Raw genomic sequence first — 72,089 nt, forward strand, 5'->3', positions numbered from 1 at the left:
GCCAAACAGACACAAATGTGTTACTGCTAATGAGAAATATATGAGACTGAATTTTGACTGAATTTTACAAGTGTAAGAACTATGAATTTGAATGTCAGCACCTTTCCCTCATGGGAAGCTTTCTCCATGGAAGCCGGGTGCGCTGTTATCACAAAAGAAAGATGCCATGCTTCAATCTGACAGAAATGAAATTGGCAGCTAATTTTTGCAATTTTTTATAAATTCTATTTAGCTTTTTTAATTGTATCTGCAATCAAACTTGTTTTAAATTGCCCGATCCTGGAAATACTTAATATCAAACTCACTGCTGAGTACAGCGAGTAGTCTCATTGAAATCAATTCCAATAGAAAACAAATGGAGTGAAGAAGACATCAGATAGAAGTGATGGAGGTCTGAAATTACTGGGGCTACTCAGAGTAAATGACTTGTTTTATTCTGCTCTATATGCTGTTATACAGTATCACATTGAAATGTAAGTATAATATTTATATTCTAATAAATTTCTTTTATATTATATGGTAAAAAGAGAAAGTAAGTAATTTTTCAGTAACAGTGTGCTGTGACACTTTTGTATTTTTAGGTCTGATTTTGTAAGCAAGTCGTTGTTAAGGGAGGTGAAACTTGGGGTACATAAGACAAATCAGACTCCTGAAAGGGGTACAATAGTCTGGAAAGGTTGACAACCACTGGTCTAGGGGGCATGGCAGAGGTGGACTGGGGGTGAGGTAAGAACAGGGACTCTGGATCAGCAGTTTCACAGATCCACTGGCTAAACTTGCAACTGGGGAAGCTAACAAATTCCTTGGACAGTGCAGTGCAGATTATGATGGAAGCAGGGAAAGAACCCTATTTGTGTGTAAAGTTAAACCCATGTGTAAGTCTTTTTAGGATCATATAGTCTAGATTAACAAGGGGTAGGAGGAGAAATAGGTGAGATGACTTACCTGTGATCACACAGCAGGTCAGCAGCGGAGACAGGAATAAAGCCAAGGTCTTCTGATTCCTGGTTCAGTGCTCTACACACTGAACTTACATTTGTAAGATTCATTTTTATTGATTTTTGTCAACTTCATTATTTCTTTTAATGACAGTGCCTGGAATCTTTAAAACTAGCAAGAGTAGGTATTTTATGCATGTATACTTGCCAAAGCACTTCTTGAAAGGATAGTGGTATATTACAGGTGTAATATCATCACAGGACTCAGAACAGACAAGGACAGCAAGTGGGCATTACAAAGCATATTGCAGTACATTGAGCAAACACACACATACAGGAAAAGATAATCTATGGAAATGCAGTTGGAACAGGAAAGAGAACAAGGAAACAAGGATTAGATGGGGAATTACATCAGTAAGACCCTGCAGTAGCTAATTGAGAAGACACGTGAATAATAACTGAGGAGATGCCAAGACAGAAGTGCCACAATGCCATAGTAATTTATTAACATATGAGAGAAAATTTGTCTGAGCTATTAAGTTTCAGTAGTAGTAAATTCCAAGGGCAGTGAATCCTCGATTAATTTTCCCATAAACCCTTAGAGGGGCTTCAGGGCTTGTCAAGATCATTTGGATTGCTTTACAGGTCCAGAACAAAGAGATTATGAAGAAGACAATTTTCTAGGTAATCCAAGACAAATTCAGTGCCATGTCAAGCAAGAGTTGACCATTACTGGCTCATAGATGGCTCCCCCTCCCCTCCTTCAGCTTGGTAAAGGCTTTGAAATGGCAAATGTTTAATTTTTTAAAATTCTAATTATGAAGAGCAACATGGTCAAGTATGAGTGCTTAAACTGGATCTACAATTAATGTATGTGCAAATGATTACATTCACTGCATCACCTTCCATGTGCAAATGAGTTTTTGCACATACTAATTGATGGGTCATTGAATATATAAGTATCTATGCATGTAATTACCCATGTGTAAGTGTTTACTATTAACTATTCCTTGGTTATGTATGCAACACCCTGGACATTACATTAAAAATTATTTACGAAAACCTAATTTGGGTTCCCTTAATTAGCCAGCAGTTGTTAGTGTGGCACCTAGTATACGTGTCCAGTGTTACACAGGGTTTAGACATACAGTCACAGCGATTATAAGAGTCCCATGGTTCCTTTTTTTTAAGCTGTGATCTCAAGGCTGAACCTTTAGAAGAATTTGATATTTTTCAGTGGTGACCTTTCCAAAAGCAGTGACCTTTGTTACCTGTGACCTTTGTCATGAATGTTTTCAATTCTTTTTAAGTTACTAAAAGCAAAAACATTCCTTTCACTTAATTCTAGGGTACTGTACTGGTGTGCTAGGCTTAGCAGTTTCAATATTTCTGCTGTCCATGAGAATTATCCTTTGTTGTTATAACTAGCATCCATATCATTTTGCACACTCTGCCTGCTTTTCCAAGACCAAGTTATTCACAATTTTGTTCAATTTCTCTCCATACTCTTGCATAAGTCCTATTGAAATTGATAGGTGTTTTGCATGCATGTAGGGATGGGAATAAATTCTGATATTGGTGCCAGCATAGGAAAATCTTGTAATTTAAAAAAAATCCTGACAGAAAACCTTGACAGATACAAATTGCATACTGTCTGCATGCAAAATTCCAGTGCTTGAAGTGTACAGGTGAGTCTGTACCATACCCCTGGAACTCTTCTAAATGTTTTGATAGTTTAGATTTGAGCCCAAACTTTGTGCATTAGAGTCTAAATCCAATTTTAAATAATAATGTGAATCAAAAGTAAATTAGCTAAATAGATTTTGTTTGCCTTCTGCATTAACAAACTTCCATAACAAGACCCAAAAGCAGAAGTGTGGTGTTTCTTTCAGCTGATAGGCCACAATTTGACCCCAATAGTGCTGTCTTGCATGGCAGTGAATAAGGCAATCTGTGCTGGCTATCTGTATCCCATGTTGCAGTATAGGGAGTAGAGCAGGCTCTGTAGAACTGTTCTGTCCCATCTTCTCCTTGCATGGGTATACAGCAAGGAGAAGGAAGAGGGTAGAACTAGGCCTTGGTCCCTTCCCCCCCGACTCCCTGAACACGTCAATGAGAGTAGACTCATAGACTTTAAGGTCAGAAGGGACCATTGAGATCATCTAGGCTGACCTCCTGCACATTGCAAGCCATAGAACCTCACCCACCCACTCCTGGAGTAGTCCCTAACCTCTGGCTGAGTTACTGAAGTCCTCAAATCATGGTTTAAAGACTTCAAGTTACAGAGAATCAACCATTTACACTAGTTTAAACCTGCACGTGACCCGTGCCCCATGCTGCAGAGGAAACGAATAGTTTAATTGGTGCTCCTGAGAAAGTGTGATGTGCAAGAGGATCTTGTAAGTTCTGCCTTTTGGTCTCCTATCTGCCTCCTACTCTGGTCCAGAACCAGCAGCACCATAATACATTGCAGCTTGCTCAGGACTAATGGCAAAGCCACAGCTGAGCCTTCCTTTAGTAAGTGTTCCCATACCTCGGTGACTAAGGCTATATCTACATTGAGAACGCTACAGCTGCATCGCTGGAGTGCTTCAATGTAGACACTCACTACAGTGATGAAAGGGGTTCTCCCATTGCTCTGGGGAATCCATCTCCCAGAGAAGCAGTAGCTAGCTTAATGGAAAAATTCTCCCATTAACTTAGCACTGTCTCCTCTAGGAGTTAGGTTGGTGTAACTATGGGTACATCTACACAAGGATAAAAGACCTGTGGTTTGAGCAGGTCAGCTGACTCGGGCTGTGGGGCTAAAAATCACTCTGCAGACATTCGGGCTTGGGTTGGGGCCCAAGATCTGGGACCGCAATACTCTCAGGGTCCCAGAGCTTGGGCTCCAGCCTGAGCCCAAACATCTAGATAGACATTGCTCAGCCCCAGAGCCCAAGCCCCATGAGCCTGAGTCACCTGACTCGGGCCAGCCATGGGATTTTTTGTCCCTGTGTAGACATATATATGTCTCTCAGGGATGTGGATTTTTCATACTCCTGAGAGATGTAGCTATGCCGATGTTGCTTTTCAGGGTAGACTAGCCCTAAGTGTGCTTGTGGAAGTTCAAGGAGAGGGTAAGCTGAGTGACTCAGCAAGTTAATTGGCAGATGACTTATTGTTAATGCTGTATGAGACTACACATTTTCAGTTTGCGAGCTGAATTCAGACTAGAAATAAGTCACAAATATTTAACAGTAATTAACTATGGGAAGAACTTATGAAAGGCTATGGTAGATTTTTCATCACTGGAAATTTTTTAATCAAGATTGGATGCTTCTCTGAAAATATGGGTTTGTTTCAAACAAGAATTAATTCAGGGCAGTTCTATGGTCTTTGTTACACAAGAGGTCGACTAGATGATCACAATGTTTCTGGCCTTGGAATTTCTGAATCTATGAAACTGTCTGCTAAGAAATTATAGGTTCATATAAAGTATTTGAATCAGCCTAACTTAGAATCAAGTTTCTGGTGTGAATATTCTGGTTACAAATCCTAAATTTACTTCCTATACATGTAAAACCTGCTGTTTTGGTGAATATTCCTATCATATTTTTCACTGGATATTCATAGAAAGCAAACACAAAAGGACAAGAACATGCTCAAAGTGAATTTAACTGAAAAAATCCAAATGAATATTCATGGATTTTCTTACACACACACCACTATTCAGCTAACTTTAGTCCTTATTAACATTCCATGATATTTTTCTGTTTCTAGGTTTCATTACAAACTCAAAACTCAGTCCAGGTTTTTTAAAACAAACAAGCAAGCAAACAAAAAACAACCCTAATGATTTTCCTGTGTAAGATGGTTGGTAGGTTTTTTTTACATAAAACAGCTTAAATTTGAGAATTAACTTTTGTTTTGGGATCCAGGGTTTGTCTGAAACTGATGAAAGTGAGAACATTGAAGACAATGTTTAAAGTGAGGAGGAAAAAAAGAGAGAGATTTTCCTAGCTCTCTTCTTCAATTAAATATGGAAGTGGAACATTTTTTTAATTTGAAGCAGATTATTTTTTATCTTACAAGAAATTGACTTTTACATGATGAAAAACCACAAAAACATCTGATGAATGTGTTACATTTTTCATCTTTTCCAACTCCATCAATAAATTAGAGTTTTCATTGGTTTTGCCAATAGTAAGAATTGTTTCCACACAGCTTGAGTTGTAGTATCACTGAAACAAAGTACAGTGTTATGTCTCTCACTCTCTACTCCAAGGCTATTGCTTAAAGTCAGGACATGTTGACATAGTATGAAGTAAAACAAAACAATATGATCACCTGGAGAATTAATCAATGACAGCACCTTTCTCACTTTATGCCTGGATTTAATTTGTTAATATGAAATTCTGAGCACTGTGGCAGGTCAAAGAGTCATGTTGCCCTCCTCTTCATGTTCAGTGGTGCGTGCACAACACAGAAGCTTTGTACATTATCTCTAACTCATAGCACAATAGAATTTCAGTGAACACCGCATCAGTGTGTAGGAGTCCATAATCCTAAGTGTACCACACATGTACAAACCTCCCATTGATATCCATGGGCCTACTCCTGCACCCATTACATTGATTGTGTGCTGGGGAGAGCAATGGGGGCTGAGCAGGAAGAGATCCTTTCCCACTGGTCTCTGACTTGAATAGGAGCCTGGGATAGAGTATTCACCCAGTACAAGCCCTGAGCAGGTTAATGTGGGCTAGGAAGGGACAATTAACCCTATATTCTGCACCTGGGAGGAACCAGGACATGTTAAGGCCTAATGGCAGATGAAGGTCAAGTGGGGGAGGAGCTGGGTTAGGATTTTAAACCAGGAAGTGAGACCATGAAAAGGCTGTAGAGAGGAGGTTTACAGTCACTCCCCAGAGGCAAATGGAGATGATCAGGGACAAGGAGGAGATCCAGTGGAGAGTAAGCCGTAGGGTCCTGCCAGAGGCTGAGAAGAGTGAAGTAGCCATGGGGGACAGAGGAATCTCTGGTGGAAGGCCAGAGATCGGTAAGGAGATGGGAGGAGGGAAAGGAAGGAGCCCAGGAAAACAGCAACAGAGTCTGAGACTGAGCATATCTAGGTTGCTAGCCATAGGGTCCCTGGGCTAGGCCCCAGAGTCATGGGTGGGACCAGGTTCCCCTACCAGCCATGGGGAAAGTAGCACAGGACCTGGGGATGTGGAACAGAAGACCATCTGAGACAGTGTCTGGACAATTCATCTGGTGGGACTTAGTTACTCCAGAATTGGGGGACTATATAGTGACCTGACTGGAGGGCCAGGTCACTCACCCTGAGTCACAGAGAGAGAGAGGGGCCACAGATGAGCAGCCAAAGGAAGGGGAGCCAGATAGGGTGAGAGCTAATTCCCAGACTTAGCCACAAGGCGGCACAACCTGCAGCGAGTGGAACCCCTTTTATGAGCCATTCTATGGCTACTACCTTAAGACAGCAGTAGTTCATATGGCTGCTATGGAAAATAGACTATGAATCTGCATGGTTGAGGATCCTCTGGTCCAGTCACATTAATGCTCCCAAAACATGCCCACTTGCAAGTTCCCATAATCCTATCTCCCCATACAGCAGAAATGTTTCCTCTATGTCTCAGGTCACCTTGTGAGATCAGCATAGGATTTTGCCCTAACAATAGGTACATGTGAATTTGGTCTATGTGACTTACCCAAGATCTTGCAGCAATCAGTGACAAAGTTATGAATGGAAAAGAGAGAAAGGGAAGAATTTTTTTCCACCTAATTTTATCAAAACCAATTTATCCAGCTGTATCTCCCTACCATTTCCCCACCCAAATCTGAAATTGAATTGTCTGCCAAGTATTACTTCTGCTCAGAACCTGCCGTAATGTTTTTAAATAGAGGATTTTGCTAAACCATTAACATATTATACAGAAAATTAGTAATCGGGCCCAAATCAAACTGTGGACATTTATTTTACTCTGATCTGTGAGGAATCACTCACTGGCAGAAAGAAGTGTGTGTATGTGCTCATGTGCGTGTGCGTGTGTGTGTATGAGGCAGAGATATGGATACTATTTAGGAATGTTCACAGACTAAATATAATCTGGGAAAATCTACCTATAAAAACTACAAGAAACAAAAATAATTTTATATTTGACATTAAAATGTGCGGTGGTTGGTTAAATAGATGGTGGGCAATAATACTATGCAAGACCAAATACTAAACAAATGGAGTCAAGTTTTAGTGCCAGAATCACAGTTTACACTTAGGATGTGCTGTATGAGTCTAAACTTGTCATGTAGCCATACAAGTGCTAAAAGCTTTTAAAAATAAACATATCCAGATGAGGGAAGCCACTTTATTCCATGGGAAATGGACCTTTATTTTAAATACAGCAACAACAGTATGGAATATGATATCTCTGCATCCAATATAGAGTATACTGTGTAGTGATATGTGAGGAAGATACACATTCCTCAGCTTCTTTGGAGGATCAGGGGCTTAGGTATTACTGCTGCAGTGTATCTGCTTCTATCTATAAACACTCTAGAGATGTGGGATATTCACAGCTGAACTAATTGTAAAGTTGCCAAAACTGTTCTTAGGGAATTTATTTGTAATTGCTTTTTCAAACTATTATCTAAGGGGTTGTTCCCCCAGGGCTGCTATTAGTTATTAATAAGGAGTTCTATACAAAGTGAAAGGACTCAGGCAATTATTGAAATGCACTGTTCTTCTCAGACCAGCCTGTGGGGTCCTTACTGAGGCTTTATTCAATCCTTTCCTAAAACCCACTGAAGTCATTCTGGTGACTTTATTTTTTCACCCTTAATGTTATTACATTTAAATAGTAATTCTGCTCTGAAAAGTGACCAGGTAGAAGAAGCACCTTCTTAGTCAGATCTGCTCCCTGTGAGCATTTAGAATGACTGACACAAGGGATGAAAGTAAGATTTTTTTATAGTTTTACTCTTCTTAGCCCTGCAGAACCAACAGAGAAAATACTGAATGACTCTGCTACAGATTCTGCTTAGTTTTTTGCATGATGAACAGATCTGTTTACTAACTTTCAGTCAGTTAAACCTGTGCAAATCCACTGAGGCAAGGAGGTTGTACAGCTGATACAAAGGTATTGTTACAAGAAAATTACTAAGGTGACACCAAAGCCCTCCTCATAATTTATTTCCCAGTGGTGTACTTCAATTAGTTGTCCCCCTCCCATATCTAATCACAGGTTGACCTTATGAGTAATCACGCTGAACCAGTACTAAGGTAAACTAGAATAACAATTTATTTGGGATAATACAATAAAAATCACTCGGGGTTAAACAAGGGATGGAGGTGAACTCCAGATCCCGTACCCAGAAATGAACCCTTGGCCCAAATACTTTACTGTTTTTCTTCTCTCTTCACAGAGTGCTGACTTTGACCAAGCGATCAAGGACTGGAACGCCAGAACTCTGAATCCCAGGAACACTGCAGGTAAGTACGTGTTCAGGTGTGGAGGCTATCCTCTTCTCCTTCCAGGAGGTGATGGTCTTCTCTGATCGTCACTGATCATCCAGTGCAGTGGGATATATTGATTAATTATTGTAATATATTTTTATAAACAAAATTAACATTTCCATTTTCTTCGCCAACATGCTTCATGCCATGAACCTTGCTGTTGCTGCCTGAAAACTAGTGCCCCACAAAATCTGAGTCTATCTACTATTCTTGTATGTTTCTTACTCAGGCTCTCTCTCTCTCTGTTTTGTTGCAAAGACTGTATGGTAAGACTTTTGAGTTTTGAACTTTTGGGGCCAGATCTTTAATTGGTGTAAATTGGTGCAGCTCTGACTTCACCAGCTGAGTATCTGACCCAAAGCTATGCCAGTTTACACCTTCTGAGGATTTGGCCTTAGATTAAGGTGCTCAGACATTATAGTAATGGACACTTCATAAACATCTGGATGAATGGGCTGTGTTTGAGAGAAGAAACTGGACCCCCTCGTCAGGTTGCCATAAGTTAACTTGCTCAAATTTGGAAGGGGGAAAAAACTTTGAAAAACATGCAGTGCATAAGGTTAAACAGCCCCAGGCAGCTTTCATTTGCACAACCAGCATTAACTCAATTCATCCAAACTCTCCCTGACCTTGGCAATACTACAGGGGCCATATTTTTCTACGAATGAACTATTTTTGAATAAGCTCTTCAGTGCATTGAGCACACACTTTTTATTAGCAGGTATACTGCTATGCATGTCATTTCTCTGTTTTACCTATTAGTCTTTTTAAAACGTCATTAATGCAGAGACTGGTACAACAAGCCAACCAGCGGGACTGAGACCGATTTTTCTAACCTTGGTATGTGAGGAAACAATGTGCTTTGTTTCACTTTCTTTATTCTCCCAGGAGCTAATGGCAACTGGGACGGAGGCTGCAGCTCCTCAGACATAAGAACTATGATTTCAGGATCTGAAGCCTCAGTATATCCAGGCTAGGAGCCAGTTTGATTAGATTCCTATAAATCTAAATCCCTTGTGCACTGTGATCACTATGAGAGAATGCCAGTTTTTTTCAGAAGCATGAACAAATGGCCACATCCTGCAGTCTCTTGACAAGGAATCTTGTTCTTGGGATTTTGTGAATAGACAACTCATAGGATCAGGGCCAAAAAATAGGACGACTCATAGGATCAGGGCCTGATGTACTGGTCATCTAAAAAAAGATAAACCTGGCACGCCTATAATTAAATATATGATTTTTGCTACCAAACGCCATTGCAGAAGCAGTTGTCAATTCAGTCATTAGACATACATTTACACGTGATATTTTTGTCATAATTATCTTAGCTTTTCTGTCAGAGATTCCACAGAATATACTGTGCAGACCCTTGCCATTCAATAGCAATGACTCTCTTGATTTGTTTAAAGAGATGATGCACACAAAATCTCATGTCTGACTGCTCCCTTCTACTCTGGAGTTAGTGAAAATAATACAAGAGCTGGCCCTCATGGTTGGTGATTCAGTAGCCTGGAAGAAATGATACACAGTATGGTAAAGACAGAGAAGAAGAAGATCTGGGAGAATTAGAATCAAGCTCTAAGGACAACCTAAGAGTGAAGAAAGAGCTCAGAGATAAATGTAGGAAGGTGACAGACCATCAGCACAACAATATAAAGAGAGAGAGAGTAAAAAATTACACTTGAAAGATCTGACCACAGCAGCCATCATAAAATGCAAGAATGTGTATGCTTTCCAAAGTCTTGTTGTGATTTCCCCCTCCTCTGCACTGACTCTGTATGTCAAACCTATATTGCTGCTTCACTTTAACAACACAGAAAAGAAAATCCAGTTAAACTAAAGACTATTCAAGTATATGATATATTTCTCACAACTAAAAAACAGTTCTGTGTAGCAATTTCAGTAGAGTGAATGAGAGTCAAAGGGGAAAAAATTGAAGGGAGGAGGAAACGAAGCTAAATAATTGGAGGAAAAAAAGGTGTCATGAATTGGAAATGAGTTTTGCTTTGAGGTGCTGATTCAGATGCAAAGCTTTCCATAAAATCTATTGTAGGAATAAAAATATAGTGGAATTTTAATTATGAATAATAATAATAATAAAAGACTTAATTGGTTCATGTGCTTTAGGAACACTCATTCTTGTGCTTATAAAAAAAGAAAATAGGAAATCTATGCTATCCTCCATTCAGATTTTGGGCTTTGGTCTCAGTTCTGAAACCTGAAAATGGAAAATGAAACACAACATACCAGGCTTTACTTTTTATAATTCAGATAGAGGGCAAAAGAAATAGAATTTAAAAGGAAAAGAGGAGATAACCTAATAATTTTTATACAGATGTTCAAATGGCAGAGCACAAGCCCCTTTTTTCAAGTTCTATTTAATACCTTTGTCAAAATAGAACGGTGCCCACCAATGATAAAAAATAGGCATACACATTTTGAAAGGAATGGGTTGCACACCAGTCTTCTCTTAAAGATTGCCAGGTATCGGGTCCTCCTCAACTGCTTCTCTTTCTTGATACCTACATTATGTTTCTGGAGGTGGTAGTCCTCACACCCAACTGATAAGAGATGCTGTGTGAAATCTTGCCTCGCTGAAGTTAATGGCATTTTTGCTATGGTCTTCGATAGTCAGGATTTCACCCACTATATCTATCATTTTCTGTCCGTCTTCTCTTGAGTTTTTGTCACTCCTTTTTTCTGTCTTCACTGTTTTTCTTCTCTGCAACTATTGTCTGATCTCTTCTCTACAACTTTTTAATTTCCTCTTCATCTCTCTTTTTTCTTTTCCTTGGTATTCTTCTTTCACTCCACCATATGCCACTCTTACCACACCCCTTTGCCATTCTCCATCATAATAACCTCTTCCATAATAACCTTTTCTCCTTTAGCGCTGGCACCAAACATGTACAGTGTTACATGTCCAGGGTTGGATCCTCCTCACAATGCTGCAGTGAAGGTCAGCTGCACCACAGGAGAGTCACCTTTCTCTGGGAATGGCAGGGAAAGGTGACTTTAAATGATGACCAAGATTCCATAGGAGCCCCATCAATGGAGGCTGCTCAGGAAATATTCTAAAACAGCACATTTCTTAGAGGCCTTGGCCTTGCCTGCTTTCTGGGCTATGCTGGCTAGGTCCAGGCCACCAATAGGTCACTTTCCACCTCTGGGGGCCTGCAGCTTAAGTTCCATTGGAGGAACCTGTAATTTTATTTCGATTGTAGCTGTATACAGATGCCCCAATCAGTATCACAGCCCCATTGTGCTAGGAGCTGTGCAAACACATGAGGAGAAACAGTTGCTCCCATAAAGAGACTCTAAATAGGCAAGTTAGCCAAAATATAATCAAAATAGCAAAAGTACATGTCTTGTGAGTTTATTTTTTAAGAGATTCTCCCTAACTCTTCCCTAGTCCTTTTCCACCAATCAAGTAGGTTATTACATTTTGGATTTTTTTCATGTGAGATTTTTCTGTGTGGCATTTTTCTTGATACATTACATAGGAAAAATAAAACAGTTATGTATAAACCAAAGATATGTGTTAGGCTTGTTCAAATTCTAATGGATGAAGACTGGTTAGTGAAACCAGCTGATGATGAATATAAGAACAGTCATATTGGACTGAACCAAGGGTCCATCTAGCCCCGTATCCTGTCTTCTGACCGTGGCCAATGCCACGTGCTTCAGAGGGAATGAACAGAACAGGCAGTTATTGAGTGATCCATCCCCTGTAGTCCATTCCCAGTTCTGGCAGTGAGAGGCTACGGACACCTAGAGCATGGGATTGCATCTCTGATCATTTTGGCTAATAATCATTGATGGACCTATCCTCCATGAACGTACTGATTTTTTTTAACCCTGTTATAGTTTTGCCTTCACAACATTACTTATTTCTTTCTGTTATTTCCAGTAAAAAAAGAAGTTTCATAGTAGATGTGTGGGCCTGATTTTCAGAGCTCTCGAGCACCTCAGGTCCTAATGAATTCAACCCATGCATTTCAGTGGGGGCAGACATGCTCTCTAGCTCTGAAAATCATGCCCTCAGTATGAGACATAAAACCCAGAAGGCCAGATTGTCAGCTGGTGTTCACCAGTGGTGAGGCAGCAATGTCAGTTTAGACCAGCCAAAGATCTGGCCCAGAATACATAGCCAAGCTTGAGAAAAGTGCTGAGGCTCTGTTATCTTTCATGTTCCTCTTTTGCAATAAAAGAACAAGATTAATAATATTGGAATGAGTCTGAGTGGGTAGTCTTTCACTAGTAGTTTAAAAAAAAAACAAAACCTGCAATTTTGTCATTCTAATGTAGTTACTTGAAATTAACAGCTTCAAAAGGTATCTGAGAAAGGTATCAGCTGTATGAAAAGGTGCCATAGCTATTTTAAGGAATTCAAACATTAACACCAATAAATCCATTGGCCAAATTTTGTTTTCAGTTACATCTAATGCAAAATTTAGAACTACTGTTCTGGCTCTTTAAATATATAGAAATAAATAAAATGATTGTGTTTGAGTATTTGCGTTTGATGCAGGTTATTGTCTGATTAGAAGGAGAAAAATACCTAACCTACTGGGTCTCCCAAGACCATACACTCCTGTGTATAAAAGGTACTGAAGAATATGATACCGATTAGCTGTAAAATAGGTTGCAAAATAAATGTCATAGTAACAGAAGGCATTGTAAGGGGAAACATTTAATTACAGGGCCAGGACGACAAATTCTGGAAGTAACTTTGCAGTTCCTGTTGTGGCAAGTGTCTTTCCTCTTTTCTGCAGGCAGTTAAGTCCAAATCTTATATATCAAGCTGTATGTGACACTTTTGTCACAAATTAGAGAGAGAGCCAGGGTACCCTTCATACATTTTAATACAAAGAAATAAGTGAAGGGTACAGTGTCCACTGAATGAATTTAATCTTGAAAACACCAATCCAACTTTGTATTTAATGTTTGTCTCTCAGTTGGAGAGGGCATTGGGTAGTACATGTAACACTGACAGACATTCATATTGAGGAACATACAGGGGGCAAAGGGGACAATTGCCCATTGGTCTGGTGATTTTAAAAGGGCGCAAGTCATGAGCGGTGGTTGAAGCTTCCCCTCAGAGAGGCTAGCTCCCCACCCCGCCTCTTCCAACCATGGCCCCACGCACAATCCACCAAGCCCCTCCCCCTGCACTGCTCGACCAACTTGCTGCCGTGTCCCTCCCCCACATTCGGTCCCCTCCTCTCTTCCACACACATCTCTTCCTCCCTGGGTCCCCCACTGCCGCTTTCCTACTCCCTGCTCAGCCCCCTTCTCCCCACTGTTGCTCACCGCCTGGGTGAAGGAGGGGTGTGGAAGACAGGAGGGGGATCGAGCAGGGGTGAGCGGGAAGGGATGCAGCAGCAAGTGGGCTGAGTTGGGAGGCTGAGCCTGGAGTGGGATGGGGACACAGGAGAGCTGATGCTAATGAAGATAAGAATTTGTGTCTGGCTGCTGCACAAAGGCACAAGTCGTATACACTATGTTGGACAAATACAAGACAAACTCTGCATGCAATGAGATGTTAAAATCCACAGCAAACCCTGAATAATTCAGTCTAACAGATCAAAAGAAGGTTGCCTCATAAGGCGGGTGACTTTGCGGACAACTTTAAAATATAATCTGGTTGGACACAAAGTTGCTTAAGTCCTTCCAATCAGATATTGTCTATATTTCTCATCCCTGATTTTCATCAACAAAGGACAATTGAATGTGGACCCAGACCCTCAGAGCTCTTTCCCTAAAGTAGTCAGTGCCACATACAGCCAACTGTATAAGGAACCCTTCCACCTCCTCTGCTACAGCCTCCTGCCATCATCCGATTCAATTAGTTCAGAAACTTGTACTCTGGACATTTTTCTATTGCTAGCTGTTGTAGGTTCACTTTCATGCTGCGGTTTTCCTACTACTGTAATCCTTCAGCTACTCATCTTCATTCTCCCCGCTCATTATGCATTTTACTCTAGTTCCTTTTCTCCTTCTTCCCTATACTTTTAACCAGCTTTTTTTTTTTGTTCCCACAGTCTTTCTCCTTCCTATCATTCCTCTCTCCACTTCAATCTCAAGGAGTATCCTCCCTCCTGGGAAGTATTTCATAATACATTGTGAGTCAAATAGCTTTCTTATACTCCCATTCTTCCCCTCTAATTGATCATGAGGCACCAGCCCAGGGACATAGGGTTATACAACACCCTCCACCACCACCACCACTGGCTGCCTCTTCCACAGGCTTCTTCCAGGCAGACAGAATGTATGAGAGTGCTACTTCCGCAGAAGCGCTGAAGACTTAACACATGTTTAAAGCCCTATACAGGGGTATGAGGCTTAAACATGATTAATTTTATGCACACACTGAAGTGCTTTGCTAAATCAAAGCCTAAAGCCCTAGTTCCCTCAGAGCCTCTGGAGCAGTAGGAGTCACACAGCACCCTCGTCCATTCAGTCAGTTGCTGAACAGGATGAACAGAGAGCGAGAGAGTTATTGTCTGTTGAGATGCGACACTTAGTTGTTGTTATGTGGGCTCACCTCAGAATTAGCTGCCCAATCTTCCATAGGGAATGAGGAGACTCCAAAAGTCCATTATGGAAAGACTTGGAAGGGTTAGATTTTGTCAGTTAATGTCAGTAAACATCAATTTCACTGTACACATACACACCGATCACAAAAATTCTATTGATAGTCATCAGAATTTACAGAGAGACAAAATAAGGAAACTTGATATATTAGAGTTTGACGTTAAGGATCTGTATTTTGTATATTTTGTAAAGAAATTGTGCCTTAATGGTTATTATGCTTTAACTTTTTAATTTCAACATCGGTCATTGTCATTATTGTCTGACCAACTAATAACATCTTGCATATGTGAAAATTTAAATAGATAAAAGCAATTTTAAAAATGCTTAAAACCCATCATTTTGCACAACTGTGAAAACTTAAATTGATTAAAAACAAAAACAAAAAATGCTTAAATAATCAATATTATCTGTCAATTATAAAAAATAAAATGTGAATTGTACCAAGCCTAATTATGGAAAATTCCGGTATAATTTAATAGGAATTAAATTAGTATGGTTCTACTGAAATTATTTATTTAAGACTTATAGTAAAACAGCACCCTGAGGTGCCAATCAGGATTGAACTCCATAGTTCTATTTTACAGATATGTATGAAGTCCGGATCCCTATCCCAAATAGCTTACAAAAGCCTATAGAATGATAGACAATGATGGCATCTTAATTATTTTTAAACCACTTCATAGAATTCTATATTAGGCAAAAATTTCTTTTTTTCAGTTCTGTAAGATGGTAAAAGATTATATAGATGTTTCTGGAGCCTCATAGTCCGAGACTCCAACATACAATATTTCCATGTGGTCATCTCATGGGCACCGGGAGGATTATGAAAGTGGGGGAGACAAAAATGGGCTAAATCTGTGCCAGGTTGCAAGGCTACTCAGATATGACCTGGCTATCCTTCCATCATGGCAGCAGGGAAGGGGCTCTTGATCAGAAGCCTGCAGGGGCGGATGGGCCCCCATTGTCACTGCATCCTTGAAGAGTTCAGATTCTCAAAAGTGCAAGGCATGGCCCCCTCTGTTTAAAAAGCAGGTGGCAATGACCCTTTTCCCTTCTTTTCCTCTTTCTGGTGCTCGTGGTCAGATGACACTTCAGGGTGTTGTCTTTCTATTTCCTACCTTGTTGTCTTACTCTATCCACTAACTATCCAAAAACCCTGGTAACTGTCAGTGGAGAGGCGTCACCTACTTTTCTTCAGCCACCAGTGCAGGTGGTTTTCAAGAAAACTGAAGGCGAATTGCATTGCTCCTAATTGTTATTCATCTATGTTAATATTTTTGTCATGTCAGTGTTCACCACCAATGGGGTAGTTATTAGTGACATTTCAGTATGGGATATGTATTCCACTGATTACCTTACTGGTGAGAACACATTTCCTTTTTCTTAAATTTAAAATGCACTATATTAAAAAAACAAACAAAACCTGAGCAAAGACTCACTTCTTTTCTTCTTTTTTTTTCCTATTTGAAACCAAAATAACGCATTCTACTGAACAGCTGGGTAACTTTTATGCTTCATGCAAATCAGTTCAAAAATTAACAAATTTACAATAGCTCAGATTGTAGATCTGTTGCAAATCTCACTGTTCAGAAAATTGTGTGCATTCTTTTTTACTTTTAGACATTTTTTTACAAGAACTTAGAATGGAAATATATTCTTTTGCACTGTGATAAGTGTAGGGGTCCCACTTATATCCCATAACTACATTCAGCTAGGAGCATGCATTGCACTAAGAGGACAAGGTTCATTTCAGAAATTTAGCAAAGTAGGACAGTGTCCTTCCAATGACAAAAATAATCAAATTCTTTAAAGGGGCATGCCCCAATTTTTGTGTGTGATTTTGTTCTCACCATAGCATTGTTCAGGTAATGGACCCCTCCTTATCACTCCTTCTTTATTTCTGATTTTACTTTTCTGGACTCAGTTTGTTACCAAAATGAAACACTAAGAGTGCTTCACTGCTGGAGTGAAAAAGCAAACCATTTTTGGGCATTAATTACTTGATCTTGTGAATAAGGTAACTGAGATACTCAAAACTTATTAGCACTTCATTCATACTTGCAAATAGGATTAGCATAGGTATATTCTATCAGTTGTGCAAACAAATGGTAGAGTCTGGAAGATTTCACAGGCCCAAATTGTCTGAAAAGGTAGTGAAGGAGTACAATTCACACTTTTAGTTTTTGGCTCTGAAACTGATGCAATCTTCCTGGAATGTTTTCAGGAAAAAGAAAATCAGAACATGATTAAAAGAATGCATTGAAACCATAGAGTAGGTGACCATTCCCTTGTGTCGTTCCCATATGGAAAAGGTCATCCATAAACAGAGGTGCTCAAAATACATTTTTGAAAATTTTGGACCTTATCTATAAAACCAGGCATATTTGAAAAATGTTTCCTTTTCAGTTCAACTTTAAAGAAGACACAGTTACTACTTGTTCCTCTTTTAAGGTTCAGAAACTAGTATGTGGCAGCTCTGAATTGGAAAGGGGAAATAAAGTCAATCCAGTTAATAATTTACATCTTTTTATGGCTCTATTTTTAATAACAAGCCTTTAAAAAACAAACTTAAACTACCTAAAAACTAGACTTTTTGTTGCCTTTATAAAAGGCCATCTTAACAGGATTTGACATTCCTCAGTATAGATAAGTGTCTGGGGGGAGAGGGAAAAAACCAATAAGACGTCCAAAAAGTTACCACCATCGCTAAACAGCAGAGTAAAAGAGCAGTTAGAGGTTAAAAAAAAAAAAACTTTTTAAAATTGGAAGTCATATCCTACTGAGGGTGATAGGAGAATAAACTCTGGCAAGTTAAATGTAAAAGTATTATTAGGCAGGTGAAAAAAGAATTTGAAGAGCAACTAGCACAGAAAAAAAATGCTGTTAGTTTTGTGTAAGTACATCAGAAGCAGGAAGCCTGCCAAACATCAGTGGTGCTCCTGGATAATCAGATGATCAAGATGGTAAAGGAGTACTCATAAAAGATAAGCAGTTGCAAAGAAGCTGAATAAATTCTTTGCATTGGCCTTCCCTGCAGGGAATATGAGGAAGATTCTTTTTAGGTGACAAATCTGAGGAGCTGTCCCAGATTGAGGTGTCAGTAGAGGAGGTTTTAGAACAAGTTGATAAATTAAATAGTAATAAGTCACCAGGACCAGATGGTATTAAGCCAATAGTTCTGAAGAAATTGCATAACTTGGTATGTAACCTATCACTTAAATCAGCCTCTGTACTAGATGACTGGAGGATAGATAGTATAATGCCAATTTTTTTTTAAAGACTTCTGTGGCTATCCTGGCAATTACAAGCTGGTAACCTTCACTTCAGTACCAGGCAAATTGGTTGAAACTATAATAAAGAACAGAATTATCAGTCACATAGATGAACACGGTATGTTGGGGCAGAGTCAACATGGCTTTTATAAAGGGAAATCATACCTCACCAATCTATTAGTATTCTCTGAAGGTGTCAACAAGTATTTGGACAAAGGTGACCTGGTGGATATAGTGTACTTAGATTTTCAGAAAGCCTTTGACACGGCTTAAGACGTCATGGATTAAGGGGGAAGGGTCCCTGTGGATCAGTAACCAGTTAAAAGATAGGAAACAAAGGGTAGCAATAAATGATCAGTTTTCACAGTGGAGAGAGGTAAATAGCGGGATCTGCTATTCAACATATTCACAAATGATCTGGAAAAAGGACTGAACAATTTTGCAGATGGTAGAAAATTACTCTAGATAGTTAACCCCAAAACTGACTGTTAAGAGTTACAAAGGGATGTTACAAAATTGGGTTACTGGGCAACAAAATGGCAGATGAAATTCAGTGTTGATAAATTCAAACTAATGCACATTGGAAAACATAATCCCAACTAAGTATACAAAATGATGGGGTCTAAATTAGTTACTATCACTCAAAGATTTTGGAGTCATCATGTATGGTTCTCTGAAAACTTCCGCTCAATGTGCAGCAATAGTCAAAGAAGCTAACAATGTTAGGAACCATTAGAGAAGGGATAGATAAGACAGAAACCATCATAATGCCAGTATATAAATCCTTGGTATGCTCACTCCTCAAGTATGGTGTGTGGTTCTGGTCACCCCATCTCATAAAAGATCTGTTAGAATTGTAAAATGTACAGAGAAGGGCAACAAAAATGATTTGGGATATGGAACAGTTTCCATATCAGTAGAAATTAAAATGATTGGGACTGTTCAGCTTGGAAAAGAGACAACTAATGGGGAAGATAGGATAGAGATCTATAAAATCATGAATGGTGTGAAGAAAGTGAATAGGGAAGTGTTATTTACCTCTTCACATAACACAAAAACCAGGAGTCACACAATTACATTAATAGGCAGGAGACTTAAAATAAACATAAGGAAATACTTCTTCATATAACACACAGTCAATCTGTGGAATTTGTTGCCAGGGGATATTGTGAATGCCAATAGTGTAACTGGGTTAAAAAAAGAATTAGATAAGTTGATGGAAGATAGGTCCATCAATAGCTATTAGCTAAGATGGTCATGGATGCAATCTCGGGTGTCCCTGACCTGCTGACTGCCAGAACATGGGTCTGGAAAACAGGTGATGGATCACTCAATAATTGCCCTGTTCTGTTCATTCCTTATGAAGCATCGGCACTGGCGAGAAAGGATATTGGGCTAGATGGACTATTGGTCTGATCCAGTATGGCCATTCTTACGTTTGAACATATCCTATGATTGTTTAAAGAAACATAATCTTCTTTCATTTAAAATAATATAAACTTATTTAACTTCATTATTACCAGCACCCTAGGGGCCAGATAGCGGGTGTGTGGAGGAACAGAATGTACAGGCAGCCTCCTCTACCTTGCTTAGTTCATTGTAAGGGCCAGCTATAATTTTATTCAGAGCCTGATCTCAGGAAAGCACATGGACTGCTCTTTTCCTAAGTCTCAAGGGCCACATGGCACCCCAAAACAGATAAATGGTGGTAGAGAGGAATTTGGACATGAGGAAGTTCTAGATCATTACAACTCAAAGAATTTTAAAAATGGAATGTGATTTTTGTCATTTATGCTTAGATTTACATTTTGTATTTCAATCAACTTTAAGAATAAAAACGGACACGTTGATTTTATTCATCTGCATAGTCTATATCTAATGAACTCCACATCCAGAGCCTCAGACATTACCAGACTGCAGGAATGTTTGAATTACAAACACTGCAGAAATTTTTTTTAACAGTTTCTATAGGACTTTTGATCATAGAATCTTTTCTAGTGATGTTAGATTTTGTCAAAAAATGTTTTATTATATAAAATCTTAATGTTGGGCTAAATTTGACCTGACAGCATCTCTTTATATGAAAGGGACAACAACAGTATTTAATCTCATTAATTTCAATAAATGAGTTAAAAGTAATTTCAGGAATTATAACTGCACCTGAGTCCCAATATCAATTTTTGTGATGTTACAATAATGTTTTTCTCTCGCTACAAATATTTCTATCTCCCATGTTGTGTAAAATACCTATGGAAATAAAAGAAGGAATGGGGAACGGGAAGTAAAGTCTGCCAAAGTGCTGTCAAATGCATAAAGTAAACCAAGAGGTTAAAATAGTGTAAAATATTGCTTTCTTCTCTTTTTCACTGTTAGGTGTTACTTACAATAATAGTAAGTATAAAAAAGTGTCATTTTTAAATTGTGTCCATTCAATAATTTAAATTAGCAAACAAAAACTATTTTTATAGCACTTATGGTTTTGTCCAGACAAATTCCCTCCACATAAAAGCCTTAAAATAATGAAAATTAAGGAGAAAGACTTGTGCATTCCTTTCCACCTTCATATTTTTTACCATGCAGTGGATTACACACCTCACTACTCCTTAAGGCTTTCACCTCCATCTTCAACAGATACAAAATAGAAATATGTACTCCAACTTCATCAATGCACTCCAATGCAAAAGTTTAATAGTGACCTCACATGCTTCAATATCAATTATATCAACTGATCAGCACATCTGACTGTTACACGTTCCACACATTTGGGGCATTTTTCTACTTTAACATGCTGAGGTCACTGTTAAAGTTTTTCATTAGAGTTCAAGTCTCAAGATGAGAGCTGTCACAGACTTTCATCCTCTGTGGATTAAACACAGAGGGGGTTGCATAACACATATATAAAGAGCAATGGGTTACACAAGCAAGTTGTGTGACAAATGACAGGAATGTAAAACATGTATTTTGATGATTCACACCATAATTTGCAGATTATACTTTAAGTACAAAATCTTTTTTTAAAAGGGATCATCTTATGCTGTGAATCACATTCAACCACATCATCCTACTACATGTAACAGCTGCAGGATTTGAACCCCTGATCTCTTTAGTATTTGAGTTATAGGATTATTTGCCAGGACCTTTATCAACCAGCCTCAGGAAAAGGTGTAACACTCTCAGTGGCGACTCCAGAGCATGAGCACCACCCTCAGTGTGGACTGTTAAAAATCAGGGCACAAACCACTAATTGGTTGTGATACTTATATATGGTGTACTTAGATTGCATCATCCAGTTACACCAAGTTCAAACTCCTTAGGTACTTTAACAGCCCTTATACAGAGTCACAGACAGTACCCTGGGATACTCCAGTCTGTCTTGCCACCCAGATGAGCATATCTTTGTGATAGATGGCCCCTTAAACCAAGACATGCATCAATATTCAGGTTACTGCTGATCCCAAAGGATGAGACTTACCTTAGGTGAATTGCGCTTTAGGTCCAGGGCTGCTGGATCAATTTTTATAGTGGGGGTACTGAGAGCCATTGAACCAAACTGTAAACCCTGACTATAATGGGCTATAATGGTGAGGCAGCACCCCCACATCCCTAGTTCCAGCACCTATGATTACATCTCACATCAAAGACAATGCTTGTAGAAATCCTATAGTAAACTATATAAAGATTTCCTGAAAAGGAAATTAGAGATATTTACAAGGTTAAAGCAATCAAACAGACACAAAAACGAAATAGTCTTAGGTTTCAACAGGTACCGTAGACGTCTATAGTCAGCAAACACTATTTGACTTTTAGGGCTAACCCAGGCTAAGCAGCGGGGGATTTCTTGCTTATGCCTAGAAACACCAAGTCCAAGCAATATAGAGATACCTAGTTCTTTTTCTCTGGGGTTTTTAATTCCCCTCCTGCAATGTGCTCTGAGCTGTAAACTCAACTGATGGGAGGAGCCTATTTGCATGACTCATCTTCAAGGGGAGGGGAGTAGAACAATAAGAGCATGTCTACACTAGAATCTTAAATTGAACTATGTTAGGACAACTTACAACCACTGTAATAATTACTGTGGTGGCTGATGACCACACTATTCTCATTCTGTCAAGTGGTGCATGTCCTCACCAGAAGCACTTCCACCAACTGAAGAGGGGCAGTGTGGGCGGCTGAAAGCCAGGGATCTCAGCTCTCTGCAGCTCACCACTGGAGCCTAGCTGCCCCCAAAGCTTCTCACCTCCCCACTGCCAGCTGGGAGTAGGGGGAAGCCACCCAGAACTTCTCGCCTCCAGCAGGAAGATCCATGCCCAGAGTCTGGTCAGCTGCTGTGCTTCTAGTGGGGAGCAGGGAGCTCCCCATGGGGAATGGGGAGCCTGGGCGGCAGCCCAAGCTGAGAGCTTGGGTGAGAGCCTGGCTTGGAGTGGAGATTTAGCAGCAGCCTGGCTGGGGAGCTGGGACCCAGCTTTCTTGTCAATTTCATAGCTCCGGTGAAATGACAGGACAGTCAACAGCCAATGTAAGGAACACAGTGTCTACACTAGAGGGCCCCAAAATATGGGAGAAATTTCAGGGGAAGTAGCAGGGCCTGTTCAGCAAGGAATAGAGACAGGATGGGGGGATTTGATAAAGGTTTATAAAATCATAAATGGTGTGGACAAAGTGAATAGGGAAGTGTTTATTCCCCTTTCACGGAACACAGGAACCAGGGGTCACCCAACAAAATGAATAGGCAGCAGGTTTAAAACAAGCAAAAGGAAGCACTACTTCACACAACACAGTCAACCTGTGGAACTTGTTGCCAGGGGATGTTGTGAAGGCCAAAAGTATAAATGGGTTCAAAAGAGAATTAGATAAGTTTAAGGAGAATAGCTCCATCCGTGGCTATTAGCCAAGAAGGTCCAGGTTGTAACCCCATGCCTTGGTGTTCATAAGCCTCTGACTTCCAGAAGCTGGGACTGGACAACAGGGGATGGATCACTCAATATTTGCCCTGTTCTGGTCATTGCCGCTAGAACATATGGCACTGGCCACTGTCAGAGGACAGGATACTGGGCTAGAAGGACCATTGGTCTGACTCTGAATTGCCATTCTTATGATTTTTATGCCCAGCACTAAAAAAGGAGTGTGGTTTGTGGTGGTGAAAGAGCGAGTAACTAAAACCGAAAGGCAGTGTGGCGCAGTGGCTAGGACTGGGGTGTATGATGTTGGAGACCTGGGTTCTGAGGAGAGCTCACCAGCAGTCGTTACAAGGCACCTATCAAGGTTTTGCAGTGCCTTTGTTATGCATCGGAGCAAAACCAAATCCTTTCAAATGTTTGAATGAAAATGGCATTGTCAAAATGTCCGTTTTCTGATCAAAATGAGCTTTTTAGATTTGGGAAGGGTGCATGCCCCACACTGGGCTGGGATGGGTAAGAATCAGGTTAAACTCCCTGTTTTGCCTCTTTCAAAGCAGAGTTTTCCCATCACAAATCATTCTGAGTGAGGATTTTAACTTGGCTCTCCCACATCCCAGGCCAGTACCCTACCTACCAGGCTACAGCGTACAAGACACTATCCCCACTTTCCCTGTCCCAAAACCTTTCCGATGAAAACTTTGTCAATACTGATGTGTCTCCACAACATGTTTTGGCTTCAGCAAAACAGCATATGTCACCAATATGTCATTTAAATAACAATGTTCTGACCAGCTCTGCACTGACCTTGCATCCACTCTTTGCTAACTTATTTTTAAGTCTGGTGGGGGTGTGTGCAGCAGCTGTTCCCTGACAGTCTTCTAACTTGGTGTTCGTCGACTTAGAAGGAACTTGAACAGCCTTTAGGTGGTAAGGTTTGAGCACATGGTCTCCTCTTCTACGTTACTCTGTATAACTTCTGATATCACTCTCATCACCATAGTAGCTGTGCACCTTCCAGTAGTGCATTAAGCAATGTGACTGATGTCTGTCACATTTTGTCTCCTCTTTCCAAGCTCAAGGAACTTCCCCCCAGGAAATCATTGATGTTTGTGCTGTGGCAGATTTGTTATCAAATTAAAATTAAATGGGTTTGATTTGGCAGATATATTGTCTGTTATCAGGCACATGCGCAGCAATAAAAGTTTGACTCCTTTTGGAGAGGCACATTTTCTGTCCCCACACCGGCACCCCAGGGACCAGAGAAGCTCACTTTCCCCACCATACTGGCTCCCAGGGGACAGAGGAGTTTGCTTCCCCCCCCCTCCTTCCCTGGCCTCCGGGGCTGAAGGAGCTCTGTGCTCCTGCCAATTACTGGTGCGGGGGCCCATGCCCCTGCTCGCCAGGCCTTGTGTATTCCCCTGTTTGTTATGGATTTAAAAGTTATGAAACATTCTAAAAGACAAACACTAATGATCCATAACTACTCTAATAATCAGGTCACAGAATGTTCTAGTTTTCTTGCAAAAGGGATACAAAGAAAAGTGGAAAAACTGCCAAAAAGGAACCGGGGGAAAACTGCCAAAAAGACTGATTTTTTAACCTAATCTTTCTGAATCAACTTATTTTCCATTAAATCACCATGAAAAATGAAAGAAGTGCTCAAAGTTTACATTTTACGCCTTAGTATTGGCCATTTTAATCAGATTTTTACAAACTAATGGCATAAAGCTCCTGTTAAAACTGAACTCTGTAACCCAGCCTTCACTTTGGTGCAATGAATAGCTAATAATTTACTGTTGAGGTGATGGGGGGAATGGGAAGAGAAGTGGGGGCTGTGTTTTAAAATGATTATCACATATTTATATCTCTGTACTGTTCACAGTCCAGGTTTGGAGTACCAGTGGGGAGGGAAAGGAGAAGAAGCAAGGAGGGAAACCACTGACAAGCTGAGCCTAAGTCCCACCACAGACATCAGTAGCTGAGAGAAACTGTTGCTGTGATGAATTTCCAGGGTTTGTATAGGGGGAACAAGTTGGATGCCAACACAATAAGTGTGAAATCCTGGCCACAGTGGCCTCACTGGTAAAACTGTCATTGACTTCTATAGGCCTGTTATGGATCCGGCACACCCTCTTTCAGGCACGCACGATGTTGTGAGTGAGTCCTTACTTTGGGTGAGGGGAAAAGAAATCAAGTATCAACAATCCTGACAGACCATTGAACACTAAAGAGCCCCCTTTTTGCAGGGTTTCATTTATTGACAGAAAAGCCAGCACAGATCATAAACAAAACTTTCACCCCAACATCTCAGCTGGGTGACAAGGTCATCTTAATTCATCTGTCCCTCACCAGAGTCCCATGCTCTCCTCTATCCAGGCTTTTTCCCAGTTCCAATCTCTGCCCCTCATGTTGTGCCCCTTCCTTTCACCAGAGTAAGATCCTTCTCTGGAGCTAGGGGTCCAGGAAGGTCTGACCACTGCAACTTTTCTCTAGAGACAGCAGGTGGTCCTTGCCAGGCTGGTCTTCTAGCCAGTGTCAGGGAGACCTCTGGCTGAGACCAGGCCTTCTTGGATGCCTGCTGACTTCAGTCATCCATCTGTGAGGCTCTCCTCTCTAGAAGCAATTCTGGCTGGGGCTCCCAGAGATCTTATTCTCTAGGCTTCTCTGCTCAGCCTTTTGACTCAAGCCTCTCTTAGGTGCTCCTCTCTACAGGAGCTTCCCATCTCCCTTGAGAGTTCCCCTCCAACTGACCTTGGGGTGACCTTAATTAGGTCCAGGTGTTCATTTGTTCATCAGTCAGTTGGAGGCAGGCAGTTACCCTCAGGTGGAGCCTTTACAAAGCAATCACGGGCAGGCTGGACCCTAACTCCCCCTAAGGGGCAGCCGGGCTGTGACAAAGCACAAGGTTTTGCCCTGAGAGTTTCAGGTGTTTACCCGCACAATTAAATCCTAAACTAGAGGATTCTTCTCTTCTGAGAAGTCAGATTTGTCCGTTTTCTAACTTGGCTTGTTCATTGATAGAACATTTTGGAACTGATTCAACATATCCTCAGTCCTTCTGGGCCAATGCTTAGTGTGTTTCTCATTGTGAATGGATAATAGTCCAGGTGCATACAACAATCTGCTCAAACAGCAACGACCCTCCTGGATGTGTGGGTTTTCTGATTTGAGTCTAAGAGGGGAAATTGGAAACAAAAGCAAAATCCTTGTTTTTTTAAGAAATCAGTCAGCAGTTAAGTACTCTGTAGAGGAAAAACTCATGCTATCCATAGGCTGTCAGATAAACCATGCTCATCAGTCAGTAATTTTAGTAGCAGAAAAAAAAATAGGGTTATAAACAAATATATATATAATGCACGTGTAAAGAATTCTTGTAATTCAATAAATAAATATAGTGTATTAGTTAGTGGGTACAGTGCGTGTAAACTGAATATTGTAGATCAGTGAGCCCATACAGTAGTTTAATAAATAGATAGATTCAGTACAGGAGTTCAGGAAGTGGCTATGGCTGTTAAGTAACTGTCTGGATACAGTACATTGATAAACAAACACAGCACTTTTCTGTTTTGAATCTGGAAAGAATCAGAAATTCCCATGAATTCTACCAGCAGAGGCACCCCCTGATTCTTCTGACAACATAAGTTAGAGGTAAGCCAACCCTCCTGCTGCTTTGCATTATAAACTGAATGTGAAAATTAAGGCTAAATTACCATCAGTATGCATGATATTGTGGGCAGTCTTAAAATCTGCTACTAGATGCAAGATCAAATCATTTTACTTTCAGTAGATAGAACAGGAGGCTATTATGAACACTTGTCTAATGAACCATATCCAATAGTGATGGTTTTGAAAATATTGTGCAGAAGAAACTGCTGCATAGTTAAATCCAGAAAGGGACTTGTTTTTCCTCTCAGATTACTTCTGATGCCTTGGATCTGCCATGGAGCAAACCTTGCTGGCATTATTCAGCTAAAACTCATGCTGATGTAGAGAGCAAAGATTGCAAGACTTAATCCTAATAAGGAGGAGAATATCTCCTGAAATATTCACTGTATATATTTCAGGTACATTAGTGGAGGAGATCTTTTTGAAAGCAATCCACTCCCACTTCCACTTCCCTCCAGGAAAAGCACCTCCAATTTATCAAAACCATTGTGGAAAATGAATCTAGTTCTTCCCTGACATCCCCTTCAGCCAAGCATTTTCATTACACCGATACCAAATTATCTTCCAGTAATAGTGTGTTCCTGCTTTATGCAGTTGCTGAAACCTCCCTACTAGATGAGCAAAGAAAAATGGTTTGTAACTTGCAACTGTACTTTCATAAAAGCATATGCAAATAACACTACAATAGCATAGTGAGTGATATGTACTGTACCCTTGTGCTATCAACTGAAGCTATATCAGACTTTTTTCGGCTGGGTGGGGGGGCGGGTTCACCCCAGCAGGAGGTTATTGTTAATCAGTTTTTCGTCACTAAAAATGCGATCAAAGTTCAGAGTTAATTTCTCTAAACAGTGGAATGGGTGAGGCTCGTTGTTCTGAAAGATGCTCACATTTGCTCTTCTTGTACCAATTTCAGGTTCACTGCACTCTGACAGGTTTAAATCTGCATGAGAATATTGTCTTGGCTGCTTGCCGCAGAAACTCGCTGCTTACATAGCTGTGGCATTCGCTACCCTATGTAACCAGGGTATTGTTTCGCATTGGAAAAATCCATCCCTCCTGCTGGGGAGTGGCTCCATGGCAGCCCATGAATATTATTCCACCCATCACATTCAGTCTGCAAATGACATCCTGTGTCATTGAACTCTACAAGTGTCTGCAGTTCTCATGACGTGCATCTCTCTACTTATGGCAACTGCTTAAGGCTGAATGCAAAGCTTGGCATGTTAAGATACCTGCAAGTGGCCTCATACTTGAATTATCTATTGTCAAATATTCACTTCAAACATCACTTAAGTGAAACTGCAGATGGGAGTCTATTAAAGTTGCACTTTTCCCACTGAAATGCAGTAGATTAGAAAGGCTTTCAAAAGACCTTGATTGCTGAATGTGCCGATATGTAATGTGTCATCTTTCCATCTGTGATAATAAAACTTTGTCTCTAGTCAAGTAAATGCTCTATTCTTGCAATCGAGTCTGGAGCAATACAACTGCAGCCTGTTGAACTACTGGTAGAATTGAATTTAAAGACTGATCTGGGGCTGAAAAGGCAAAGTCTTGTGGATTTGTCATAGATACGACAGATTTCATGTGATGAATATAGAAACCGAGAAATGTAGGGCTGGAAGGGACTGGAGGTCATCTACACCCCCACCTGCTGATTAGAGTATTATGCATAGTATTTCAAAATGTTAGTACAGTCTGCTGGTCTGTTCCTCTGATCTGTGCCTCAAAGGATACCTCTGCACTGCAAAAAAAAAAAAAAGACCAGTGGCAGCAATTCTCAGAGCCTGGATCACCTGACTCAGGCTTACGGGGCTAAAAATATTAAGGTAGGTGTTCAGGTTGAGAACCCAGGTTTCAGGACGTCACCGTGTTTCAGACTTCAGGCTCCAGCACAAGCCTGAATGCCTACACTCCTATATTTAGCTCATCAGTTGACCCTGGCTCTGAGACTCATTGCGGTAGGTCTTTTTTTGCTGTGTAGACGTCACCAAACGTTGCTCCACCCTTTTCTCAGTCCTGCATGCGAGGTCTGTGAACATTTTTTTGAACTATAATCTCTGCTGGTAAGTATGAAAACATAACACTGTATGTATGTAAGGTGATCTTGGGTGGGAATGGAAGGCCACTTTTGAGCTATAAAGACCTTAACATTTTCTACTATGTTTTACAATAGAAATATCCCTGTGCTATTAAGTCCTGCACTAATCCTATTTCTTGGAGTATTTTGATATTCTTTGGAGGCCTGGGAATGTGACATGACAAAAAGCTAAAAACTGAGCTGCAGTTCTTACCTCCCCAAAAGATGCCAATGTCCTCCATCAAGAGGGAAGTGAGGATCTCAGAGTTTTTAAATTTTGAGGGTATACATATATATATACACATAGTATATGTACAATATCTATGTACACAGTTTGCTTCACAATTTTCCTTCAAGAGTTAGAAGATCATTTAGTAGAAAGAAAGAAAGAAAGAATATTTCTTAAAATATTGAATTTCCTAAAAATAACTCAAATACCTCTATTTCTAGCACTCCATAATAAAGCAAAGTGGGGATTTGCCTGTAAGTAATTAATTACTTGCAGAAGTGACACTTTTCATTTAGAAATATAGTAAAATGCATTGCATGACTATAGTGTGGAGGCTGAATATAACATAGTGATAAGGTCAAAGCTGACACTTAAAATACTCTTCTCTTTCCCCCTCTTTCAGTGGGCAGAATTACATGACCCAGTAGTCCTGGTGTTTATTTTCCCCTCAGTGCTTGTACTCAAAGAATACTGAGAACTGATATTTTGCTGATCCCTGAGGCACATTTTTAAAATGGAATGCCTCACTATTTGCATGGGAAAGATTGCACGGTTTTTTCAACTAAATGGTGAATATTTATAATGTCCTGGGTGCCATCTATTTAGTTTTCAATGTTAACAACTTAAATTAAATAGCTTTGTGTTAAATTTCAGATATGGCTCCACCAGAACCTTTAATCTAGATACCTCCACATTTTGAGGGTGAGATTTTAATTTCCGTATCCAAATACACCATTACATTACAAGCTATTACCATTTTGTTCTGAGTTGGCAGCAAAACCAGAAGAGGCCTATTTTTTTGTTCTGCTTCAGATAAAGATGAAATCTCAGAAGAACAGTCATTTTCATAGGATATCAGCCCAAAGATAGTGAAAATCTAATGATAATATCTCATTCTATGAGATTTCTGCCACTTTGACACAAAATCTCATGAGAACAGTTCATGAGATTATGGGACGGACAAATCTGTACATGAAAACACAACTCTGATTCAGTCTCTAGCCAAAAACCTAGGTTTAAACCTAATCCAGATGTGTGTATGAATACAGGCTATTGAGCTTATTGGTGTAATAAAATTATTTTTCTTCAGTATATAGAAAAATGCTTAACAGTGAAAATTCATTTTACATTTTTTTATGTGAATCCACATACTTTTTAATACAAAAGTAATAGCCTTAAAAGGAAAAAAGAAATTATTTTGATTTCTCAAGTATCAAGTCAAGTCTTTTGTCTTATTCTAGTTATTAATTGAGAGATAGCAATGAATTAATTCACCAAATCACATTTTGGACATACAGTATGAGACAATGTCAAACTTCTACATAACATTTCTATTAAAGAGGAAGACCATATGAAGAGTAGAAAGAAAAAAGGGAACAGAAAAGATGAGAGGAGGATACCAGCAGTCTGAGAATGACTTGACCTATAGATTTTCTATATTATGTCCTGAAAAAGATACCATTCTGAAGACTTGAAATAATACAAACTTTCGAGTATGAGGGAAACCAGCAAATTGCAAATATCAACAATATAAAAGAATAAGCTATCAGAAAGACATAGACTGAAAATATATTTGTCATATTTAAATATCTTAAGAAATATGAACTCAAGAGAAATTTTGGAAATACAGTATAAAATCAGTAGTAAAGCATTCTTTACTGTAACATGAGTCATTAATTTCTGAACTCATTAAAAATACTCTCAGTGCAAGGAATGATTGTCTAAGAACTATAAATTCTTAAATGATCAGGAGAATTATCAATATAGCCCATGAATAATGTATGGAAAAGAGTTGTAGGGGAAGATTCTGATAATACCAAATGATGCCTTTTAATAGACACTAGGTATAAACTTTCATGTGAGGTAAATTCAAATAGCTGTTCTTCAAAACAATAAATTGTACTGCATGCCCCACTGTTTACACAAAATGGGATTAAGGGATAGTTACAATTTTATTTTTTTACAGCATTTGCAACACAATATGGAATTGCTTACATATTTAAATATCTATGTATATATTATTACTCAATTTATTAGTGGACATAATGATCCTATATATTGTAAAGATAAGAGAGTAGAAGCATGGGTTAAAGCACTGGTAGATACTGGTACAGATGAACATTTTATTTTATGTAATAATTTAGGGCCATGTTCATAGATCTTAAGGCCAATAGGCACCTTTATGATTATGCAGTCTGACGTCTTGCTTAACATAGGCCAGAGAACATCACCTAATTTCTGAATCAAACCTGTAACTTCTATTTGAGCAATGGCATATCTTTGGTTAATTACCCTCGCTGTTAAAAATTTGCACTATTTTGTCTACTCTGAATTTGTCTCACTTCAGCTTCCTACCAGTAGATCTCATTATGCTTTCTTCTGCAAGATTAAAGAGTCATCTTGTATTAGAAATCCCTTTCCCGCATAGGTACTTGTAGACAATGATGAAGTCCCATCTTAACGTTCTCTTGGACACATTTACTAGACTGAGTTTCTTAAGTCTTACATTTTAAAGCAGTTTTCCATCCCTGGCATCATTCTCATAGTACTTTTCTGAATGCTTTCCAAATTTTTCAACATCATTTTTGAAGTGTGGACACCAGAACTGAACAAGCACGTTCTAGTAATGGTCTCACTAATGCTTTATGCAGAGGTAATATCATTTCCCTACTCCTACTTGATATTCTTTTGCTTCTACATTCAAGGATCATATTACCCCTCTGAAATATAGCATTGCACTGGGTCTCGTCGTTAAGAGGTGATCTGCCATGATCTAAAAGTCCTTTCCGGTGCCACTACATTCCAGGATATTGTCTTCCATCTTGTAATTTGTACTTATATTCTTTGTTCCTAGATACATAAACCTGCATTTGACTGTATTCAAACATATGTTCAAATGAGCCCACTTTACCAAGCCATTCAGCTTGATCTGTATAACTGACCTCTCCCCATCATTGTTTACCACTCCTCTGCCATCCTTATGAACACTGATTAGTAACTTACACCATTATTAGTCAATAGAGCTACTTGCAGAATAAAGTATTACTCAGAAAGAGTAAGGATGGCTTAATATGGTCCTTAGGAGGTTACATTTTTGCAAGCCCTTTCTTGATCACATGAAGAAATAGAAAACTTCAGTTAACAAGTCCGCTTGAGTTAATGATCTTGAGTATAAATTAAATAATGAAAGGGAAGAGAAATAAACATGAACCAGATAGTGCTTTGCTCTTCAATGGATGAACAGTAGAGGAAGAAGCGTTTCTATTTCCCCGGGGGCACACAGACCACAAAGGGAGCAGGGGCAAGGTGGAGCCATGGCTCCACTCCACTATGCACAAGCTTTTTTCGTTGGTGAGGACAAGGTAACAAAGATCTATTCTAAGATCTATACTAGTAGTGCACAGCTTCTGTGTTCCTGGGCTCCAGCAAGCCTACCTGTGCTCCCCCTCAGGCAATGCAGTTCTAGAAGGAACAGTCTAGCCTTCTATAGCTTGTTGTCATATGTATGGAGGATTGACTAACCTGTAATATGTAGTTAATGAGCATAGTTCTCCATGGTGGTGTTCTGGTTTTGTACTGGATTTCATCATTGGAGTTGCACTGGTGTAAAATTGGAGTAAAACAGAGGAAAATCGGGCCCCATTATATATACTTTTTTACAAAAATGGCCATGCAAGACAGTAAAATGTTAGATAGTAAGTAAATTAGTTACATGAAAAGGAAAGAAAGTCTTAAAATGAGAATTAAGGTTTGGTTCAAATAAGGATCCAAATGATCAATGTTTTTTCCCTTATGTTATCTCAATATCATTGTCCTGGAAGTCTTGCAAGCGTCTTTCTTCCAGGATTTCCTGCTTTTTAAAAACACTAGAAATATGTAGTGAGTAACTTGTGAAATATGAGATGTACGATCATATGTTAAAGCGAGAGGTGCAATTTAAATCTAATTCATATTTTATTAAACAGCCACCTTTAAATCTGAGAAATATGGAATAAAAAAAGAGAAGGTTTTAAACTGAATATGGGGAAAGCCAAATCATGTTCCTTTCTAGGATCATTTGTGAGCTGTTTAAGCATTCACCTGCTTCTTATTCCCCACCTGAAGTCCTAATACTCTGTTTATGACAACAGTTATTTCCATAGCAACCATTTGGGTCATGATACAAATAGAATTTAATGACTTCAGGTGGGGAATAAGCAACAGGGCAGATGAACTCTTAAAAGCAAATATACAGTTTTTGTATAAATATCCCTAGTAATAATAAAAGGCAAAAGGAAATAAATGCAGATTTATCTGCTATATAGAAGCAAAGTCATCTCCTACTAAAGTGTACTCCAGGAGGAATCCAGGCGTCTTTAGTTAAATAAATATGGAAAAATAAAATTCTCCTTCAGTTACTGTACAAACTAAAACCTGAAACTTTAAGCTTGTCACTTCTTGGATACAAAGATAATCTAAATATGGATAGAGGTAACTTTATAATGGACAGGCCCTGCCTTCCCCACTTCCCTCTTGTACATTCCAACAGTGCAGGAAGGCTGCACTCTGACAAGAGAAGGAAGTAGGATTCTGCATCAACTGAGGGGCTCCGTCTGCTGCAGTGTGGCATGGTGTTGCAGGGCGATCACAACGTCTGGAAACGAATACATACTGTAATAATGAGCACACACACATTATCTACACACACACAGTCAGTGAGCTCTGAATCTGCAGAAATTATAACTATAACAGCAGGTCATTGAACCATTGACCACACCGGAGGCTGATCAATAATGATATATAAGACGAGTGATGGAAATGTGCTTCTATCCTCAATTCAAAAAACAAAAGGTGGGAGGGGAGAATGGAACTACTCCGTTAAACTACTCTGAGCCTGATGGGTATGGCTATTAAGATACAATTGCCCAAGCACCCAGACAATGAAGTGGTAAAAACTAGGTATGATGAGAAAATAATTCATTTTTGTTTAAGTTTTTTTTTTTTTAATTTCTAAGTTCAAATAAAACTTATTTAACAATGAATGTGGCTATAATTTTGAATTTCCACATAGTTTCATAAATGAGGAAGAGCATGTAGGTAACCTCACAAAGGGACATCTGTCAGGAGGATGTTCTGGAGCTGGGAAAACCCAATGTTTGGTTTCAAAGCCAAGGGCATAAGAGTTTTTTCCCAGTGAAGGGTGAATTACAAAAGGTGGAACTAGACACTAGTGATTAAAGTGTGAGCTGAGGAAAGGGGGGTCATAAAAAGTCACAGACCTGGCAAAAAAAAATCAAACTAGGTTGTTCACTTTAAGCACTGTTCTGCCAAAGCTGCTACTCTCAGATTATGATAGACCCACCCACCCCCGCCTACTCCCTCTCACACTTATTTCAGATCACTTTAAGCACTGGCAGATGCTGATCTGGTGAACAGCCAAGAGACTTTCCAAGAAATAGAGGAAGGTCTCATCGATAACTCAACCCCATACCTTTCACCCATCCCTTGGCGTATAGTATTCCCCCAGGAAATTCAGATACCTGGACAAAAGTGGAAAATACAGATGAAAGCCTGGGGACTACTATGGTATAATAAGTAGATATGTGTGGAGCCAAGAAGATAGTGCTATAGATCTGCTATAGGTGACAGCAAAAGGCTGTGAAAAGTATTCTTCCACAGGGCAAAAGGTCTTCGCTTATGAACTTACTGTCCCACATCATGAAGAAATCCTTTACACATGGCTTTGTAAGTTAGATGGGTTCTCTTTTAGGCCATATGAATCACAAGTCGAGCAGACTACTTCACTTTTCTGACAGTGGTAACTTGCAGTGATCTCATATGAAAACACTGAGAACATCAGCTAGAGGCAAGTATAGGACACTGAACAGCAACAAAGCCATATCTAAACTCAAACTCATTATAAAGAGTATTTCAATAGTGAATCGCTATCAATGTAGGATCAATGGCTCATCCAGCTCAAGTCCACTAACCTGAAACAGGAAATGCAGGACATCCAGCTCCAGCCTCGGGTACACACACTGAACCTCTGGGCGATGCACCCCAATGCATCCTTGCAGCTACAGCTGTAACATAAGACGAATGACCAAGTACCTGTTCTACTGATTTCTCACTCTTTGACTATGAGTAGCATAACTCAAATTTATTTGGATGTCTAGCAGTGATGCTCGGTGGGGTTTTTAATGGTTTTCTCTCCTTTCCAGTGGTTCTCCAGCTGTGACAGGGACTGGATGAATCTTGCAAAGGTCCAGGCTATGGTGGAAGTAGCTTATATTCCTGCATAAAAAAGAGAGCTCGTTAAAGCCATTAAAATGTTCCTTGAATACAGAGCTCAGTAACTGAATTATAGTTTCAGTTACATTTTCATTGTAGAAACTGCCTTTGCTTTCTAAGGCATGCAATATTTGGCACTAAACTCTCCTTTCATCTTCACAGTGGTACTGATTTGCCATTGTTCTCTTTGTTTACCTTGCAGTTATGTTTGCTTGTTTTGCTGGGAAATTACTCTGTATTGCTGCTATATATTGTTATCTTCTTTTCTGGATTGCTAACCCCACCCCTAGATACAAGTAAATAAAACACAATGAATATTTTATCTGACAAATTTAGCTTCCCCCGTGGAGCAGATAACTATTTCCTTGAATGTATTTGTTATTCAAAGTATTTTTGAATGGGATTGTATATTTTATTAACTCTGTAAAAGGTGTGGGTATTTGGTATTCACAATTCAAATTGTGTTGGTTAGTTGTGATAGCCCAAGTGAGGCACATGGTGCTGTTTCGGTTCCCTGTTTGGATGTCATAAACATTGGAAGCCAACTGTTCATGTGTGCATATTTAGAGCCAAATTCTCTGCTGGCATATCTTCCTTGAAGCACACACAGTTGCACCACCACAAAATTAGGCCCTTGAAATTCAGTTTCTGCAGTGCTCATGCATATGATTTTAACAATTTCTGTCCACAAATTTGTGCCAGTACAGATCAACTGGAAAGTGATCATGATAAGGTTATGAGATGGGCCAAAGCAAATTTGGTTAACTACTCATGGACCAGTTTAAAAAAAAAGTTCTGTCTACTCATCACCATACATCAATATTTATTATTATGATGATGGCAGCATCCAGAGGTTTCATCCAGTACTGGGGTCACATTTTGCTAGGTGCTATACAAACACACAAAGACAATCCCTGTCCTAAATAGCAGTTGAATGCTGAGTCCTTGAGTCATCATCATTTGTCTGTGCTTCTACCTCTCAATATTTCTGATCAGAATATATTTGGTTCGGGAACAAAAGGAGCTCTAATGTAACCTTATCTTCCATGTGTAGTATGCTGGCATCTGTCCAGATGCAGCCCCCTCAGTAACTACCATTTACAAAGCCTGCAGGATTTTTGTTTGCTGTGTTGCTGTGAAATCTTGCTCGCTGACATAGTAGTTTTCTTTTCAGGGTCAGTACTTTGACATTAAGATAATATTTGCTTCCTTGCATCTTCTCATCTGTTTGCCTTTCATAACAACTAAAGATGTTTAAAGGTAGTAGAGATTATTCCAATTTATAAAATTAGGATTTAGAATTTAAACTTCCCAACATTCAGCGATATTCAGACATAACAGGTTGGTTTGCCCCATTATAATCAAATGAACCACAGACAGAGGTTCAGATTCTGCAACACCATCTTCCATAAGCTTTGGGGTGCATTTGGATCCAGGATTTTGGTTGAGGCCTGCTCTCTGATCAGAAACTTTTTTCCATTACTTACCTAGAATGGAAAAAAAGGAACTTGAATGATTCTTTGTTTGGCTGGTTTTTGTCTTGTTTTTGTTTGGTTTTTTTGTTTGTTTAAAAAGATAAACAGTCGTGCTCGGAGAATTTCACAATGCTTAAAAGATTCTCTTAGCCAAAATATAATGGACATAGTGTGGCATCACTATAAAATGATTCTTCTTCTCTAACTTCCCTAACTTTTATATTGTAACTAACATAGAGGAGAGATATTCACATTAAGCACTTTTCCCCTTAAAGCTAGCCTTCTCTATGAATAATTACTGACTGTATGAATTTAACTGTAGCTAGTAATGCTTTCAAAGAACTCTGTATAATTCAGACATTTTATTTTAATAATAATACTACTTATCACGTATATAGTGTGTTTTTATAATAAGAAGGTTTTACAAACATTAATATTCAAAACAACCCTGTGGGGTGGGCAGGTCAATCATTATTCTCATGTTTAATGCAATTTGAGGCAACGAAGTAGAGTAAAATCATTCAACAAAACGTTTAATTTTGGTTGCCTCAATTTTGGGTGCCCATTTCAAGGCATCTAGGTTCTTATTTGCAAGGTACTGAGCCCCAACGTCAGTTAGAATTCAGAGTGCTCAGAAACATTGAAAATCAGGCACCTCCAGCTGCACATCCTGAAACTGAGACATTCAAAATGAGTGACTACTTCTGAAAATTTTGGCCTAAAGGCCCCAAAGTTGGTTCCTTTGGAGTCAATTGCAAAATTCTCCTTGTTTTCGATAGTACGGGATTGGGCTCTAATAGTGTCTTTCCTCAGGAGTCAGTAGTAAAACTCATATGTTTCTAATTTCCATTTCTGTGCTCAAACCCCTTCACCATGCCTTTCCCACATGACAAAATCAGTTAGCTTTGATGTATATATATATTTTAGCATAGTTCAAAAATATATATAATGCATATACATGTGACAGAAGGTACTATATTAGCATCGTAGGTCCAAATTTATATGTGATGTGGCAGATAATAACTTCATTTCCCCCCTCCCATTTAAATACTCTAATTTAAAACAGGCGTGCTTTCTTTTTGTAACCTACTTTACAGGCTATGTATGTTCTAGAATCTTTTCTGAGACAAGGAGGCTATTTCTGCACAAGTGAGGGGGAAAAAGAAAACTGGCCAACATTTTCAAAAGTTACTAGTGATTTGGGGTACATAATCTGAGACACCATAGGGGCCTGATTTTCAGAGGATGAGTGCTCAGCATTTTCTGAAAATCAAGCTCCTTTACACTCTTAAATTGGATATCTAAAAATAGAAGCCCCCCCCCCGGCCCTCTAGATAGTCACATTTGAAAATGTTGGCCACTCATCTGCTAAAAATGTATGTATTACAGTGTTCATTTACATCTAATCTAATCCACCTGTACCTCATGTTCATAATTCATTTATATCACAGATCAGCATGGTGTCTGAATACTTGTTCTGATATATTCCTAGTAAAGGGATCTCTTTGACTCTTACAAATATAAGGACTGGAGTATATACACATACCCTTTTTTTTTTTTTTTTTGGTTTTACAGTACTGTAACTGTGTTGATCCTGGGTTATGAGAGAGACAAGGCAAAGAAGTAATATCTTTTATTGGCCCAACTTCTTTTGATGAAAGGGATAAGCTTGCAAGTTTCAGAGAGCTCTTCTTCAGGAAGGGTAATCAGAAGACACATGCAACTTTGAGTTCGTATGTCCTGATCTGCGAAGCACTTGCTTCTGATAAGCTTAGTGAGGTTGGGAGGTTGTTTGAAGGCCAGAAGAGGGGCTTCAGGAAAGATTTCTTTCAAGATATGGTCCCCATCAAGCACGGGATATTATTGTTTGATGATACCCTGTGTGCAGTCAATGGTTCCCTCCCACCAACCTTTATTGCAGGAAATCCTCTTGGGGAATTAGAATGGCCCATTCGACAATATGAGCAACTTCTCTGATGAAGTGTCCTTGTTTGGTTAGTGCAGTTTTAGACCAGGACAAACCAACTCAAAATGGCACCAGACCCTGCCAGAACAACAGATGCAAAACCTACAGCCATATATCCACTACTGCAATGATCCATACCCTCCCCCCACTTCACGCCTTTCAAGGTCTGTGTATCCTATACATGACTATCATAGCACATGGTGTACCTCATCCAGTGCATCAAATCCCTCCTCAACAACAGTGTGGACAAAACTAGACACTGACTATGCTCTTGAATGAACTCACACAGAAAAATAATAAAAGACAAAAACGCCTTATCACCTGTGGGCAAAATCTTTTCACAAAACAATCACTCATATCTGATCTCTCAGTCCTCATCCTCTAAAGAAACTGCACAACACATTTAAAAGACAAGCTTGGGAGCTTAAATGCATGTCTCTGCTAGACACGAAAAAATCATGGAATCAATAGATACACGGGTTTTATGTCTCATTACAACAATCTGCGACCCACTAACTTTTCTTTCTCCTATGACTGCAGAGATGTTAATTGCCCACTACACTTTGAATAGTTTTTTGCAATATGATGTTAACTCCTTATGCTTAACAGTCTATTCCACCTTGTATTTTTAGCTGTGACACTGAGTACCTTTCTCAGACCTGAAGAAGAGCACTGCAGAGCTTGGAATAATATATTTTTGTAAGATGGAACAACAGTGTCAGGTTTTATGTTGCATTGCTTGATATATCATCCTATTATAGAGGCATTTTCTCTACATTTCTACATTTCTCTTACATTTTCTGAGGCTTCCTCTTACTTCTATGGGGAACAATTCTTTTCTTGGCCTCAGGGCAAGAACGATGAGGGTCTGACACCTGTAGAATGTCTCTGAGAAAATCTGAGTAGTTGAAAGCACTGACCTTGTTCAAACATTCAGATTTTCAAACTACTGTACTTTAAGGCATAGAAGAATGACTTATGTAAAATGTCTGAATATAGATAGAAGGAAGGATGAGTCAATGAGTTCCATTTTAGGACATGTATGTATTGCATGAATAACATAGTCATTTTTTCTAAAAAACAAAGGATGTGTTTTCCATTTTCTTCAACATGAGTTTTCTTCAAAGCATGAGTTTTTAGAATGTTCTCATGACTGGTTTTGCAGAACAATACAATACTAAGATTTTATTGTGGAAGCAAGAGTGCATGTTCTCAAGTGCATTATGTACCTAGTAAAGTCTGACCAGTCCTCTGTCACAAAACATACAGGGTTAGGCACAGAAAATCAGATGTATCTCCGCTCAGGGGAGAAGAATACATCAGATGCAAAGAGAGTTAAGGGTGTTTGATCCCTTAATTGTGCATAGTCCAAAGATCAGCAGGAAATCCTGGCAGTGACTCTATGGATGCAGGGAAATCATTATGGTGTTTCTGGCTCTCCTCCTTCCCTCCCACCCCCCCAGCTTCTCCAGCAGCTTCATATGTCAACATGAATCGAAGCACACTTGAAGTTGTATAGCGTATGTGACAGTCATGGAGCTGCTATGTATTAATGTATGAACACTAATGTGTAATAATGGTATGAATATTGCAAGTGACATAGTCAGTTCGGTAAAGTTGCCATAGGCTATGGAGGGTTATTAGAATTTCCTGTATGAATTTATTGAGCTGACTTAAAAGGGGACGGTGGGAAGAGAAAACAGGACAGCCAAAGAACAGATCCAGATGAGGACATCCCAATACACAACTGAAAGACAATGAGTCAAGCTGTTACCTTCAGGAATCCTGTCTCCAGTTTCTACTAGCTTGCAAGCCTTATTTTCCCAGGCTGGGGGCGGGGGGGGGGGGGGGTGTCCTATTTGCCTAATAGGGGCACCACGTGGAAGATGGTGAGACACTTGGGCTTGTCTACACTACAAAGTTAAATCAAAGTAAGTTGCGTTATGTCAACCGAACTATGGAGGTGTACACTGTTACCAGATTTGCCCTTCACCTTGGGGTATGCTCCTTTATTCGGGTTACTTTCCTGGAAGGGGGGTGTGATTCTAGGGGTGTGATTCTACTAATGTACTGCCCTAGCACACACACACAGATCAATAGGGCTATAAATGGCTAAGAAATGTCTTGAACCCTGTGAAGTGTGGGTAGGGTGAGTCTCCAGGCATTGCCCAATGAGCTCCCTCTGTAAATTCGGACAGGCAGATAAAGAGCGGCTGTGGAAGGGCCTATAGGAAGCTAGTCCTAATAGGGGCACCATGTGGAAGATGGTGAGACACTTGGACTTGTCTACACTACAAAGTTAAATCAAAGTAAGTTGCGTTATGTCAACCGAACTATGGAGGTGTACACGCTACACGCTGCAACTCACCCGCTACATGGACCTAATCAAACCACCTCGACGAGAGGCATAGTGCTTAGGGTGATGTAGTTAGAGTTCAGTGAAGTCCTTGCAGTCCCAGAATCATCTCGATGTAGATGAAGCTTCTGTTCTCCATTCATGTGCTAACTGAGATGCTTATGAGGCATGGGGAGTTGTCTCACCCTTGATGGGAGGGTTTCAGTGTAGAACACTCAAGCAGCCTGCCAGGTGCTTGCGTCAACCTAAGTGGCCTCCAGAAGTGTCCACAATGCCCACAGTGACCACGCTGGTCACCCTTTTGAACTCCACTGCCCTGCAGCACAATACACAGGTTTGTGCCCTTTCCCGTTTACAGCCCTGGGAAGTTTTGAAATTGCTCTTCCTGTTTGCTCAGGCTGGAGAGCTCACATAGCTACTGCCCAGCTGACCGTGCTGACTACACACAGCAAACACACTCCTGCCTGGGGTACATGGCAGGTGGTGGATCTCCTGGGTCTGTGAGGAAAGGAGGCTGGGCAGTCTCTGCTCCACTGAAGCTGCAGGAATTTTGTTATCTGCAGCCAGATCACTCAGAGCATGGAGGAGAAGGGCTACGATAGGGACACGCAGCAGTGCCGCGTAAAAATCAAGGAGCTGTGGCAGGCAAATCAGAAGACAAGGGAGTCAAATAGTTGCTCTGGTGTGGAGCTGCAGACATGCTACTTCTACAAGGAGCTGCACGCCATCCTCAGCGGTGACCCCACCTCCACCACCAAGAGCCCCTTGGATACTTCGGGGACTGGAGTCATGGCCACCAGAGTGAACCCTGAGGATAACATGCTGAGCAAGGAAGTGGAGGAGGATGGGGGACAGGCAACGGGGAGATCTGGTGGCAGGAGGAGTGAGGACCTCTTTTTAACTCCAGAACAGTCTATCCACTCCCAGTAGTCCAGCTATGCTGAGCCTGATTCAGGGGAGGAAACCTCTGGTGAGTACTCATTTGTTTCAATACTGCAGGGACATGTCTGTTCATGCACTGCTTTTTTAACCAGACTAGAAGAGGTAGTGAAATAATCAATGAATGGTACTTCAGCAAGCACCACTGCAGTGCACAGACCCAATCTGCAGCCGCACAGATGCAGGAGCTGCTCCCTTGCAACCTTGGTTACTCTCAGGTGTGACATATCAACTACAATCACCACCGCCTGTGGAAAACAGTGCCAGTATTCAGTACAATAGCCCTATGCATTTGTAGTGATATTCCCGAGCTACCCATTCCCCCATTGTCCAACTCACCCCCTGCCCTCCAGGCCATATTCACTATGGTTGGGGCTGCCACCATGATGTATGACATCCAAGAGAAAGTGAGAATGTTGCACTTGTAACTTGGATCAATGGGTGTAAAGTGCACTGACTATCAGACCTCTGCCCGTTGTTTCTTTACCAGCTGCAGCTGGGCCTTGAGGGTCTCCTCATGCACACCAGCAGAGCGACTCAGCCATCAAAGGAGAGGAAAGAGACAGTCTAAGGAAGACATGTTCTAGGAGGTGCTGCGATCCTTTGGTGCTTTGGATTGCAAGCAGAGCTCTTGGAGAGAACTTATCAATGAGAAAATGGAGAGGGATACTGAGGAAAGAAAGCAGGGCCAGGAACAGATGACAACGCTGCTCAGTCAGCAAACAGACATGCTGTGGTCTCTGATTGAACTTCAGGCTGAACTCATCTGTGCTCACCTACCCCTGCAGCCCATAGAGAACTGCATTCCAAGACATCCCTGCATGCTCCCCGTCCCCCCACATTCTACTTATCTTCCATTGCTGCAACAATCCTTGAGACACTCCTCCCCACAGGAGATTATGCACAATGACAGCTGGACAAACACCCAGCTGTGACAACCTCGTTGGTGCATGTACTTGTGAATTCACTGTGCCTTCTCATTTAAAGATACTTTTCCCAGTATGTAAGACGTTTACCTCAGCATGACGTAAATATGTTTGCATGAGTGTGGGGAAAAAAAATCAACTTATGTAAAGTGAATGGAACTTTACTATTCTCCAACCCATGGTGACTTCTGCTTATAGAAATAGGTGCATTTGCATTGTTATAGTAGTGCACATAGCAATCATTACAAGGTTCATACCATGGTGCAAAAAAACAATGCCAGGCTCATCACATTACAGCAAAAAACCATGGCAGAGTGCTTTATGGAAAGATTCATGACTGGTGCTCATTGTTAAAATGCTCGTTCAAAGCCTTCCTGATCAGCATGGTTCCCTGCTGAGTCCCTCTAATAGCCCTGGTATCTGGCTACTCAAAATCAGCAAACAGCCTTTCAACTTCCATGCTTCCCCCTGGAGAAACTTCTCCCTGCTTTGCTTCGCAGATATTATGAAGCGCACAGCAGGCAGCTATAAGCATGGGGATAGTGCCCTCGCTGAGGTCTAACCTCCTGAGGTGACAGCGCCAGTTACCTTTTAAGTGACCAAAGGCACATTCAACAGTCATTCTGCACCTGCTGAGCCTGTTGTTGAAGCACTCCTGGCTGCTGTCAAGCTGGCCATTGTATGGCTTCATGAGCCACAGGAGCAAGGGGTAGGCTGGATCTTCCAGGATCACTATTGGCATTTCCACATCCCCAATGGTAATTCTTTGGTCTGAAAAGAAAGTCCCTGCTTACAGCTTTCTGTACAGGCCTGGACTCCTAAATATGTGTATGTCATGCACCTTCCCTGATCAGCCCGGGATGATGTCAGTGAAATGACCCCGATGATCCATCAGTGCTTACAATACCATAGAAAAGTAACCCTTTCTGTTGATGTACTCTATCACAAGGTGGCCTGGGGCCAAAATAGGGATATATGTGTGCCATCTATCACCCCACCACAATTAGGGAATCCCATTGCTGCAAAGCCATCTGCTATTTCACATACATTGCCCAGATTCAGTCCTTCATAGCAGCAGGCAATGAATGGCCCTGCACACTTACATCACAACAACCCCCATGGTGGATTTCCTGTCTCCAAACTGATATGAAACTGATCGATAGCAGTCTGGCACCGCCACCTTTCACATAGCAATCGCCACTTGCTTCTCCGCCTTGAGTGCAGCTCTCATCTTAGGGTCCTTGCGCAGAAGGACAGGGGTGAGCTCCACACACAGTTCCAGGAAGGTGGCTTTGCTCATCCAAAAGTTCTGCACCCACTGTTTATCATCTCAGACCTGAATAACGATGCAATCCCACAACTCAGTGCTTGTTCCTTGTGCCCAGAATCGACAATCCACCATGTGCAGCTGCTCTGCGAATGCTAACAGCAATCTTGAATTGCTTCTTTTCATGGCACACAGCTAGGCAGACACCAAGCATCATCAGACTTACAGATCATAAAATACTGCAGGATCAGGCATGTAGTGTTCATAAAACTCGCCACAATACTGGAGAGCAGTGCAGAATCCATGCTTTCTGACAGAGATGGCAGGTGTGCAAGTTACAGGGACTGTTGAAAAGCAGCGTGAAACATACTAGGAAGCTCATGGAATGATGGGATAGAGAAAACTGCATCATGGGACGCTGAAACTGCCCCCATGAGGCATTGCAAACTCTTTCCAAAACACCCTGCAGCAGATGGTGGCGAGTTGCACAGTGGGATAGCTGCCCATGGTGCACTGCTCTCTTTGTCAGTGCAAGAGTTGCCACTGTGGATGCACTCCACCAACACAAGGAGTGTAGTGTGGACAAGCAACAGTGGTTTAATTGCAGCGGTGGCTGAACATCGACCTAACTTAAGTTGACTTAACTTTGTAGTGCTTTTGTTCTCAGTGAATGATACTTTGATTTAAGGAGATTGTTTGGTCACTGCCCCAGAGGAAAAGAACTGTGAGATCAGAGCCTAAGTGGATTACAGTTAGTATCAAGGCACTGTTTCTCAGGGCCCAGTCTGAGAGTGAGAGAATCACATTATTCCACCGTGACCAGATGATCTCAAGATGCCTGAGGCCTGGGAGCATAGGTGATGGAACTAGGGGTGTAGGGGTGCTGCCGCACTCCCTGACTTGAAGTGGTTTCCATTATATCCAGGGTTTACAGTTTGGTTCAATGGTTCTCAGTACCCCCACTATACAAATTGTTCCAGCACCACTGCTTGGGAGGGTGATGTACTCAATGTGACCAGGAGGTACCATAGGTACAGTTTGCTCAATAACTGTGACAGTATATAACAAAGAAAAAGCAATACCTTGGACTGTAGTTGATTCTTCACATGTAGAACCTTTTCGTAAAGCTCACAAATAGCCCAGATTTATCCTTACCTCAGCATGTTGCCACACTACACTCCCAGATGCTTTTGCTTTCTTTCAAATATTTCCCCTTGCCTCCCAGGGACTCTCAAATGAGCAGCACTGTATTTGGAACACCAGTACTTGCCATATTTTAGAGGAAAAGTTGTTCCAGAATTAAAAGAAAAACTCTCCCAAACTGAATATTCTTCCTAGAACATGTTTCTTGATTTGAGATGATGGAAAATAATTCACATTTCCATTTCTGGCAGTCTCTGGCAATCCAACAACATGCAGGTGTCATTTAAGAGATTTTTTAATCACGTACTCAATCTTACCTCCTCATCCCCCAGAGGTCTGTTAACTTTCAGAGCAGCAAAAGTGTTGTCATACCACTAAAACAGGTGTTTTCCAGGTTCAGCCACTTTTATCTAAACATCCTGCATTCTTAGAGAAAAAGTTCCTACAGCCATATCTCTTGTGAGAGAGGACACTTGTAAGGAGTCAGGCTACTTGTGATACAGGGGTCTGATTCAAATCCCATGGAAGTACACCACTCCTGTGTGAAAAAGAACAGCCCCTGGAAATTTAGCACCAGCAAGATCTTCATTTGTCTGAACACTAAGGTTGCATCAGGACATACTCCATACTCCATCTAAAGCCTGAAAAGTATGACAATAGGAAATTAAGGGAAAAGTCTCCTGCATTTCTTGCCATTTACACTTCACCTACAATGCTGGTAATAATACATTCTATAATAATAATAATAAAAAAAAAAGCATCTGACAAAATGGGTTGCAGCCCATGAAAGCTTATGCCCACAGAAATTTGTTAGTCTTTAAGGTGCTACAGGATTCTTGTTGTTTTTTGCTGTATACATACTAGCTTGGCTACCCCTTTGGAATTTTACACTCTATAATGCATTCACTTCTATCTCCAACAAATACTGAAAAGCTATACACGCATCTCAACTTCATGAGACTCAATCTCCACTGAAAAACCTTAATGGCAATCTTAGAAATGTTAAGGCAGAATAACTGAATGTTATTGTAGTAAGTATAAGACCTGTCATAAGGCCTCTAAAACAGGCTAAGGCCTAAGTGGAAAAAGCCAAGCGAACAGGAGTAACCAAGGACTAACCAAGCTAACTGAAATTGGCACAGGAAATTGCTGATACTGCAAGTATAAACATAAAGTTTAAACATCTTAATGCAACTAGACTTACAATAATTAACAGCATAGAACAAAATAATGCATCCCTGGCCATGGCTTGTGTGGCTTATGGAAATCGCATGCTAGAAATAATTCAGCAAAGTCTATTACAACTAAAATTGCAGTAGTGGCCACGATTATTAAGTCACATAAGCATTCTAAAACAAATACAAAATCAAAGAGTGGACCACATCAATCCAGTATTTTTATAGTTTGCTAAATTTAATAAAGTACCAACTCAGGATCACGAGGATAGGAAAACTCTGAGCATCATAATGGCCATCCCAAGATGGATGCAGGCCCCAGTCAAGGTATATTACGCCAACAGTGTGGGAACATTTATAAACAATACATATATACAATATTACCCTACTGTAAGATTGGTAACCAACACAGCGTATAAAAATTAACCAGGCCTGTTGTGTATTATTGATGGTAATACAGGAATTAACAGTGATTGCTTTGATGGGCATGTGTTGCTATATGTGACACCAAACAACAAGAGCCATCCTCCAAAATCATGTGGAAAAAGGTATGGAACTCGCTATCAACACTGCCATAACAACACTATCAAATCAAATGCAATAAGGTTCATAATCACATATTATCACATATACCATATATTTTATATATTCACATATATCATAGTATTCAATATATTTACTAGAGGTATATTTTATAACACACAGTATCAGCGCTATAGCAATAGTGTGAAGTACTGAACCTCACTAAATAAAAATGGTCTTGGACCTAACATTCCTAGGCCCACCATGAGGGACCAAAAACAATTGGGAATAAAATCTGTCCATCAGTCGTACGAGGGAATGTGCAAACTAAGAGACAGATGGGGCATGAATATATGGATAGCAGCAAAAGAGGTGACCACATAACAGTGTTTAGCCCACTGGGTTACCTTTAAGTCCATGCATTATGCTTTTCCAGGACGATGGGTAAACATCCTCCCCATAAAAAGATAAAAAGCGGGGGAATGTAGTAAGTATAAGACCTGTCATAAGGCCTATAAAACAGGATAAGGCCTATGTGGAAAAAGCCAAGTGAACAGGAGTATAAGTGGAAAAAAACAAGCTAACTGAAATTGGCACAGGAAAGTGCTTATACTGCAAGTATATAGATTGCCAAAATATTACTAAAATGCAAATTATGTAGCAGGTACAGAAGGCACCGAGATATCAAAGAGAACTAACTCCCTAAAATAACACTTTGATGAATAGAAATGACTAAAAGGTGATAAATGGAGTTGTTTTGCCCAAATCAGCCAATTAATGGAAAAAGGTGATATTAGACTAAGTCAAGAGGATGGCAACTACCTACGTCAAAGGGGGCAGAATGAAATTGTAGGTAACAATGTATAAAAGAGAGTGTCAGAGGGAACAAAGTTGTCCAGTCTAGGGGATAACGGAAAGTCCCGCCATTGGGCCGTGGCCATTGTAACGCCACCTATACGAAACTTACCCAGAGATACTCTGTAGGTCACTTCTTATTGTGCCGCATGCAATAAACCTGGCCTGGGTGCCTTCGTTGCTCAGGTAATCCGTGGTCGTGTCGATTCATTTGAGCTGGGACAGCATCTACACAGGGACACGCACACAGCCTACACTGATAAACATCAGTGGCCAACACACCGTACCACAGTTATAATGGATATGTGACAGTCCAATGTGTTGATGTATTGAGACGAGAGAGTAAAAGGTCACTACTAAGATTTTACATTAGAACTCAAGTTTCATAAAGCTGTGGTCCATATTGCTATTTGATATCTGTTGGAGATGAGTAGGAATTCCTTTATGGAGTGTTGAAGTGTGATATTGACAACATTGTAGGCAATGTGAAAGTGGCAAGAGGTATTGGAGAATTTTGCTTTAGCGTCTAATGTTTATGCTTTCAAAATTCTGGTTTTGTGCGTTGTGTACTGATGCAACCTTAACTGTCCAACCAAATTATAATTCTGTTTTTTCTTATATATAACAATTAAATTATCACTACTATCTTGGAGCTAACGAAACACACACACACACAGTGACTATTCAACAGTACCAGGGCTTTTGTTATATCAACCAACAAAAAGATAATTAGAAACATAGCCTTGTAAAGCAATTATGACATTTATCTATGCCTATTTAATACCCAATAAGCGTCATTGTTTATAAAGTTTTTCTCTTCCCCCATCCACCAGATGAACTTATTCATTAGATTGCGAAGTCAGAGTTGGTCTCTGATTCATCTAGAATATATTCAGGTATGAAATGATGTGCTTTAACATATTCTCTGAAGACTTGCAGAGACAATGGAACATTTGTACATATTAGATTAATGTGGAAAATAGTTTTGCCCAGTGAGAAAAAATATATAACTACTCAAGGATGGGCTAAACTGGCTGGGCTTTATTATCTTTTTTTAAAGACCACAATAAAACATTAATTTGTATCCATGACAATAATGTCAGTCTCCTTTTGGTAACTGGTAATATGAACTTTAAACATCTGAATGTTTCAGTTCCCTTTGTTTGCATTTTTTGCCAGGTTGCTAATGTTGCATAGATACATACATAGGGATTAAGTAATGGTGTGGGGGATGCTTTTAAGTTTTTATTCCTATGAACCTGGGGTGATCTCAATTAACACTCATGTATTACTCAGGTCTTCCCAAACAAGTGCCGATAAAACTTTACACCACACCATCAAGTATTTTGCACATGTTGCATGTCTGTATTAATACTTTTTCTGCTTGTCTGAAGGGGGAGGATTATATCTTGGTCTACTTTTCCACCTTATTTGAAACACTTGAGTTACTATGGAAACCATGCATTATCTGATATAGTTGGGGTTGGTTCAAGGCTGTGTGTTAGTATTTTATGAAAAGCTGAAGAGTTCACACAACTTCTTTGACTATATGAGAAACATCTACTTGCTGTTACTATCAGTAAGGTTGTCTGCTCTGTTCTGTGATCAGAGGTCATCTAATGACCTTCCTACTCTGCAGGGGTTATACACTTTACTAGGCAGTCCTTTCTTAAAGATACACACTACTAATACACATGTATATATATCTTTTTAGAGAAAATTTCAACTACATATTTAGAATAACTTAATATTCAGTGTTTTAATGCATCTAAAATAACATTTCAGTTTCTTGTCTTGTGATAGATGAAGATTTACATAAGTAAATAATTTCTTAATCATATATATATAATTTGAATACTTCTTACTTCTTTAATTAAAGTTTTGGAAGGATTTTTTCATTTTTGTGAGTTTCTGAAGCACTTTCAAAGTCTCTTTTAGGACTCACTGAAGAAGCACATGGCCCAAAAGTGCAAAACCATGGGTTTTTTTTACATTTTTTGCATTAATGTTTGTGCTATTGTAACTGGTTATTTGTAAATGTGGTGGTGCATTCCAGTGTTCCCAACATTCTCAATTTTATTATGAGTTTCTCTATATTTGATGTTTTCCCTGAAGGCCCAACTCCTGGAATCATTCTATTAGGTAAGAATTTGAATTTTCTTTAAAAAGCTTTATAGCCCTTATGGATGTGGAGAAAAGCATGTAAATGTGATTGACGTGAACCTTAATATCTCAGAAACCAAAAGTCAACTAAAAAGAACAATAATTTTTTTTTTCATTATTTCAAGCCAATCTCATGATTTTTGGGGGGAGGGGCTGAGTCAATATTTAATATTGCTTGAGGTTGGCAATAAAACATGTAAATAGTTAAATCTACTGGTTTCATTATACCTGGTGCTGACTATTTCTGTCACTTCAGGGTCAGTACTAACAAAGTACAAGACCAGATAAAGGCATAGGCACTATAAATGTATCCTTCCTCTAGATGTCACTTGATGACATCAGAATCTGAGCTTTCATTATTTTTTTTAAAGTCCCTAGCCAAATGTAACATGCAGTAATGTCTATCTGAATCTATAGACAGCTTGTAACAATAGTTCTGAGGGTCATGAAATGCCCCATTCATTGTAATGGGTCATTGATTCTGAAACCCATTTCTGGGGACCTGAGGGCTCCAAAGACATCAGCTCAGCATGTGGTGCTGCACCCCTCACTGATGTCATCTTCTCCTGGCTCTTCTGGAATGGTTTCATCCCCTCTACTTAGATGGCTGAGCATTGACGTTTTAGTTCTCCAGGAAGGACCCCAGACTATCTGAAGACAGTGAGCAATAGTTGGGAAGTTTGCAGTGGCAGGGAGTCTATCCAAAGAGAAGGGCTGGTGTCCCTCCTATCTGGCCCAATTAATGTTCTTTAATGCCACAAATATTCCTAGCAGACGAAGAGCAATGGCATGGGGTTTGGGAAGGGCATGTGTGCAGGACCCCAGATTTCCTTAATCTAGCTCTGATAAAACCTTTACCTCTGTTGAAACCACATGTGCCTCTCTGTGGGCCAACTCTACAACTAGATGGAATTTCATATGTTGTAGATGGACATATGTATTGGATGTATTTTAGTCCAGGCACCATTGTTTTCACAGGAAGTCTGGAATATTTATCCATCATAAATATAGATACTGACCACTTTGTAGTAGTCCATTAAAGTCTAACCACTTAATTCCATACAAAAGTTGCTAATGTTGACATCTAAAACGGCTCTGGTCTTAACCAGAGGGCTTATATTTAACTTCTTTGTCCATTGCAAGAAATCACACTTTTTCCTATCCAATAGCTGCTTAGCCCTCACTATTCCTAGGTTACTTCTGCATGTTACAATCAATATATTCTGTATTACCCATATGGGTACTATTCTCTTCCTTCATAAAATGGAATCTTCAAGTCAGAATTTCTTAAATATTTATGAATGCATGAAACTCTTATGTCCCCTGTACTCTACCCTCAAGAGTTCTTACTGAGTTTACCCAATAGAGTCCAGATTTCACACAGTTTACAAATAATCTGTAGGGTAATCATCATTGCCTTGTTTCTGTACTATCTCAAAATTATAATGTTGAGATCTCAGTTCTGGCCTTTCTATTTTTGCTGCCCTTTTTATCTTTGAATTTCTAAATAGTGAAATCAAAACTTTGTGGTATATACCTAGTTGGAAATAAGGTCTGTTAAGGTAAACTTAAGAATTCACATTTTCAAAGATAGCACTTTTATCTCTGCAGTAGCTGTCAACATTTACTAACAGTCTAATCTAGGTCCTTCAGAATAATTTTGCACAGTCTTCTATAATATTCTGGTCAGAAATTATCTTTATGCTTTTGACAGATGAGGTGAATTAAAGATATATACTTTTTGATTGTCCTTCAGGCAATTTATGGGTCTTGGTTATCAGAAATTATATGTATTACAGGAACAATTTTGATTGAATATGCATGGAGCATTACCTTGAAAGCTTGGGTCATTAAAACTGGCATATTTTAGAGGATCTGTGGGTTTTTTTAAAAGAATGCCTCTAAATAAATTCTGTAGTTCTGACTGCTAAGTAATAGATAGTAGTTTTAACTAGTACACCCAACTTATATTTTAAATGGAGGTTTGATTGCAGAGTCTGTTACCCAGGGTTCCTCGACTCAGTAACGTTTAGTCTCTACAAGTCGGTACCAGGAAATAAACCAAAGGAAATGCAGTACTTCCACCTGCTATATGGCTGGCACAGACAAATTAAAACCAAGTGATCTTAACTTAAAGTTTTACTTTATTGGTCCCCAGCAATTCCCATTGGAGTGCTTTTACCAGAAGTCTCCACTTACTAGTCTTAAGCACCTACAAAGACAATAGGGTGTTAGAGTATCCCAGAACTGAGAGTTATCCAACAAGTCAGAGGCAGTCTTCAGGTGAATCAGTCACAGATTTCCAGATGGCTGGTCCTTCCGTTTGTGCCTGGAGATCTTTCAATGTGTCCACAAAGTGATCAACCTGACTCAGACTCATTACCTCTCTCTTATATCCCAAAAGTTACACAGACATGTCAATCAAAAGAATGTTACATAGCTGACCAAACAAATCAATTACTGGGCAGAAGAAGGAGTTACAAAGACATGTCACTAAAAATATTGTTAAGCAAGCAGTCTTAAGCTGTTAGTCTGACAGCTAAATTTCCCCATCGTGATCATTCTAAAATATATCCAGACTTCCTGTTTTTACAGACTTTCACCCCAGCATATTCAGAGAGAGAGAGAGAGAGAACACAGAGAGCCAGGCTCACTTCATATGTTCACTGTCTAATCCCAACCCCGTTCCGGTTTGCCTAGTTATGCTAAGTTCTTGCAGAGGCCCAAAAATGTCTAAAAGGGCAAGCAGAATAATTGGTAGTCCATCCCAATAATTATCAGTGGCTTGGCCACCTCACTAGTTGCTGAAATGCCCCTCTACAAGTCCATTGTGAGGATCATTGACAATATTTCACAATGCTTAAAATTTAAAATTGCTGTTAAAAGACTAATCTGAATTCATTCTAGTTCAGGAGTGTCAAACATCCGGCCCGTGGGCCGGAGATGGCCCACCAGCCTTTTTTGCCGCGAGAACTTGCAGCATTGTACTCTATGGCGGTGCCGCGCGCTGCCGTGAGATGTCACAGCATCGCACGCTGCTGCCAGAGAGTACAACGCCGCAAGATGTCGTGGCAGCATGTGCTGCCGCCAGAGAGTACAACGCTGTGCGATCTCACAGCAGCCATGAGATCTGTGTACTCTGGCAGCAGCGCGTGGAGCGCTGTGTGCACAAGACACAGCGCTCAAAAAGGTGGGATAGGGACAGTGTGGTCTTGGGGCATGGCACAGTACTATAATTCTTAATCATTGATCGATTCTTTTAATCGTAAAATAGTAGTTGTAGAAGTGAATTTACTGCAGTTTTTATATCGCTGATACCTAGCAAATAAAATATAATACTACATAGAAATGGTTGTGCCTAGTATTTCGATTTATGGTAAGTATGGCCACTTAAAGTACATTTAATTCAAATCTGGCCTGTCATAGCAAATGAGTTTGACACCCCTAGTTGATTAATTTATTATAATTCTTGGGAGGTTTCCTGACAACTGTTAATACTTTATAATTATCTTAGTTGCCTTTCACACAAGGATCTCAAAGAACTTTGTAAGCACTGAGGCTAGTAATATTCTGGGAAGAAGTCTGGCAGATATTTTTCATATAAGTGTTAATCAGCCCTCCACATGCATAACGCAAATTGAAATCAATGGAAGTTGTGTGCAGAACACATTTCAGGATCAGACTCTAATTAAATGCAGGTGCACTGTATTCGTTGCAACAACTCATCATCTTTTGTCTGTTTCTAGACAGTTATAGCTAACAGCCTCATAGTAGGTATCTAATATTTAAATTAATCCATGTGCAGTAGACTCAGATAATTAACCCTTTAGTTCAGGGCTAACAATAATTTGCAGCACATATCTAATATACCACTGTTTAGGGGTGAATCAGGTGATGCAGAAATAAATACTGACATATTTAACTGCATCTTTGTGCTTTGTTTATTCCCTTTCCTGCTGTGTTATGGGAGAAATTATGGTGCCCCAGCATCTGCTACTAAAAGCTCAAGTTGGTGCAGGGAGGGACTTGCTGGGAGTGAGTTGAAGATGAACATCTGTTCAAAGAAGCTTCTAATAAAATTGCCAGTTGATGCTGCACACACAGGGCAGAATATTTGGAGAAAGAAGCACTGGCTGGTGGGCTGTTGGAATAAGAATTTTCTTCTGTGTGATTACTTTATACTGCTGGTAGCTCTTGTCAGTGGGATGAGCAGTAGTAGAAACTGCTTCTAAAATGTTAGCTATTTATAGCAGTTGTCATCCAGTCCAGCACCTTGCCAATACAGGATTGTTCAGGACAGCTCTCTCTCTCTCTTTCTTTTGTCCAGTCTAATCTTAAAAATGATTGGCTTTGACCACTTCCTAGGAAGATGATTGCACAACATAATACTTCTCACTTTGAAGAAGCTTTATTGGTATCCAGACTAAAATTTCTCTTGTTTAGTTTCATTCCATTTGCCCCTGGCATATCCCTGTAAATATCACATAAAATACTTCTTTCTCCTTGATGTTACATGCTTCAAATATCTAGACCATCCCTGACAGGTGTTTGCTAATCTGCTCTTAAAAATGTCCAATAATGGAGATTCCACAACCTTAGGAAATTTATTGCAGTGATTAACCGCCCTGACAGGAAGTTTTTCCTGATGTCCTAAACCTCCCTGGCTGCAGTTTAAGCCCATTGCTTCTTGTCCTGTCCTCAGAGGTTAAAGAGAACAATTTTTCTCCCTCCTCCTTGTAGCAACCTTTTATGTACTTGAAAGCTGTTACCATGTCCCCTCTCAGTCTTCTCTTCTCCAGGCTAAACAAACCCAGTTCTTTCAGTCTTGCCTCATAGATCATGTTTTCTAGACCTTTAATCAATTTTGTTGCTCTTTTCTGGACTTTCTCCAATTTGTCCACATCTTTCCCAAAATGTGATGCCCAGAAGTGGACACATTACTTCAGTTGAGGTCTAATCAGCACAAAGTAGAGGAAGCATTACTTCTCGTGTCTTGCTTATAACACTCCACCTAATATATCCAAGAATGATGTTTGCTTTTTTTACAACAGTGTTACACTGTTGACTCCTATTTAGCTTGTAAGCCACTGTGACACCCAGATCCCTTTCTGTAGTATTCCTTCTTAGAGAGCCATTTCTCATTTTGTATGTGTGCAACTGATTGATCCCTCCTAGGTGGAGTATTTTGCATTTGTCCTTATTGAATTTTACCCTATTTACTTGAGACCATTTCTCCAGTTTGTCCAGATCATTTTGAATTTCAATCCTCTCCTTCAAAGTACTTGAAACCCCTCCCAACTTGGTATAGTCTGCAAACTTTATAAGAGTGCTCTCTATGCTATTATCTAAATCATTAATGAAAATATTCAACAGAGCCAAACCCAGAATTGACCCCTGAGGGACACCATTTGATATGTCCTTCCAACTGTGAACCACTGCTAGCTACTCTCTGGGAATGGTTTTCCAACCAGTTATGCATCCTTCTTATAGTAACTCCATCTAGGTTGTATTTCACTCGTTTGTTTATGAGAAAGTCATGCGAGACAGTATCAAATCCTTACTAAAGTCAGTATAAACCACATCTACCACTTTCCCATATCCACCAAGCTTGTTACCCTGTCACAGAAAGCTATCATATTGGTTTGACATGCTTTGTTCTTGACAAATCCATGTTGACTGTAAGTTATCACCTTATTATCTTCTAAGGGTTTGCAAATTGATTGCTTAATTATTTGCTTCATTATCTTTCCAGGAACTAAAGTTAAGATGAGTTTTCTGTAATTCCCCGGGTTCTCCTTATTTCCATTTTTATAGGTTTGCACTATATTTAGCCTTTTCCAATCCTCTGGAATCTCTCCCATCTTCCAGGACTTTTCAAAGATAATTGCTAATGGCTCAGATACCTCCTCTGTTAGCTCCTTGAGTATTCTATGATGTATTTCATCAGGCCTTCCTGACCTGACCCGACCAGACATCTAACTGTCTAAGTAATTTTTAACTTGTTCTTTCCCTATTTTAGCCTCACATCCTACCTCATTTTCATTGGCATTCACTAAGTTAGACATCTAATTGTTATTAATCTTTTTGGTGAAAATTGAACCAAAAAAGTCATTTAGCACTTCTACCATTTCCACATTTTCTGTTATTATTTTTCCCCCTCATTGAGTAGCGGGCCTACCTTGTCCTTAGTCTTCCTCTTGCTTCTAATGTATTTATAGAATGTTTTCTTCTTACCCTTTATGTCTCTAGCAAGTTTAATCTCATTTTGTGCTTTGGCCTTTCTAATTTTGTCCCTACATACTTGTAGTATTTGTTTATATTCATCCTCTGTAATTTGATCTAGTTTCCACTTTTTGTAGGACTTTTTTCTGAGTTTCAGATTATTTAATATCTCCTGGTTAAGTCTGGGTGGTCTCTTGCCACATGTCATATCTTTCCTACGCAGTGGGATAGTTTCCTTTTGTGCCCTTAATAATGTCTCTTTGAAAAACTGCCAACTCTCTTGAACTGTTTTTCCTCTTAGTGTTGCTTCCCATGGGATCTTACCTACCAACTCCATGATTTTGCTAAAGTCTGACTTCTTGAAATCCAATATCTTTATTTTGCTGTTTTCCCTCCTCCCATTCCTTAGGATCATGAACTCTACCATTTCATGATCACTTTCACCCAAGCTGCCTTCCACCTTCAAATTCTCAACCAGTTCCTCACTATTTGTCCAAATCAAATCTAGAACAACCTGTCACCTTCTGAAATAAAAAAAATTCTCTAATACATTCCATACATACTTGTTGGGTAATCTGTGACCTTCCACGTTATTTTCCCAACAGATGTCTGGGTAGTTGAAGTTTCCCATCGCCGCCAAGTCCTGTGCTTTGTATAAGTTTGTTAATAGTTTAAAAAAAGCCCCGTCTACCCCTTTTTTCCTGATTAGGTGATCTGTAGTAGACACATACCATGACATCATCCTTGTTTTTTTATCCCTTTTATCCATACCCAGAGACTTTCAACAAGTCTGTCTCCTATTTCCATCTCAACTTCAGTGCAAGTGTATATATTTTTAGCATATAAGGCAACACCTTCTCCCTTTTTTCCCTGCCTGTCCTTCCTGAGCAAGCTGTACCCTTCTATGCCAATATTCCAGTCGTGTGTATTATCCCAACATGTCTCTGTGATGCCAACTATGTAATTGTTGTGTTTATTAACTAGCATTTCAAGTTCTTCCTGCTTATTCCCTATACTTCTTTCATTAGTATTCAGACATCTAAGATACTGATTTGATTTCCCCCATATGTTCCCCCTTGTCTCTCCCTTATCCCTGCTAAAACAGCCCATGCTTCATCCAGATTCAGACCCTTTTCCCAGGTCTCCATGTTTTTGACTTATCTATGGGCTTTTGTCACCTGCCCCTGTTGAACCTAGTTTAAAGCCCTTCTCACTAGATTAGCCAGTCTGTATCTAAATATTCTCTTCCCCTTCCTCAATAGGTGGACCCCATCTCTGCTTAGCAGTCTTTCTTCCTGGAACAACATCCTGTAGTCGAGAAGGCTAAAGCCCTCCTGGTGACACCATCCTTGCAGCTGGGCATTGCCCTCCAGATGTATCTGTCTGTGCCTGGGCCTCTACCCTGAACTGGAAGGACTGAAGAGAACGTCACCTGTGCCCCCAACTCCTTCACCCTTACTCCCAGAGTTCTGTAATCACTTCTGATCTTCTCAGGGTCATATCTCACAGTATCATTAGTGTCCACATTGATGAGTAGCATGGAGTAGTAGACAGAGGACCGGATGATCATTGACAATCTCTCTATAACATCTTGGATACGGGCCACTGGCAGGGAGCATACCTCCTGCAAAGCCATGTCAGGCTGACAGAGGGATGCCTCTGTCACCCTCAGAAAAGAGAGACACCAACCACCACTACCCTATATTGGGGTATTTGTATGGCCTGTTGCATGATGCAACCTACTTTTCTGGCGAAGAATCCTTGTTTGGTGAAGGTGATTTTAAAAGTGTCAAGAGATGTATCCCAAACTTTCTTTTGGAGCATATTCTGTGGTATCTACATCCAGTCAACTCAGCAGATTTCTTGTTGTGTTTGGATTGGTTATGAAACTGTGAAGGTAAGTGTGGTGATCTTCTGGTTTCTTGTATATAGTTGTCTGTAGGTTTCCACTATCTGATGCTGATCATAGTGTCCAGGCAGTCTGTGTAGGTGTGAGAGTTTTTAAAGAGAGTCTTATTGGTAGTGCTTGTTGAATTTGTGGAAGAAATCTATGAGGGCATGTAGGGCATCTGGTCCAGAGAATGAAAATACCATTGAAGTGTCTCATGTATATCACTGGCTTCATGGTGCATTTTTCTAGAAATTCTTTGTTGAAGTTGTCCATAAAGAGGTTGGCATATTGGGGAGTCATCCTAGTACCAGTGGCTGTTCCCTTGGTTTGGGCAAAGGGTGTACTGAATGTAAAATGTTGTGGGTGAGGATGAAATAGATGAGTTTAGCAGTGTATTTGGGATGGATATCTGAGTATTGTCCATTGTCATTATCCTAGGTATACTTTAGTCAAAACTATGTAAAGAGAGGCTGTTGTTTCATATCATATGCCTTTGCATCTGAAGCTCAGAATTGCATTGGCCTTTTTACTATCCATCCAACATTGCAAGCTTATATCTACTTTGCTGACCACTCACCCCAAAGGTATCAAGAACCAAAGAGACTACCTATCTGATAATGATAATACCAAAGTTATTATTCATGGTCATTCACTCCTTGCGTTATCTACTGAGTGCTAACAAAGGTATTAATTAATGACAATTGTTGGGATGGCTTATATGACATGGATATTTGTTCACAAGAAATTGGTCTGAAACAAATGAAATAACCACCATAACTGAATTAGGACAGATTTGAACAGACAATTTGTCTCTTTATGATAAGTGAAACTTTCCTGCATTTGCTTTAGAGGTGCAATTTGTTTTGGTAATATACATGCCTTGCACAGCTCATCTCAGATGAAGCATTTGCTTTTCCTGAACATCCTTTTATTGAGTGGAGACTGGCTAAGTCACCAAATTTGAATCTGGAATTTGATCAGAATCCATATTTCCTAAATCAGTTGGAAGGAGTAGTGGCTTCATTATTCCACCTAATTTTACATCTGGGATGATTGTTGCTTACACTAGTCACCAGACAACATAGCCTTTTAAAGCTCCATTTTCATAAGCTATACTTTAATTGTTAAGTTTTGATATAATCAAAGCACACCAAAGGGAAATCCAGAGTAGTTTCCTAGGAAGAGTTTTGTTTTTAGAGCATAGGCTTACATTGCTTCCAAATTTTTGTGAACACCAAGCCCTCATCTATAAAAGATCTTAAAGATATGCTTAACTTTAAGTACTTGAGAAGTTCCATGAAAGCTAAATTAATATTCAGAAATGTTCATAGGATCTTAGTCTCCTATCCTGTAAAGGTTTACACACATGCTTAATTGTTCATACTGTGTTTTCATGTGGGACTACAGTAGCATATGTACACATTTTCAAAGGATCAGCGCTTCAGCTTCTTTTATATAGTACATAGATTATGACAGACAGTACCAACCCATAGAAAACCTATTATTGATCAACCAAGGTGACCAAAAATGTTAAGTTTTCAGGGGTGATCAAAGCATTCAAAATGAAGTCTGAAATGCTTGAAGTGTGAGCATTTTGTATTTTGTTGAAAATTCAACATTTTTCATTAAATTCTAAGCAAAAAAATGGAGCCATTAGAAGAAGCACTGCAAAAACAAGAAATAATGACATTTTCCATAAGTTAGCACATCAAAAATAAAATTTTCACAGAATTTCAGGGGCACAAAAATGGTGAAAACATAACTGCAAAAAAATTGAGGAAATATTTCTGCAATTCGGCACAGCTCTATTTCCTAGATTTTCGCGCTCTTCATTCTAATGAATGGCTTTGTAAGGAATCATCTGTGCCATTTAATTTACACAGAGTTGAAAACTAAACTTTTTCAAAGATTAATGGATGTGCTTACCTTTATGGACCCTGAGTAGTCCCACTGATGCAAAAGGAACAATTTGCACTATGTAAACTTAAGCACATGAGTTAATGTTTGCAGGATCAGAGCCTAGGTTTGTTATATCAGGGCACATATTAGGTTAGAAGGCATTCACATTAAAGCTAGCAGAACCCTGTTGCCTAAAGAATTGCAGTACAGCTGTGAACACAAGTAGAATTTAACACAATGGATGAAATGCTTTAGGAGATGAATGTAGGTATGGCATATGATTTTTCTTTGTGGGAGAATACAGGTTAGGTAATTAACTCATCCACTTTTTGATGGAGGTCATTACCAGATTAAATAATGATGTGCTGAAGACTGATATGATTTGTTTAATATGCTATGCTTTAAAATGTTATGACTCCTTTTATCCAAGAACGTTCTGTTTATTTTCTTTGTTTTAACACTATCTGATACTATAAAACTGACCTTTAAGTAGTCCCCAGTGCAGTAGTACTCTTTGTTCTAGGCCTTCAAGGAATCTTGAATATTGTCAGCTGAAATAGTTATATTTTTATATTTTATTTTTAGAAATAGCTGGAATTCAGCCTTTTTCTGCGAGCACTGAGATTAGAAGAAGATCAAAAGCTGAGCCAGAGATGAAGAAGCAAACTAAAATTTAAAATCTAGAACTGTATACAACTTAGAATGCCACTCATTCTGCATGTATTTATACAGTGTTTTGGACAAGTGTTTATTATGGAAAGAATAGTGCATTTAATTTAATTTGTGAATTATTTTGTAGGGATGCCTGAGAATTTTGAATGATCCAATACAGGATCAGATCCCCTTTCTATAGAAGTCAGTGGCCAACTCCCATGGCCTTTAAGGTGAGAAAGATTTATTCCAGAATGCATTCTTTCTGATTAAATTTAATGTATGTCTTTGAACAAGGTGAAAAAAGTTGATGGGTTTGTTAAGTTTTGTCAATTTCTTTTCATGCTTCAGAATTGTGTTTGATGCCTGAGTGCAATATCAGATAGCACATCTTTGGGTATGGCTCCCCAGGAATAGGCAACCTAGAACTTTTGAAGAAATATGATGCTTATATTGGGGGGTGCAGGGGAGCAGAAACTTACACTTCAAAGAAAAAAGAACTATAACAACTTGTGTTTCTTCTTTGTCACCAGTGGTATATTTTACCCAGGTATATGCCTTTGCAGCTCCTAGTCAAGTTCATGGAATCCTGGAGATTAGCGCTGTCAGTTGGTGCACTCTCTTCAGGTGTGCATCATCCTCCCATCATCCTCTCACCCCGTGGACCCACCTCACTCCAGGAACCGCAGCATCCTCTTTCTGACTCGACCTTCCAGCCGGGTCACCATCCATGTTTCCCCATTATGGGATTACCCTAAAGTCCTTCTATGCAGACAGTCCCAGGCAGTCTTCTCCTGTGCTGCCTTGATGGTGCCACTTCCCCAGGAGCCAGTAGGGGAACCCAGGCCTGCCCTATACTCTGGGTTCTGGTCCAGGGATCTTCAGCTCAGCAGTTCAGAGTTCTACCCTCTCAGCCTTCACTGCTCCTTCCCTGGACTGCTTCCTACTCTTCCTGATTCCCTCCCTGCCCTCCGCCTTCTCTGAGAGTACCAGCTCCAAACCAACTCCCTTCTCTTCCCAGGGAGAGACTGCTACCTGCCTTCTTGAAGCCTTTCCCAGCAGCCCCTTTCTCTCTTCTCAGCTCCCGGGCTTTATAGGCTCCACCTATTCCTGCCCAGTTGACTCTCAACTTCCTACTCTCTGCTTCTCCCTTGCTACTCCACCTGGTTCAGCATAGGCAGTAAATTGACCTACCTGGCCATTTTAACCCCTTCTAATTCTGCATGTGGAGTGGACACCCTATTACAATGCGTTCCAATTATAACTATTGACTATCTCACTGTGTTACAGACTCCAGAAGATAAATACAAATTGAGTATGATGCTCTGCAAATTAGTAGCTATTTAACATTTCATTTTATCCTCATTGTTCAATAGTGTCCCTCCACTATTCAAACTGAATACAGAATACAGAATTACTCATTTCCTCACAGGATTTTCTCTAGTGCTGACTGTCAGGTATTTGGTTGCTACACAAACAATTAACTTGTCTTCACAACATCCCTGTGAGATGAGGTGGTGACGTTCCTGTCGTATAGTTGGGAAACTGAGGCATAGACAGATGAAGACCAAAATTATCAGAAGTATCCTCAAATTTTGGGTGCTCTACTTGACACTTAGGACCCGATTTGTAGCATATAGCATTTTAAAAGTATTTTATATATTCAAAGCACAGCTCCCAGTGACATCACTTGAAGTTGTGAGCATTCAACACTTCTGCAAATCTGGCTGCAGGTGTCTCAAATTTGATATGCAGAAAAAGAGGAAAACATAGTCAGTGACCACCTGTGAAAAGATGGGGTAAGTGACTTGCCCAACATAGAGGAACTCTGATGCAAGGAGGAAATCCAGTTTTCTAGGGTGGCATGCAACTGCCTTAACCATAAGACTGTCCTTTCAATTCAAAGGAGGAATTGGTTACAAATCTGAAGGTGGAAGGCAGTTTGAGTGAAAGTGATCATGAAAAATGATAGATTTCATGATTCAAAGGACAGTAAGTGAATGTGAGAGTAGCAGGAAAAGGACAACGGACTTTTAAAAAAGCAGCCTTTATTAAACTCAGAACTGGTAGGGTGCCATGGGAAGAAAATCTAAGTGAATAAGGAGTTCAGTAAATCCGGCAGTTTCTAAGAGACTATATTGAAGACACAGCATCAAATTATCCTGATGTGAAGGAAAGACAGGAAGAATAGTAAGAAGCCAACATGCCTCTATCAGGAGTTCTTTAATTACTTGAAAATTCCAAAAGGAACCCTACAAAAAGTGCTAACATTGACAAATTGCTAAGGTTGTGTACAAAAGAATACCACAAACATCTAGGGACAAAAATCAGAAAGGCTAATGCACAAAATGAGTTTCTCTTTATAATAAGGGACATAAAAGACAATAAGAAGAGTTTATAGAAATACATTAAGAGCAAGAGAAAGATGAAAGAAAATGTAGATCCACTACTTAGCAGGGAAGGAAACCTAATAATGGCTGAGGTGTTTAATGCCTATTTTGCATCATTCTTCACTAGAAAGGTTAACTGGGATTAGCTGCCTAACACGATATTAACAACAAGCAGGAAGAAACACAAGCCTAAATATGGAAAGAACAGGTTAAAGAATATTTAGATAAGCTAAATGTATTCAAAGTGGTAGGGCCAGATAAAATTCACTCTTGGGTACTAGTCAAAACAATCTTGGAAACATTAGCTATTATCTTTAAGAACTAGGTGAGGCCACAGAGGACTAGAGAAGAGATGTATCTTTAAAAAGATGAGTAAAGGGGAACAAAGGGGACCCAGGGAATTATAAACTATTCATCCTAACTTTGATATCTAGAATGATATTGGAACAAATTATGAAACAATGACTTTGTAAGCATCTAGAGGATAATAGGGTTATAAGTAATAGCCAGCATGGATTTTTCAAGAACAAATTATGCCAAATCAACTGAATTTCCTTCTTTGCCAGGCTTACTGGCCTAGTGTCTTGGGAAGCAGTAGATCTGATATATCTTGAATTTAGTAAGACTCTTGATATAGTCCCACATAACATTCTTACAATCAAACTAACGAAATGTGGTCTAGATGAACTTACTTGCTATACAGTGAGTGCTCAACTGATTGAAAAACCATACTCAGAGAGTCATTATCAATGGTTAACTGTGAGACTGGGAGGACATAGCTAGTGGGGTCTTGCAGGGATTTGTCCTGTGTCTAGCACTATTCAACATTTTCATTCATGACTTCAATAATGGAATATACAGTATGCTTATAAAATTTGGGGATGACACCAAGCAGGAAGGGGTTGCAAGCATTTTGGGGGACAAAATAAGAATTCAAAATGACCTTGACCACTTGGATAAGTGATCTGAAATCAATAAGATATAATTCAAAAATGACAAGTGCAAAGTACTTCATTTAGGAATGGGAAAAATTAAATGCACAAATACAAAATGGGGAATAACTGAGTAGTCAGCCATTCTGCAATAAAGGATCTGGGGGATTATAGTGGATCACAAATTGAATATGACCCAAAAATGTGATGCAGTTGAAAAAAAAAGGGTAGTATTCTGGGTTGTATTAACAGATATGTCATATGTAAAGGTAATTTTCCCCCTCTACTCAGCACTGGTGAGTAAGACCACAGATGGAGTATTCTGTCCAGTTTCGGATGCCAACTTTAGAAAATATGTGGACAGATTGGAGAGAGTCCAGAGGAGGCTACAAAAATGATAAAAGGTTTAGAAAACCTGACCAAGAGGAAAGGTTAAAAAACTGGGCATGTTTAGTTTTGAGTAAAAAAGACTGAGTGTGATCTGATTATTTAAAAACAAGCAAACAAAACTTCAAATATATTAAGGGATATTATAAAGGGAACAGTGATCAAATGTTCTCCATGTCCACTGAAGGTAGAACAAGAAGTAATAGGCAAGGGAGATTAAGATTAGATATTTGGAAAAACTTTCTAACTAAAAGGGTATTTAAGTACTGGAATAGGTTGCCCAGGGTGAATCTCCATCATTGGAGTTTTTAAGAACAGGTTAGGAAAATACTTTTAAGGGATCATCTAGATATACCCAGTCCTGCCTCAGTGCAGTGGGAGGTTGGCTGGACTATATGACTTCTCAAAATCCTGTCTAGCCCTATATTGCTATGATTCTTTGTTAAGTTTGCTGTGGATCTCTAGTTCTTGATATAGATCTATACGATGCACAGCAGTGAATTCTGGATTAGCAAGCATCAAGACCACCGGATGAGTTTTATTTTGCCAACTCTTATTTTACCTCACTATTAGATCAGACGTTTTGACCAACTGTGACAATTCAAGTGACACAATAACATATGAAAAGAGGTGATATGCCTTTTAGATATAATGCCCTGTTGGCTGCTGCAAAACTTTTCCTTTTTCTGAGAAGACTCTAGATTTTCAGTGCTAGCCCTCTTCTGTTGAAACTGAAAATTAAGTGTGGTAACACCATGACGTCTATAAATGTAATCTTCCTTGGATTTATTTATGCAAATATAAAATGTTAAAACTTCAGGTTTCAGGACAGTGAAAATATTAAGAGCATCATTTCAGTGTAGAATAATGTTTGGGACAGATATGCTCAATATATGTACTATAGTTAGGGTGACTAGGTAACAAATGTGTAAAATCAGGACAAGGGGTGGGGGGTAATAGATACCTATATAAGACAAAGCTCTGAATATCAGGACCGTCCCTCTAAAATCAGGACATCTGTCACCCTAACTAAAGTTCTGGCTGCTAGGAGTACATAATGAGACCTTTTCCCAGGGATGGAACATTTCGATTATATACTTTTAGATAAGGATTTCTGAATTTACATCAGCTCTCATTCTCAGTTGTCCTTAATGATCATTCATGTTGTCAATAATAAAACCCTCCATCAGACAGTAGCATGCACTCCACCTCCACTGAGTTAGTAGAAGGGTGAATATATTTCTCTGAATTATTACTGTCTTAGTAAATTAACAGTTATTCTCTTTCACACCTTTTCCTGCTTACATTCTGGCATTAGTAGAAGCTTCTGATTTGAGAAGCAGCATTGAACTTTCCCCAGTTTCTGTTACTTTTCTTCTTATTTGTGTTTCTCCAGAATACCAAAGAGCTGTGGAGTTCTTTTCCTCTTTTTTCCCCATGGAACTGTGCCATGACTGGGGTTTTTTTATGGTGTATGCAATGAAGAGGAGCACTCTTGGAGTGGGGAAATTTAGGGAGAAAACTGAACTTCTTAATCCATGCTAACTATGTCATAGTTCTCTTTATTCACTTGTATTTCTAGTTCTTCCTGTTTATTTCCTATATTTCTTGCTTCTATTGATATTGTGTCCTGTTCCCATTACTACACACTCTATAGAACAATATGTCGTATATTAAAAATGTCCTCCCTGCTAACCTGGATGGGAGTTGAACTGGACTATTGGGGATGAGGCATACAGTAACTTCTCCAACCCCAGAAGCAACATTCCCCACCCAAAACTGGTGGAACTGGAAGTTAGTAATTTTCTCCTCTCCATTCCCTTCATGGGTGTGGTTTCTAGCATGGTGGGGAAGGTACACTTTGTATGTATAGTCTTCCTCCCCACCTTTTGACTCCTTTATGGTGCTGAGAGGAGCTGAGGACTGATGGCTTCTTGATCCTTGCCCCCCTTTGGCCTTTGATTGGCCCTGGAACCTCCCCCCTCCCCCCGATGAGGTCTGCTAGCCTAAGTTTGCTGCTACCCATCCGTCCAGTCTATGGTTTGTGTTTGACTGCTTTGGTTTGATGTCAGATTTCCTGGAATGCTGAAGGCTTTTGTCAATCTCCTTTTTAGAGCTAGAAAGACATTTCTGCCAAAATGCAAAATTGACCCACGTGGTTGGGGTTTTGCCAGTTTCCTGTCAGCAGCTAGGATGCCCGGTTTTCTTAAATTTTATATTAAATGTTTATCTTGCAACTTTTCCAGGAATGCAGTGCAGATGCTGGAGATTGCAAAACCAAGTTGGCAGCCCAACTGTTGATGCTGATGATGGCATGCTAAACAGGAGGTTTTGTGCATCTTGAGGCCCCAGCTCTTTGTCTGTTCCTCTCATCTCTGTGCATCCTGGGGGGTGGCAAGTGAATTTGGCTGGAAAACCAAATGCCTTTTTGTGTTAGGGGTGAGACTGCATTGCATCCCCTTTGATAGCTTATGAGGCCCACAATCATGTGGGTTCAGTATTGGAATCCAGCAATGGAGAGAGACCTTCTGGTTAGCATACATCTGATTAACTCATCATACATAAGGAATAAGGTATAGGAAGAGAGGCAGCAAAAGAGAATACTCCCTTTACATACATCCAACAATTTTCATTTGTTATAACATTGTCAAACTTTAACAACTCAGGATGGAATCTTCCAAGTTGGGTCTTTGCCTCAGGCTGATTATTATTTAATTTTAATTTAATTTTATTTTAAAGTTTCAACGAAAACAGTTCAGCTGATTCTGAGACCAAGTTTAGGGAAAAATACATTTTGTCAGGGCAGAACAATTCTTAAAGCCATTTCTAGTGCCTCTAGGCTTTGTAACAGGGATTTGAAATTCGGCAGGTTAGTCACCGTGGAGTAAGAGAAGTGCTTTTTGCTGTCCTTGTGAATATCCATTCAGATTTCATAAAATCATAGCATTTAAGGCCAGAAGAGACCATGAAATTCCCCTAGTCTGACTTTCCAGGCAACCAATACCACCCACCACCTGCACATGAAACCCAACAGGAAATAAGAACAAAGTAAATGGGACTCACAGGAGACTTATTATGTATTATGAGTATTATAATCATGAATATTATGAGCCACAGGCAGAGAATATGAGGGACCTATGTGCACCAATGCTTGTGGCACCTGCCAGGGCAGGGAAATGATTAAATGAAATATACTGGATAATCCTGATAAGTGGCCTGCACCTTCATGCTGCAGAGGAAGATGAAAAACGATCTAATTGGGCAATTTTTCCAGTGTACTAGTTTGCTTTTAAATTAATATATTAAATTATAAAATACATAAGACAAAAATGAAAAATTCCTGTGTTAAAAATATTAAGATTGTAAAGTCAAACCCTCAAAAGTTAGGAAAACTTGACAACAGCTAGGCTGCTGGTGTGCTGAGACCACTGCTTGTCAAGCTGACCAATAGTGTCTCACTGTTTCCTTGTACTACCTCATCTTCTGTATCCATCTGTTGTCTCTTGTCTTATACATAGATTGCAAGCTCTCTTGTACTGTGTTTGTACAGCACCTGGCATAATGGGGTCCTGGTCCATGAATGGGGGTCCTAGGTACTACAATAATACAAATAAATAAAATGATAAGGAAATGACAGAAATAAGGTTGTCTGTGCAAGCTTAATTCACCTCCTTGTGTGTATCCGCTAAGATAAAGTGTTTAATTACATGATCATGTACCATTTTTTTCCACTGGACTCTTGCCATATTTGCTGCATACAATGGACAGCACACAAATGGTCACTATTCACATTTTTTTATCTGCTTCATTCAATGATGTTGGGCCCATACTTCATTTACTTTACACTACAGCTGGTTGGAAAATGGAATTTCCATCCCATATTCATTTTGATAATTTTGAAAAAATATAATACAATAAAATATTAAATGTACTTTATAAACATTTTATATGTTATTAAATAGAGTATATAATATCCATGTAAATAAAATAATATAATATAATATTTAAATATAACAGTTTAAACAAAATGAAACGATAGTCAAAACATAACAAAGAAGTCAAAATAAAAGGAGAAAGCCAAAACAATTCATTTTGATGCTTTTCCAACAAAAAGAGTTGTTGAACTAAACACATTCCTACAAAATGTTATGATTTTGAAAAAACTACTTTTTCTGACAGAAAACTATTGCACTGAAAATTTTTCAGCCACCTCTACTTTACGACACCCACATACTGCACTTAATAGAGAATTATTAATTTTTCATAGGCTTTTCTCTGGCATCCCAAATTTAACTGCTGTTGTGTGTTTATGCATATTTATTCCTTTACTATTTATTTTAACCCTTTTCAAATGCTCATCCATTATTCTGGACACTTAAAAAGCATTGTATATATAACAAACTGCCTCTCCTACCACTACAATTTTTTTTGCATCATAATAAGCAGATACGTTATGCTACCTTTCCCAGTAAAATCTCTTTTTAATTTTTATTTAAAAATGTGGATAAAAATGGGAGTACCGTGAGATCTTGGGGTAAGATCATCAATATGAATCACTGTCTTATGACACTGCTTTAAAGTGCTAGCAACTAGTAAGTTTTAATACCAGCTGAGGGCTGCAATAATTAAAAGGCAGTGCTTGAAGTACAGCTTGCTTTGGTAGCCATTCAGAAGAAAACAGGATTCCAGTATCTCAGCACAGATCACAGCAAGGAGTGCTGTGTTTGGTATAAGAAACAATTAAGTATATTTGAAAAATAAGTATTTTAATCCACATACGTATGAGTTACTGGTTCAGTGCTGGTGACCCTCCTGAGGAAAAGTTGCATCATTTGTGCCAATTCAAATGAGAAATAAGGCACACATTTTTAACAGTGAGGGTGATTAACCATTGGAAGACACTCCCAAGGGAAGTGGTGGATTCTCCATCTCTTGAGGTGTTCAAATCAACACTGGATGACTTTCTGGAAGACATGCTTTGGTCAAAGACAAGTTATTGGGCTCAATACAGGAGTAACTGTTTGGCCTGCGTTATACAGGAGGTGAGACGAAATGATATTCTAAATTATTCCTTCAGGCCTTAGCATTTATGCATTTATGAAAAAAAAAAGTATGGAAGCAGAATGCTGTAATTTCTACCTTGTTTTAACAGTGATTTAAAAGCAGACTAAGTTTGCTATGTAAAGATGTATCATTTTTTGAATTATTAAACAGTAACATTGTCAACACCACCGTTAATTCTGTATTAAAGTAGGATGGCAAGCTTTTCCATTGCATATTCATATAATTGGTGTTACATATGTTAATTTCCAGCAAAATATGTATCACCATTATCAATAGCCTCAAAAGAGAAACTGAACTAAAGGCAGTTTTCACACACATTTTATGCTCATGGAGGAGGAGGAAAGTTTATGTGAATAAATGTTAAAAAAAAAAACCCAGCACATTTTCTATGGAAGTTTTCTCATATTGGATATTATAAGAACTGGGTTTATCAATATATATATATATATTGATAAACCCAGTTCTTATAATATATATATATATATATTGAACCTTGCTACTTTCCAATGCTGTTCAAACCTTTAGCCATCCGTTACTGAGGTGTGGGTGAAAATTGGATATTATTTTAGGCCTGGTCTATACTTAAAAAGTTTTATTGGCATAACTATGTCAATTAAGAGTCTGATTTCTTACTGACAAAGTTTATGATGAAAAGTTGTAGGTGTAGTTGTACTGTAATTAAAGTACATATATAGCAATATAGCATATTTCACTTCACTGAACCAGAATAAGCTATACTGGTTTAAGCACTTTCATACCAGTAATAATATCAGTAATAATTGTGTCTACACAAGATTTTTCTGTCACTTTTAACTATGCCAGCACAGTTCAAGTGGCAAAACTTAACAGCAGACCAGGCCTTAGTCTTTTGTGTCGGAGCCGTTTGCTCAAGAAGGGTGGTGAGTCTGTGGTATTCTCCCCACAGACCCGGCCACACTGATAAATGATAAAGAAAACTAAAGTTATGTTTATATGCTATGACATCAAACTATTGCTGCAGAAGCAACTGCGAAGTAAAAAAATAAAAGAACCATTCTCCAAGACCAGGTGAGATGTGACAGATGGCTAGGGAAGGAAACAAACCTTGTTTAAAACACCTATGTTAAATAGCAGTCCTGAAAACTAATACACCACAATAGATTTATCTAACAGTGCAATATACTTTGAAGTATCCTTCAGTGCAAAAGACTCCATTTATGATTTGCTTCACATCGTCCACTATATCTCTTTGAGTAGGACTTCTTCAGCATTCCAAGAAAATAATGAGATAATAATAAATTACTGATTTGATGTCTGTTTGGCTAGCAGCCATTAACAGCACTGAGGATCAAGAGAATGACACAAGTCCTTTACAATATCAGTAACTGGAGGGAAGATCAGAGATCTAAGGGATGGGGGATATCACAAAGTCTGAATTACATTATACAAAATATCTCTTTTAGTTGAGAACCCCAGGCATCTCACTGATATCTGAGGTTGATCTGTTAATGTTAGTTGTATAATATACAGTCAAATTGATGGGCAGCTAGACTGGACTGAAATAAAATAAGCAATCTACACTGTAGGACTTTGGATAGAGGTGAATTGTCAGTTTTAGATTGCAAACAATTTAGGTATCAGCAGTGTTGCTAGGCTTGGCATGTATTAGGGGATTAGTAGGGGAAATCTGCCAGTCAGGACTGATGTGGACTGAGTGGTTGTTTTGCCTGTGTCATAACAGGATGCTTAGAGATAGAGGCATTGCCTAAAGACATGATTGACATTTCCTGAATGTTTCACGCTTTCAGTATAGGACATTTCCCACCGTCACAGCCAGGATGTGAGCAGTCACGTCTAATGATCAGAACAGGAATTGGAAGCTAGGAGGCAAGCCAGGCCAGGATACCAAGAGATCAGAGTTTGAGACACTGCCAAAGGGCAGAACGAGAGTCAAGTGCCAGGAGCTGAGCTTTGAGTTTGGGTGACTGTTAACTGGTTACTGAGTGGTGGCTTGGACCAGAATGGTGCCTAAAATCTGTGTGGGTGGAAGTTTGAAACTCACATCCACTTTGTGATGCTTTGTGCTGTCACACTGCTGGCATCCTCTTCCACAGATCTGACTGTACTTAATAATTTCTTCCATTGCAAGAATTAAGGATAATCTTTCCCTTTAGTCAATCTTTTTTCATAAACCTTGGTTTTCTCACTCATCGCTATTTAAATCGGTAGCTGATTGTGTGCTGACCTCTCTACAGGTCAATCTGAGCTACTTTTGATGACCTCTGACTATATGAGGATCCACAAGTTTTCCAAAGCAGAGATAAACAGGAATAAATGATGGAGAGTTTGAAAGGAGAAATTGAGTTCCTGAAAGCAGCATGTAGTAATGCAGGTCAATCAGCTTATAATTTTCTCTGATAGTTG

The sequence above is a fragment of the Emydura macquarii genome, unplaced genomic scaffold (genome assembly GCF_026122565.2).
Source record: "Emydura macquarii macquarii isolate MOO-44397 ecotype Brisbane River unplaced genomic scaffold, CSIRO-AGI_Emac_v2 contig_705, whole genome shotgun sequence".
Taxonomy (NCBI): domain Eukaryota; kingdom Metazoa; phylum Chordata; order Testudines; family Chelidae; genus Emydura; species Emydura macquarii.